The sequence below is a fragment of the Oncorhynchus gorbuscha genome, linkage group LG10 (genome assembly GCF_021184085.1).
Source record: "Oncorhynchus gorbuscha isolate QuinsamMale2020 ecotype Even-year linkage group LG10, OgorEven_v1.0, whole genome shotgun sequence".
In the NCBI taxonomy this organism is placed as follows: Eukaryota; Metazoa; Chordata; class Actinopteri; order Salmoniformes; family Salmonidae; genus Oncorhynchus; species Oncorhynchus gorbuscha.
The window spans coordinates 46,538,151-46,598,354 of NC_060182.1; the positions used below are offsets into that span (position 1 = coordinate 46,538,151).

Here is a 60,204-nt window from a genome sequence, read left to right on the forward strand (position 1 = left end):
GATTATGAGCAGCAGTAGTTCCTGGTTTGGGGTTTGTCGTTGATTATTTGGACAAATCAGGATTTGGTGAGGTGATTTTCAAGCCTGTGTGAGGATGATAAACAGTTTCCACTAGATTCCACAGCCACAATGTAAATTGATATCAAGTAGTAGTGACACAGGGAGGGCCTTCTCAAGACTGAATTTGGTGCTTGATGTCGAAAGGTGAAGCTGTTAGGACATTTAGGGCCGATTTCCGGGACCAAGATTAAGTTTAGTCCTGGCACTTTCAAGTTAACTTTTAAACTCTGCTTGGTATCATATCCTGTAAACAACACAGATGTCTGCTTTGGATTTCTGTTTATGACGCATGACTCCAAGCACATCATATTGTTAGGCAAACCAAAAGGGTGTGCCCACAGTTTAAATATAGAGTTTCAAAGTCTACATTAGAGCAAACAATAACTGATAGCTTGAAGGAGAGACAATACATTGTGAGGGAGTCTGAAATATGAGCCTCACTACTGGGTTATGAGATTCAAACCACACTACTGAACAAGATGGACACTACGCTCACAGGTAATGAAAATATCTTAACAGAAGTGATGACTGTAAATCATCTTCAAAAGTAGTTGAAGGTCAGATGTTGACATGTCACTGCTTCCAATTAATTGTATTTCTTTAAAAAAAGAAATTCTCAACTACTTATCCACATCTCTTCCAGACAAATAGAGCTAGGATGGCGGGAGAAGCAGAGAAACTGGAGCTTTTCCTCTTGTCGATCCCAGTGTGAGCTTCCCCGTCACCCCTTATTATTTGGGATTAACAAATGAATGAGGTTATTCATTTGGAATTGACTCAAAAGAAATACATCGGTCTTGACCTAGTGCCATAGACACCCAAATTGTTATTCTCCTCGCCAAACTGATACATATCGTCATTATTGCTGGCCATTTTTCTAAAATGTTGATTAAACCTTCCTTCAGTTCACATACAGACAGACGTAAGGTGTAATCTTGATGCTTAATCTCAAGCGAAGGTAAACAGATGGCGAAGGAGGCTGGATTTAGGTTTGGGGGGGGGTGCAGGTCCTACTCGTCGGTGCGTGAGGCCTCAAGCGTGAGTGGCTCTCATCTAAACATCTACGATCTCCCTCTCCCCTTCTGTCTGAACCTGAATAGTTGTATACCGACCATGCAAGTAAAGCATGAATTGAAAAAATCTTCAAAGCATTCCAGAGGAGATGGAGGAGGCTGATGCTCTTGTGACAGGTGCCTCAGGAGGACCCACCGCTCTGGTCCAGCTGAGGTTGGTGGCAGACTGGTTAAAGGGTAAACAAACCAAACTATTCATCGCTCAACCTCATGAATGTCACGATGCATCACTTTACAGTGCAGTCAGAAAGTATTCAGAACCCTTGACTTTCCACATTGTTACAGCCTTATTCTAAAATTGATAAAATATTTGTTTTGTTTCTCATCTACACACACACACACAATACCCCATAATGACAAAGAGAAAAACAGTTTATAAAATATGCAAAAAAAATGGGGTACGACAGTAGTCAATAGTATTCAGACCCTTTGCTTTGAGACTCGAAATTGAGCTCGGGTGTGTCCTGTTTCCATTTATCATCCTTGAGATGTTCCTATTACTTGATTGGAGTCCACCTGTGGTAAATTCAATTGATTGAACATTATTTGGAAAGGCACACACCTGTCTATATTAGGTCCCATAGTTGACAGTGCATGTCAGAGCAAAAACCGAGCCATTAGGTCTAAAGGATTTTCCATAAAGCTCCAAGACATGATTGTGTCGAAGCACAAATCTGGGGAAGGGTACCAAAAAATGTCTGCAGCATTGAAGGTCCCCAAGAACACAGTTGCCTCTAGTGAATCAACAATGACATTTTTGTTGGCCAATACCTTATATTTTCCATGCCAAATAAAACGATCCCGATACCCAGTATTTAAAATTTTGACGGACTTAAGCATTTTAGTACAGTTAAGTACTTAGTACAGTTTAGTACACACACACACAGCGGATTAAGGCACTGCATCTCAGTGCATGAAGCGTCACTACAGTCCCTGGGTCGAATCCATGCTGCCATGCATGCATCCATGCACATCCGGCCATAAACGGGAGTCCATAGGGCGGCACACAATTGGCCCTGAGTCGTCCGACTTTTTGACAGTGAAGGCCGTCATTGTAAATAAGAATTTGTTCTTAATCTGACTTGCCTGGTTAAATAAAGTTCACACCAACCAAAAATATATTTGTTGGCATTTACGCATGTCTCCATTACCAGCAAAACATAATCAAAACCTATTTCTTTCACTTACTTTGTGCTGTTTTGTTGTTCAGTCATTTTATTCTCAACCAGGATTTCTATGGAACGCTGTTTGGGTCTTTTCGTGTCAAAAAATACATGTCAAATAATGTTATTTGACGTGTGTATTTTTTGACACGCAAAGATCCAAATAAGCTTGACCAATCAGGACCTGAATATGACTGCACAATAATTTAATGCATTCAAACATCTTTTACATAGTGTAATCAATGTGTAAGAACTATCACTCATATGTCACAATGATTCATCGATACGTCTGCTATGATGCTGGTAAAGTTGTCTCGCGCAGCTACAGTGCTGGTCATCTCATGGATGCAAACAGTGTTCTTCCCCAAAAACATTGCAAAATGACAATCTGTTTCAGTAGCTATAGTTAGCTAGCTATATAACTAGGTATCATAAAATAACCCTAATTTATAAGACATTTCTTATTTGATTAATGGTGGTCGGACCCATCTATGTTTTAGCTAGCCACAATAGTGGATAGTATGTAATTGACAGTGATGCAAATAGTAAACTTGTCATCATTTAATAGATCATGCTAAACGAGGTTGGAATGTTGTTACATAAAATGAACAAAAGACAATGATTTGTTAATTTGACAAAAAATCTGTTGAAATCACACTGGATGTATTAGACTTTAGAATTGCATTGGGGACAGCCTTATTTCACTGCACAGCCTTACCTATGGATTGTGGATCAATGACATGGGGTATCAGTCTACTCAGTGACACCTAGAGAACATTAGCATCGTAGCTCTTAATGAGGGACTCTGAAACTGAATTGAACACTATTCCTGAGGAAAAACAATACTGCGTGGACGTTTGAGGCTGATAACGTTGGGAAATTGTTTTCAGGCTGGTTGTATTGGTGCTTTAGCTGAGTACCTAGCTTGCTAGCTTGCTACCCCAGAAGTTGCAGTCAAACAAATAATGCTTTATTACCAACACAGTATTGTAAACACATTGTTCGTGGCCAGTGTTTGCAGACTTTTTTTTGTACAGCTTTGACAGAGATACTGATAGTAGTGGTGACGCTTGGCTAACACATGCATATTCAGAACACACATTCTGTAATAGAACTGTTATTTGACGTGTCAAATTGTGTTATTGTCATTTGATGGTTCTTTTGAGACACGCAAAGACCGAAATGGCATTCCAAAGTATGTTGTGAAGCTAATAGCAGTGACGCTATTACTGTGTAACTCCGGTAGGGCAACATCAGAAAAATAGCGCACTTTGTAGTGTGTACCAGTGCTCGACCAGTCGCGAAAGCCAACATCACCCACGACAGAGAACGGTTGATTGTCAAGGGCAATGAATTCCATTATCTTGGTGTTAATGGATTTTGCCTTGGACCTGTCTCGCTAAAATTCTTACATTCAAATGACTGTTCGACTCGTTGACTGCTCGATCAACACAGCAGACATTGTGGGCTAGGTTAGGAATGCTGTGTTGCACGTGTAGAGCAACATTACGTCATGTAATCGGTGATAAACTAGACATCGGGCCAATACCGATTTTTGGCATTTTTAGCTAATATCGGCCGATTAGGATATGTTCACCGATATATCAGGCATGCCTAGTTGCCGCAATCATTCTTAAATGGAAGAAGTTTGGAACCATCACCACTCTTCATAGAGGCCTTGGTCAGGAAGGTAACCAAGAACCCAATGGTCACTCTGACAGAGCTCATCTGTGGAGATGGGAGAACCTTCCAGAAGGACAACTATCTCTGCAGCACTCAACCAATCAGCCCCTTATGGTAGAATGGCCAAACAGAAGCCACTCCTCAGTAAAAGGAACATGACAGCCCACCTGGACTTTGCCAAAAGGCACCTAAAGGACTCTCAGACTATGAGAAACAAGATCTTCTGGTCTGATGAAACTTTGATTGAACTCTTTGGCCTGAATGCCAATCGTCATGTCTGGAGGAAACCTGGAACCATCCCTACTGTGAAGCATGTCGGTGGCAGCATCATCCTGTGGGGATCTTTTTCAGCGGCAGGGACTGGGAGACTAGCCAGGATCGAGGAAAAGATGAACAGAGCAAAGTACAGAAAGATCTTGATGAAAACCAGCTCCAGAGTGCTCAGGATCTCATACTGGGATGAAGATTCATCTTCCAACAGGACAGCGACCCTAAGCACACAGCCAAGAAAAGGCAGGAGTGGCTTCCGGACTAGTCTCTGAATGTCCTTGAGTGGTCCAGCCAGAACCCGACTTGAACCCGAACTAACATCTCTGGAGAGACCTGAAAAACGCTCCCCATCCAACCTAACAGAATTTGTGGGGATCTGCAGTGAAAAATGGGAGAAACTCCCCGAATACAGGTGTACCAAGCTTGTAGCATCATACCCAAGAAGACTCGATGCTGTAATCGCTGCCAAAGGTGCTTCAAAGTACTGAGTAAAAGGGTCTGAATACCTTTGTAAATGCAATATTTAAAGAAAATATTTGAAATTTGCAACAACAATTTAAAAATAAATCCATCTTAGAATAAGGCTGTAATGTAACAAGCTGTGGAAAAGGTCAAGGGGTCTGAACTTTACAAATGCACTGTATGATGATTAATGTCAAATCACTGATCTGTGCCAAATGTGTGTATAGAATAAGTCTATAGGACAAAAGCATATAGGATAGCATTTAATGGTGAAAACCATCATTATGGCACTGTTAGTGGCAATTGATAATGCTAGTTGGTAACATGAGCTTAGTGAACTCGTACATTTACTGAACAAAAACAACTCAACAATTTCAAAGATTATATGAACTGTAACGCAGCACAAAGAAATCTGTCAATTGAAATTAATTAATTAGGCCCTAATCTATGGATTTCAAATGACTGGAAATACAGATATGCATCTGTTGGTCACAGATACCTTAAAAATAGGGGCGTAGATTAGAAAACAAGTCAGTATGTGGTGTGACCACTATTTGCCTCATGCAGTGCGAGATCTCCTTTGCATAGAGTTGGCTATTAATTGTTATTGTAAGGGGTGCGTAACTGGTGGCGGGGAAGTCAGACGCAGGAGAGCAGAACTAGGTAATAGCCGGAGCAGTTTAATTGCAAAACCAACAGCATAAAGAAATAACCAACATGGGTACAAAACCCGATGCGCACCAGTAAACATGTGCACAAGCACTTAAAACAAACAGTACCACACAAAGACATGGGGGGAACAGAGGGTTAAATACACAACACGTCATGAGGGAATGAAAACCAGGTGTGTAGGAAAACAAGACAAAAAAAATGGAAAATTAAGTGGATCGACGATGGCTAGAAGACCGGTGACGCCGAACGCCGCCCAAACAAGGAGAGGAACCGACTTCAGTGGAATGGTGAAATGGTGGCCCACTCCTCTCCAATGGTTGTGCAAAGTCGTTGGCTATAGGTGGGAACTGGAACACGCTGTCATACCCCTCAATCCAGACCATCCCAAACATGCTCAATGGGTGACATGTCTGAGTATGCAGGCCACGGAACAACTGGGACATTGTCAGCTTCCAGGAATTGTGTACAGGTCCTTGCAACATGGGACAGTGCATCATCTTGCTAAAACATGAGGCAATGGCGGGGGATGAATGGCAGAGCAATGGGCCTCAAGATTTCGTCACATAACCTGTGAATTCAGAATTGCCATTGATAGAATGTAATTGTGTTCATTGTTCGTGGTTTATGGCTGCCCATACTAAACTCAGCAAAAAAAGAAACATCCTCACTTTCAACTACGTTCATTTTCAGCAAACTTAACATGTGCAAATATATGTATGAACATGAAAAGATTAAACTAAAACAAACTCATCAAGTTCCACAGACATGTGACTAACAAAAATTGAATAATGTGTCCCTGAACAAAGGGGGGGGGGGTCAAAATCAAAAGTAAGTCAGTATCTGTTGTGGCCACCAGCTGCATTAAATACTGCAGTGCATCTCCTCCTCATGGACTACACCTGATTTGCCAGTTCTTGCTGTGAGATGTTACCTCACTCTTCCACCATGGCACCTGCAAATTCCTAGACATTTCTGATGGGAATGGCCTTAGCCCTCACCCTCCGACCAACAGGTCCCAGACATGCTCAATGGAATTGATATTCGGGCTCTTCACTGGCCATGGCAGAACACTGACAATCCTGTTTGCAGGAAATCACGCCACAGATCAGTATCAGTAAACAGTATGGCTGGTGGCATTGTCATGCTAAAGAGTCATGTCAGGATGAGACTGCAGGATGGGTATTACATGAGGGAGAAGGATGTCTTCCCTGTAACGCACAGCGTTAAAATTGCCTGCAATGGCAACAAGCTCAGTCCGATGATGCTGTGACACACCGCCCCAGACCATGACGGACCCTCCACCTCCAAGTTGATCCCGCTCCAGAGTACAGGCCTCGGTGTAAGGCTCAGTCCTTCGACTATAAACGTGATTCCGACCATCACCGCTGGTGATACAAAACCGTGACTCGTCAGTGAAGAGCACTTTTTTACCAGTCCTGTCTGGTCCAGCGACGGTGGATTTGTGCCCATAGGCGACGTTGTTGCCGGTGATGTCTGGTGAGGACCTGCCTTACAACAGGCCTACAAGCCCTCAGTCCAGCCTCTCTCAGCCTATTGCGGACAGTCTGAGCACTGATGGAGGGATTGTGCATTCCTGGTGTAACTCGAGCAGTTGTTGCCATCCTGTACATGTCCCGCAGGTGTGATGTTCGTTTGTACAGATTCTGTGCAGGTGTTACACGTGGTCTGCCACTGCGAGGACGGTCAGCTGTCCGTCCTGTTTCCCTGAAGCGCTGTCTTAAGCGTCTCACAGTACGGACATTGCAATTTATTGCCCTGGTCACATCTACAGTCCTAATGCCTCCTTGCAGCATGCCTAAGGCATGGTCCCGCAGATGAGCAGGGATCCTGGGCAGCTTTATTTTGGTGTTTTTTAGAGTCAGTAGAAAGGCCTCTTTAGTGTCCTAAGTTTTAATAACTGTGACCTTAATTTCCTACCGTCTGTAAGCAGTTAGTCTTTTAAAATGTATTTTAAATGTCACCTTTATTTAACCAGGCCAGTTGAGAACAAGTTCTCATTTACAACTGCGAGCTGGCCAAGATAAAGGAAAGCAGTGCGACAAAAACAGAGTTACACATGGGATAAACAAACATACAGTCAATAACACAATAGAAAAATGTATACACGGTGTGCAAATGTAGAAGAGTAGGGAGGTAAGGCAATAAATAGGCCATAGTGGCAAAATAATTACAATTTAGCATTTACACTGGAGTGATAGATGTGCAGATGAGGATGTGCAAGTAGATACTGGGGTGCAGAAGAGCAAAAATAAATAATTGGTGGAATGAGGAAGTTGAGTGGGCTGTTTACAGATGGGCTGTGTGCAGTGATCAGTAAGCTGCTCTGACAGCTGATGCTTAAAGTTAGTGAGGGAGATATGGGTCTCCAGCTTCAGTGATTTTTGCAATTAGTTCCAGTCATTGGCAGCAGAGAACTGGAAGGAAAGGCGGCCAAATGAGATGTTAGCTTTGGGGATTACCAGTGAAATATACCTGCTAGAGTGCGTGCTACGGATGGGTGTTGCTATGGTGACCAGTGAGCTGAGATAAGGCGGGGCTTTACCTAGCAAAGACTTATAGATGACCTGGAGCCAGTGAGTTTGGCGACAAATGTGAAGCGAGGGCCAGCCAATGAGGGCCCACAGGTCACAGTGGTGGGTAGTATATGGGGCTTTGATGACAAAACGGATGGCACTGTGAGGCTACATCCAATTTGCTGAATAAGGTGTTGGAGGATATTTTGTAAATGACATCGCCGAAGTCAAGGATCGGTAGGATAGTCCGTTTTACAAGGCTTTGTTGTGAAATAAGAAGCCGATTCTAGATGTAATTTTGGATTGGAGATGCTTAATGTGAGTCTGGAAGGAGAGTTTACAGTCTAACCAGACACCTAGGTATTTATAGTTGTCCACATATTCTAAGTCAGAACCATCCAGAGTGGTGATGCTAGTCCGGCAGGTGCGGGCAGTGATCGGTTGAAAAGCATGCATTTAGTTTTACTAGCATTTAAGAGCAGTTGGAGGACACCGGAGTGTTGTATGGCATTGAAGCTCGTCCGTAGGTTTGTTAACACAGTGTCCAAAGATGGACACCCCAGAGGTCCGGACAACAGGCCCTCTGAGTTGACACACTGAACTCTGAGAAGTAGTTGGTGAACCAGGCGAGGCAGCCATTTGAGAAACCAAGACTGGCTGTTGAGTCTGCCGATAAGAATGTGGTGATTGACAGAGTCAAAAGCCTTGGCCAGGTCGATGAATACGGCTGCACAGTACTGTCTTTTATCGATGGCTGTTATGATACCGTTTAGTACCTTGGGCGGGGCTGAGGTCCATCCATGACCAGCTCTGAAACCAGATTGTATAGCGGAGAAGGTACGATGGGATTCCAAATGGTCAGTGATCTGTTTATTAACTTGGCTTTCAAAGGCTTTAGAAAGGCAGGGCAGTATGGATATAGGTCCTGTAACAGTTTGGATATAGAGTGTCTCCCCCTTTGAAGAGGGGGATGACCACGGCAGCTTTCCAATCTTCGGGGATCTCAGACGATATGAAAGAGGTTGTACAGGCTAGTAATAGGGGTTGCAACAATTGGAGGATCATTTTAGAAAGAGAAGGTCCAGATTGTCTAGACCAGCTGATTTGTAGGGGTCCAGATTTTGCAGCTCTTTCAGAACATCAGCTATCTGGATTTGGGTGATGGAGAAGCAGGGGGCTTGGGCAAGTTGCTGCGGGGGGTGCAGAGCTGTTGGCCGGGGTAGGGGTAGCTAGGTGGAAAGCAAGGTCAGCCGTAGAAAAATGCTTCTTGAAATTCTCGATTATCATGGATTTATCAGTGGTGACAGTGTTTCCTAGCTCTCCATGGACTTTAGTGTCCCAGAACTCTTTGGAGTTAGTGCTACAGGATGTAAATTTCTGTTTGAAGAAGCTAGCCTTTGCTTTTCTAACTGCCTGTGTATATTGGTTCCTAACCTCCCTTAAAAGTTGCATATTGTGGGGGCTATTCGATGCTAATGCAAAACACCACAGGATGTTTTGTGCTGATCAAGGGCAGTCAAGTCTGGAGTGAAGCAAGGGCTATATCTGTTCTTAGTTCTACATTTTTTGAATGAGGCATGCTTATTTAAGAGGTTGAGGAAAACACTTTTAAAGAATAACCAGGCATCCTCTACTGACGAGATGAGGTCAATATCCTTCCAGGATACCCGGGCCTGGTCGATTAGAAAGGCCTGCTCGCTGAAGTGTTTTACGGAGCGTTTGACAGTGATGAGGGGTGGTTGTTTCACAGCGGACCTATTACAGACGCAGGCAATGAGGCACTGATCGCTGAGATCCTGGTTGAAGACAGCAAAGGTGTATTTAGAGGGCAGGTTGGTCAGGATAAAATCTATGAGGGTGCCCGTGTTTATGGATTTGGGGTTGTACCTGGCAGGTTCCTTGATAATTTGCGTGAGATTGAGGGCATCTAGCTTAGATTGTAGGACAGCTGGGGTGTTAAGCACATCCCAGTTTAGGTCACCTAACAGTACGAACTCTGAAGATAATGGGGGGCATCAATTTGCATATGGAGTCCAGGGCACAACTGGGGGCTGAGGGGGGTCTATAGCAAGCGGTAACACTGAGACTTATTTCCGGAAAGGTGGATTTTTAGAAGTAGAAGCTCGAACTGTTTGGGCACAGACCTGGATACAGAACTCTGCAGGCTCTCTCTACAGTAGATATAACTGCCAAAGAGGGCGGGGTTGTCATCTTGGCGGAAAATATTGTAGTTGGGGATGGAAATTTCAGAATTTTGTGGCCTTCCTAAGCCAAGATTCAGACATGGCTAGAACATCAGGGTTGGTGGAGTGAGCTAAAGCAGTGAATAAAACATTCTTAGGGAGGAGGATTCTGATGTTAACATGCATGAAACCAATGCTTTTACGGTTACAGAAGTCAACAAATGATAGCGCCTGGGAAATAGGTGTGGTACTGGGGTCTACAGGACCTGGATTAACCTCTACATCACCAGAGGAACAGAGGAGTAGGATAAGGGTATGGCTAAAGGCTATAAGAACTGGTCGACTAGCGCGTTGGGAACAGAATAAAAGGAGCAGATTTCTGGGCGTGGTAGAACAGAGTCAGGGTATAATGTACAGACAAGGGTATGGTGGGTTGTGAGTACAGTGGAGGTAAACCTAGGCGTTGAGTGACGATGTTTTGTCTCTGGTGGGACCAGTTAAGCAAGGTGAGGTCTCTGCATATGTGGGAGGTGGGACAAAAGAGCTAAGGCACGGTGGACAAGGTGAGTGGGACTGAGGGTTCTACAGAGAAATAAAACAATATGGACTACCTGAAATAGCAGTAGACACGGCATATTAGTGAGTGAGGCATAAAGCAGTCACAGGTGTTGATCAGGAGAGCTAAGACAACGGGTAAATGGCGATGAATTGGCAGAGCGGGCCAGTTAGGTACATAGAGGACCTGAGTTCGAGGCTGGGGCTGACAGATAAACAAAATGAGGTACCGTGTTATTGAAACAGTCCAGGGGCCATCAGCTGTGTAGCCGGGTGATCATAGGGTCCAAAGAATAGCAATAGGTGAGTCAGGGAGCCGTTCAGTAGTCAGTATTACGCTAGGTGAGTGGGAGACAAGGCGCTTAGAAAGCTAGCAGGCCAGGGCAAGAAGATGGGTCTACAGCAGGCATCGCAACAGAAAAGCCCGCTGTGACCACATTGGGCGACCACGTCGGCAGACCAGTCATGATGGATCGGCGGGGCTCCGTATGGACAATAAGGAGTCCAGGCCAATTGGCAAAAGAGGTATTGTAGCCCTAGAATTAGCTGGAATACGGGCCTAGCTCGTGGCTAGCTCAAGGTGGTCTTAACGACCATTCCACCGGTGCATGTTCATTATTTACATTTACATTTACATTTAAGTCATTTAGCGGACGCTCTTATCCAGAGCGACTTACAAATTGGTGCATTCACCTTATGACATCCAGTGGAACAGTCACTTTACAATAGTGCATCTAAAACTTAAGGGGGGTGAGAGGGATTACTTATCCTATCCTAGGTATTCCTTAAAGAGGTGGGGTTTCAGGTGTCTCCGGAAGGTGGTGATTGACTCCGCTGTCCTGGCGTCGTGAGGGAGTTTGTTCCACCATTGGGGGGCCAGGGCAGCGAACAGTTTTGACTGGGCTGAGCGGGAGCTGTACTTCCTCAGTGGTAGGGAGGCGAGCAGGCCAGAGGTGGATGAACGCAGTGCCCTTGTTTGGGTGTAGGGCCTGATCAGAGCCTGGAGGTACTGAGGTGCCGTTCCCCTCACAGCTCCGTAGGCAAGCACCATGGTCTTGTAGAGGATGCGAGCTTCAACTGGAAGCCAGTGGAGAGAACGGAGGAGCGGGGTGACGTGAGAGAACTTGGGAAGGTTGAACACCAGACGGGCTGCGGCGTTCTGGATGAGTTGAAGGGGTTTAATGGCACAGGCAGGGAGCCCAGCCAACAGCGAGTTGCAGTAATCCAGACGGGAGATGACAAGTGCCTGGATTAGGACCTGCGCCGCTTCCTGTGTGAGGCAGGGTCGTACTCTGCGGATGTTGTAGAGCATGAACCTACAGGAACGGGCCACCGCCTTGATGTTGGTTGAGAACGACAGGGTGTTGTCCAGGATCACGCCAAGGTTCTTGGCGCTCTGGGAGGAGGACACAATGGAGTTGTCAACCGTGATGGCGAGATCATGGAACGGGCAGTCCTTCCCCGGGAGGAAGAGCAGCTCCGTCTTGCCGAGGTTCAGCTTGAGGTGGTGATCCGTCATCCACACTGATATGTCTGCCAGACATGCAGAGATGCGATTCGCCACCTGGTCACCTGGCCACCTGGTCATCAGAAGGGGGAAAGGAGAAGATTAATTGTGTATTTTTTTATGGTTCATTGAACAAGCATTGGAAACAGTGTTTGAACCCTTTACAATTAAGATCTGTGAAGTTATTTGGATTTTTACAAATGATCTTTTTAAAGACAGGGTCCTGAAAAAGGGGCGTTTCTTATTTTGCTGAGTTTATAACCCCACTGTCACCATGGGCCACTCTGTTCACAACATTGACATCAGCAAACCGCTCTCCCATACAACGCTTACACGTGGTCTGAGGTTGTGAGGCTGGTTGGATGTACTGCCAAATTCTCTAAAACGACATTGGTCTCCAAGGACATAGAAAGGAACAAATTCTCTGCCAACAGCTCTGGTGGACATTCCTACATTCCTGCCAATTGCATGCTCATCAACTTGAAACATGGCATTGTAATTGTGTGACAAAACTGCACATTTTTGAGTGGCCTTGTGTTATGCTCACGCTGTTTAAATCAGCTTCTTGACATGCCACACCTGTCAGGTGGATGGACAATCTTGGCAAAGTGGAAATGCTCACCAACATGGATGTAAGCACATTTGTGCACCAAATCTGAAAGAAATATGATTTTTGTGCATATGGAACATTTCTGGGATCTGTCACTTTACATGTTGCATTTATTTGGTCAGTATTGTAAAGGCGAATTAATAGTTATGAGCTGTCCTACATAACTGCACTGAAAACAAAAAAGGATATCTAAAATGTTTTAAACGATTTATTAGGGATGAAATATGTTTGCCTGATATGTTTGTCGCCTATCCTATGGCAATTTTGATTGTCATCTTAACTCACCAGATGAAATTAGCTGTAATTATAGTTATCAAATGAATAGTTATGCATTGGTAGCGTAATTGTATTGGATGAAGCACATCCACGTGAGACACTGACAATAGGCTCCGCGCACTGTACAGTTTGGTGCGTTCATCTCTCCAATTCCCAGAGAAGCCAACCCGTGAACATTGAGTTACTTGTGCGACTATTATCCTTTGTGCTGCCATGATGAATGTGGTTGATACATATTAATTTGAGAAACGACAAGCAGTCCAGGGAGATAAGACGCTCAACGTTGATACCTGTGAGAGCTATGAGTGGAGAGGTATCGAGAAGGATTCGAAAAAGACATGGATTAAAAAACTTCAAGCAGAGATGGAGTGAGTAGATGACATGAATTTATAGTCTAAGAAGTTAAACATGTTCGCATTGAGAATGAATGACTGATTGTATGACAAGGTTTGTAAAAATGTAAGTGTACATTTACTGAAAAAGTGGCTTCAATCAAGTCACTACTCGCGTTCCGACGGTGCCAACAGCAGGCAGGTTTCCATTGACCAGTTTATTCGACAAAAGCAACGTCGCACCAAAAAAAATATATTTGCGCCTTGTGTAATGGAAACCGCAGATGAGACATTTTCTTAAGATCGACAACAATTGTATATCCGTTAGACGGGTCGATTTATATTGTCTAACTTGTCTTTGCGACAAAAATGGAAACGTTTTTTAAAAACTTTATTGAACCTTTATTGAACTAATAATTTACTGTACACGGGGATGGTGATGTCAACGTAACTATGAATCGCCACTCCACCCACATGTAGAACTAATTCGAAATGTCTGCCTGCTAAATGTATTTCAACGATAAAAATGATTATTTACAGGATCCTTGTCCTGATATTTAACAATGGCGGAATTACTTTGCTTGTGTGATTGGTTGGAAGCAAGTTTCACCATCTAATTATTTCAGCTCTACAGGAGTGCAAGTTTCATAATGGCACAGCCCGTGGCGATATGTTGGCACATGGGAATTAGAATGTCAAATGTTAGAATTGACTAACATTTTATCCATGAAGGCTTTTGAGGGCTACCTGATATAAAGGTGGGAGGGCATGCAGGCCTGTCTTCAGTGTATTAATGCGCAATTTACCTAAATGGGTAATGGAAACGCTTCAACCACATTTACCTTTTGACACTAGGTTTTCTGAAAGTGTTTATTTCCTACGACCTCGTTCCATCCACCGTTTTTACATGAGTAAAGTCATACCAGGAAACGGGACGATTCGCTACAATTGTACAAATGCAGACAATTTCTTCAACATGGTGGAATCTTTGTTGGTTAAATTGCTAGAAATTGCAGTGAAAACGCCTTTATGCGCAAATATTGATATAATAACTATCATATTGAAGTAAACGTGGAGTCACGCTGTTGATTCTTTTGATGATAGGAAGTGGAGATGAAATACGACCAAAGGTATGGAGACACCTGCTTGTCGAACATCATTCACTGATGTTGGGCGATTAGGCCTGTCACGGTGGGTGTTCCAATTCATCCCAAAAGTGTCGATGGGGTTGAAGTCAGGGCTCTGTGCAGGCCAGTCAAGTTCTTTCATGCCGTTCGACAAACCATTTCAGTATGGACCTCGCTTTGTGCATGGGGGCATTGTCATTCTGAAACAGGAAAGGGCCTTCTCCAAACCGTTGCCACAAAGTTGGAAGTACAGAATCTTCTAGAATGTCATTGTATGATGTAGCACTGGAACTAAGCGCCTAGCCTGAACCATGAAAACAGTCCCAGATCATTATTCATACTCCAAACTTTAGTTGGCACCATGCAGTCGGGCGGGTAGCTTTCTCCTAGCATCCACCTAACCCATATTTATCCATTGGACTGACAGATTGTGAAGCATGATTCATCATATCGGGGGTTCCCTATTTGCGCAGCAGTCTAAGGCACTGCATCTTCGTGCAAGAGGCATCACTACAGTCCCTGGTTCGAATCCAGGCTGTTTCACATCCGACCATGATTGGAAGTCCCATAGGGCGGCCGGTGTCATCCGGGTTCGGCTGGGGTAGGCCGTCATTGTAAATAAGAATTTGTTCTTAACCTTTTATTTAACGAGGCAAGTCAGTTAAATAAAATCATTCCAGAGAATGCGTTTCCACTGCTCCAGAGTTTAAGGCAGCGAGCTTTTACACCACCCCAGCTGACGCCTGGCATTGCGCATGGTGATCTTAAGCTTGTGTGTGGCTGCTCGGCCATGGAAACCCATTTCATGAAGCTCCCAACGAACAGTTCTTATGCTGACGTTGCTTGAGTGTTGCAACCGAGGACGGACTATTTTTACTTGCTTCAGCACTCGGCGGTTCCGCTCAAATCAAATTTTATTTGTCACACACATGGTTAGCAGATGTTAATGCAAGTGTAGCGAAATGCTTGTGCTTCTAGTTCCGACAATGCAGTAATAACCAATGAGTAATCTAACCGAACAATTCCACAACTACTACCTTATACACACGTGTATCTGAAATAGCCGAATCCACTCATTTGAATCTGTCCATTTCCTTCCATTCACCAGTCCATTTTGAACGTGTTAAAACTGTCGTCATTTGACAAGGAATTTAGCTTGTGTATCCCATAAGGTAGATGCAGAAGTAAATGCCTATAAAAGTGTATGTGCACTCTGCATGCGTGTGTGGAGGGAGTGGTCTGAACGCAATTAAGTAAGACATGAAGGGGAAAGGAAATGTAGGGAGCAGAACTGTGATGCTCGGTTTCTTTTTTGTTTTGTCCCAAATGGAACAGTGGAGTCAAGACATCAATTACAAACAAATGGTTTTACAGTATTTGAACAAAATGTGATCTCTGGTTAAAGAGAATTTTGACGTCCTTCTCGATTACTCATGCCCATCCCTAGTGGGGGAGCATTCTTGACAAACACGGGATACTTGAGAGTGAATCCCAGCAGCGTTGCCTTTCACACACTTAAACCAGTGCACCAGGCACCTACTACTTTTCAAAGGCACTTTATATTTTGCCTTGCCCCCCCAGAATGGCACATACAATGTCTCAATTATCTCGAGGCTTAAAGTCTTTAACCTGTCTTTTCCACTGAAAGTGATTTTACAGGTTACATCAATAATGGATCATAGCATTCGGGGCGGCAGCGTAGCCTAGTGGTTAGAGCGTTGGACTAGTAACTGGAAGGTTGCGAGTTCAAACCCCCCCGAGCTGACAAGGTACAAATCTGTCGTTCTGCCCCTGAACAGGCAGTTAACCCACTGTTCCCAGGCCGTCATTGAAAATAAGAATATGTTCTTAACTGACTTGCCTGGTTAAATAAAGGTAAAATTAAAAAATTCACCTGCTCAGTCTCATGGAAAGAGCAGGTGTTCCTGTTTTGTACACTCTGTGTATGTATTTACATGTATGCTATATGAATTTAGGCTTGTAAATAATAATTATTAGGATTTTGCGTACTTGTGCATCAAACAAAGGAGCAACCGTCAAACAAATGAGCCCTTTAATTTGAGCTTTTTGTGTTCAACTTATGTTCAAAGTGTTGGGCTTCAGAACATGTTCACTCTTGATGCATTTGATCTACAAAGGCTGTAACAAGTTCCTGTTATAGTCTGTTACCATCAAATCATAGCAGTTATGGGCCTAGGACCTAACATACAGTGCCTTCAGAAAGTATTCAAACCCCTTGACTTTTCACATTTTGATGTTTTGCAGCCTTAACCTCTTGAAGCTAGGGGTCACTATTTTTAGGTTAGGAAAATTAACGTTCCCAAAGTAAACGGCCTATTTCTCAGGACGAGATGCTAGAATATGCATATAATTGACAGATTAGGATAGAAAACACAAAAGTTTTCAAAACTGTCAAAATATTGTCTGTGAGTATAACAGAATTGATATTGCAGAGGAAACCCTGAGAAAAATCAAACCATGAAGTGGTTTTGAAAACTACATGTTCCATAGCCTCCCATTGCTCCATTTTAAAGGCACATCAAACAGATTCCTTTTCCTATTGCTTCCTCAAGGTGTCAACAATCTTCAGACATAGTTTCAGGCTTTTATTTTGAAAAATGATCAAGAAAGATAACATCGTGTCAGGTGGTCACATGAGTTTTGCTCGAGCAACAGAGTTCGGACAGCCATTTCCTTTCTTCTCCTACTGAACAAGACTGTTGCGGTTGATATATTACCGATTTATATATTTTAAAAACAACCTTAGGATTGATTATAAAAATCGTTTGACATGTTTCTGTGGACATTACGGATATTATTTGGAATTTTTGTCTGCGTTGTCGTGACCACCTCTTTCCTGTGGATTTCTGAACATAAAGCGCCAAACAAATGGAGGTATTTTGGATATAAAAATAATCTTAATAGAACAAAAGGAACATTTAATGTGTAGCTGGAAGTCTCGTGAGTGAAAACATCCGAAGATCATCAAAGGTAAACGATTAATTTGATTGGTCACGAAAATCAGAAAAGCAATCTACCTGATGCTAAGTGTACTTAATGTTTTGTCATGCGATCGATAAATTTACACAAACGCTTGGATTGCTTTCGCTGTAAAGCATAATTTCAAAATCTGAGACGACAGGTGGATTTAAAGGCTAAACTGTGTTTTGCAAAATTGCACTTGTGATTTCATGAATATAAATATTTTTCAGCGGTTGTTGATGACAATTATCCCGCTTAAGGGATGGGTAGCGTCAAGAAGTTGTGTGCAACCGCTGCGTCAGATTTTTAAAAAACTTTACGGAGAAAGCAAACCATGCAATAATCTGAGTACAGCCTTTAGACAACAAAACAGCCAAAAAGATACCGGCCATATTGGGTAGTCAACATTACTCAGAAATATTATTTTAAATATTCACTTACCTTTGATGATCTTCATCAGAATGCACTCCCAGGAATCCCAGTTCCACCATAAATGTTTGACTTGTTCGATAATGTCCCATCAGTTATGTCCAAATGTCTTCTTTTGTTAGGGAGTTTGGTAAACAAATCCAAAAGCGTATTCAGCTCGCGCCGACCGTCGAACGAAAAGTTCCGTTACAGCCCATAGAAACATGCCAAACTAAGTATAGAATCAAACTTTAGGATGTTTTTAACATAAATGCATTAATGTTCCAATCGGACAATTCCTTTGTCTGTACAAATTAAGTAGAACGTAAGCTACCATTCACGTGAGCGCACCAGACCGAGCCTGTGGCACTCTGCCAGACCACTCACTCAAAGAGCTCTTATGAGCCCTTCCTTTAGAGTAGAATCCTCAAAACAGGTTCTAAATACTGTTGACATCTAGTGGTAGCATTGGGAAGTGAAACATGACTAATATCCCACTGTATCCTCAATGGGGGCTGAGTTAAAATACTATAAACCTCAGATTTCTGGATTTGGATTGGATTTTTTCTCAGGTTGTTGCCTGCCGTATGAGTTCTGTTATACTCACAGACATCATTCAAAACGTTTTAGAAACTTCTGAGTGTTTTCTATCCAAATGTACTAATTATATGCATATTCTAGCTTTTACGGCTGAGTAGCAGGCAGCTTAATCTGGGCACGTTTTTCATCCAAGCTACCCAATACTGCCCCCTTCCCCAAAGAAGTTGACACGTTTAAATGTCTGACTCACGTCGGCCATGGAGAATGAGTGCCCACAGTCCTTGGCAGCGGGCCGCATCAGTGGCACTGTGTTATCCTGAAAGCGGGAAAAGCAGGTGTTTAGATTATCTGTAGACCCTGCCACATACATCTGGTGTCTGAGCTGTTGAATTGCGACTCCACTTTGTCTCTATACGTTTGATTGCCTTACGGAGGGAATAACTATACTGTTAGTATTCAACCATATTCCCAGTCAGTTTGCCATGGTTAAAAGCAGTGGCTTTCAGTTTTGCATGAATGCTGCCATCTATCCATAGTTTCTGATTGGGGTAGGTTTTAATAGTCACAGTGGGAACAACATCCGCTGTATATTTCCTGATGAACTCAGTCACCGTTTCAGTGTATACGCTGATGTTATTCTCAGGGACTACCGGAACATATCTCAGTCCATGTGATCAAAACAATCTTGAAGCATGGATTCTGATTAGTAAGACCAGGGTTGAATAGACCTTACCACAGGTACTTCCTGTTTGAGTTTCAGCCTATTGGAAGGGATGAGCAAAATGGAGTCAAGATCTGATTTCCCGAAGGTAGGGCAGGGGAGGGCCCCCCAGAGACAACTGCAGGCCTTAACCTGTTAGTCCTACCCACACCGTATTCGGTAGCGTAATCATAGCCTCAAGCTCATTACCATAACGCAACGTTAGCGATTTCTAAAAATCGCAAATGAAATGAAATAAATATGCCTATCCTCAAGCTTATCCTTTTCTTAACAATCCTGTCGTCTCAGATTTTCAAAATATGCTTTAGAACCAGAGAAAATCAATAATTTGTGTAAGAGTGGTGATAGCTAGCTTAGCATTTAGCGTTAGCATTTAGCACGCAACATATTCACAAAAACCAGCAAAGGGATCAAATAAAATAATTTACCTTTGAAGAACTTCAGATGTTTCAATGAGGAGACTCTCAGTTACATAGCAGATGTCCAGTTTTTCCTGAAAGATGCTTGTGTAGGACACAACGTTCCGTTTTGTTACTATGCATTTGGCTACTGAAACTAACCGAAAATTCAGTCACCTACACGTCAAACTTTTTTCCGAATTAACTCCATAATATCGACTGAAACATGGAAAACGTTGTTTGAATCCATCCTCAAGGTGTTTTGTCATATATCTCTTCATTGAAATGCCATTCCTGGAAGCCTGCATTGTTCTCAGATTCGGATGGAAAAATACTGGTACCTGACTTTTGCGCACCAATTTCCACACAGACACCGTGCGGGACCCCTGGTAAATGTAGTCTCTTATGGTCAATCTTCCAATGATATGCCTACAAATACGTCACAATGCTGCAGACACCTTGGGGAAACGATAGGAAGTGTCCGTTCATTCCTGTCGCATTCACAGCCATATAAGGCGATCATGGAAAACGTGCCATCAGAAATCCTGTTGATTTCCTGGTCGCTCAAACATCTTGGTTTTGCCTGTAGGTTTTGTTCTAAGGCACTCACAGTGAAAATCTTTGCAGTTCTGGAAACGTCAGAGTGTCTTCTTTCCAAAACTATCAATTCCAAGCATAGTCGAGCATCTTTTCGTGACAAAATATTGCGCTAAAAACGGGCACGTCTTTTTATCCAAAAATGAAATACTGCCCCTATAGGACTAACCGGTTAACAGGTGGTCTTTCAGTCAGCAACCATCTTGTGATCGACAGACTGCTCACTCTGAACAAGCAGCAGATTTTTTAAACCTTTATTTTACTAGGCAAGCCTCTTGAAGCTAGGGGGCACTATTTCTTTTTATGAAAAAAATAACATTCCCAAAGTAAACTGCCTATTTCTCAGGACCAGATGCTAGAGTATGCATATAATTGACAGCTTAGGATAGAAAACATTCTAAAGTTTCCAAAACTGTAAAAATAACAGAACTGATATTGCAGGCAAAATCCTGGGAAAAATCCAATCAAGAAGTGACCCTTTTTGAAACCCCTGTCTTTCTATGCATCCCTATTGCCCATTGAAAGGGATATCAACCAGATTCCTTTTTCTACGTCTTCCCTAACGTGTCTACAGCCTTTAGACGTAGTGTCATGCCTTTATGTTGAAGGATGAGCGTAAACGAACACATTGCGTAAGTGGCCAGATGATGGCTCTGAGTGATTCTTGCGTAAAGAGAGGTAGCCATTTTTCCTCCCGGTCCTACTGAAAAGCCAACTGTCCTGATTGATATATTATCGAATAGATATTTGAAAAACACCTTGAGGATTGATTATAAAAAAACGTTTGCCATGGTTCTGTCGATATTATGGATATGACCACTATTTCCGGTGGATTTCTGAACATAATGTGACAAACAAACTGAGGTATTTTGGGTACAAAAATAATCTTTATGGAACAAAAGGAACATTTGCTGTCTAACTGGGAGTCTCGTCAGTGAAAACATCCAAAGATCATCAAAGGTAAACGGTTAATTTGATTGGAATCGGACGCAATGGGAGGGGTATAGACAGTCAATTTATCGTACATACATTTGGAAGCTATGCTCACCATAACCCGAATACTTAGCACCCTAACAACCACTCATTCGGATTAGAAACGCAATATATTTACGCGTAGATGTCTTTCTCTGTTCTATCTGAATCCACTCGATCCCGTCTATGGGAGGTGGTTTGACGCAAGTCTCTGGTTGTCCACCAGAGGTCACAATGTCCTTAGTTGTAGGCTTCTGTCTGGGAGTGTTCGTTAGAATTGATACTTCAGGTGTACCACAGTGGTGAGGGATCTGTTCTTCCCTCTCGTCTTTGGTCACATGTCTTAGACTAACTCTTCATAAGAGTCACCCAAACTAGGCCACAAAGGGTATTGTCTGCTGCCTATGGTTTACAATGGGTGAACTGTCACAAAACCCCAACATCCATCCCTCTCCCCCTCTGCGGGGAGGGAGTGCGCCGATCCACTAACCTGATCCTTTGGGTCCTCATAGGATAGTCATGACTAGGGATGCACGATATATCGGTGAACATATCGGAATCGGCCGATATTAGCTAAAAATGCCAACATCGGTATCGGTCCAATGTCTAGTTTAACGTCGACGTCAAAGCTTACCGTGCATACCTATATAGCGTAGGCACATGACGTAATAATGGCACGTACAATTTTGTTCAACACAGCATTCCTAACCTAGCCCACACATTGTGTGCTGTGTGGCTTGAGCATTCATTTCGAAAGAGTAAGACATTTTCTGCAAGACAACTTAGACAAAATCCATTAAAGCCAAGTTAATGGAATCGATTGCCCTTGACAATAAACCGTTCTGACGTGGGTGATGTTGGCTTTTGCCACCTGGGCGAGCACCGGTACACACTACCAAGTGCACTATTTTTTTCAGATGATGCCCTACTCAAGTTGCACAGTAAAAGCGTCACTGCGATTAGCTTCACGACATGCATACTATGGAATGCCGTTTGGGTCTTCGAGTGTGAAAAAAATAACCAGTGGCACTGTCAAATCTGTACAAAAAAGTCTGCAAACACCAGCCACGAACGATGTGCTTACAATACCGCGTTGGTAATAAAGCATTATTTACTGGACCGCAAAGGCCGCAAAAATATAAAATATCGGTCTAGTTTTTTTTGGCAAGGAAAATATTGGATATCGGTATCGGCCAAAAATGTCATCGGTTCTTCACAGTGCATTTCTGAAACCGCAGAACCTAAACCATGAAGCACTGATTTTAGCGGTCTAACATGGTCATATTTCAAGTGCAATAATACTTTAGTACATTACATACAGATAAAGGTTTAGGGAGAGTGAGCGAGAGCCTTGCCAGAATGAGAAGCTACCAATCCCTAATTGGATTGAGTTGAGGCTTGTTGGCTGTCAAGAGAAGATGTTGTAACATGTTATGTAACCTGAAGGGCAGGCAGCACACCCTGCGATGGAGAATGAATTCTTTACACCTACGACGCAGTATGTAAGCCTGGCTGTTCTCATGTTCTTCTACATTTACATTTACATTTAAGTAATTTAGCAGACGCTCTTATCCAGAGCGACTTACAAATTGGTACATTCACCTTATGACATCCAGTGGAACAGCCACTTTACAATAGTGCATCTAAATCTTTTAAGGGAGGGGGGGTGAGAAGGATTACTTTATCCTATCCTAGGTATTCCTTAAAGAGGTGGGGTTTCAGGTGTCTCCGGAAGGTGGTGATTGACTCCGCTGTCCTGGCGTCGTGAGGGAGTTTGTTCCACCATTGGGGAGCCAGAGCAGCGAACAGTTTTGACTGGGCTGAGCGGGAACTGTACTTCCTCAGTGGTAGGGAGGCGAGCAGGCCAGAGGTGGATGAACGCAGTGCCCTTATTTGGGTGTAGGGCCTGATCAGAGCCTGGAGGTACTGAGGTGCCGTTCCCCTCACAGCTCCGTAGGCAAGCACCATGGTCTTGTAACGGATGCGAGCTTCAACTGGAAGCCAGTGGAGAGAGCGGAGGAGCGGGGTGACGTGAGAGAACTTGGGAAGGTTGAACACTAGGCGGGCTGCGGCGTTCTGGATGAGTTGTAGGGGTTTAATGGCACAGGCATTCTAGCGGTCCTGCTACGCTACAGCCATTGGGCATTGACATCAGCCATTAAATAAATGCTTCCTTTGAAATTAAAGCTGCTATACTGCCCACGTCCAATGGCAGCATCCAAGCTCAAGATTTGCTGATGCTCAATTCTTGATGGTTGACGCGTGCATTAATTCCGTATTGTGAATTCAAATAATGATAAATTAAGTTGATTTGTTGCATATACACCACTCTTTATTTTCCAAAAATGTATGAAGTCAAATAGCTACTAGCGAGCAGAAACTCTTGCTAGCTACATTTGACTATTCACAATGTAAACAAAAGCAACTTGTGAATTAGAGGATCATTTAGTACAACCACTAGCTGGAAAACAAGCTATTGTACTTCCGCTTAATCAATGAATATGGTATAGTAGAGGAAAATAAAGATGCTCTTCCTCTCTGCACCTCTCCCCTCAAAGCAAAGTGACGCGTATAGTGGAGCTGAAGTGTAATGCAGAGTTTCCCAACCTTCCACTTATTATATAGGAAATTCCAGAATTAGCACACCTGATTCAAATAATGAAGAGCTTGGTGATTACTTGACTTATTGAGACAGGTGTGAGATTTAGTTTGTAATCTAAAGGCAGTATTTAATAATAATAATGTTTTTGTCTGAACGAAACACATGCTTGGTAGTCCGAGTGTGGTGCTTGTGAATTAGTGGTAAATAAAGATGTAGAAAAAGGAAGCACATCTAGTTGCTGGATAGAAAAAAGATGATAATAAGTAATCTCACAGCTGTTGTTTCTCAGTGGTTTTATATAGACCTACAGATATCCAACAATGTGTCTTTGTCAGGCCCAAATGATGTGCCCAGTAAATGTGTCGACAGTGCAGCTAGCAAGGGAGTCTATTTGGACAACTGAGAAGAGGTGTAAATTGGCGGGAAACGGTCAGTGTTCTGGTGAGAATAAGTTGACTAGGTATGAGGTAATGATTAGGTGACATTTAATCTCTTTACCTGTGTTCAAACATTTTTGTTTTTGTGAACTCTATTTTACACACAGACAACACAATATAAACCAGGGATTGGCAACTTTGATGGGGGCCACAAAAAAAAAAAAAATCATCATGAGGGGCCGCAGTGGCTCGCGGGTCTTCATACTGTTAAGGGAATTTTTATCAATGATGACTAATTATGTATGCATTTCAATCGGGACTGACTAATCCGAATACTATTATGTTACTGTATATGTACTAATCAGAATACTATTATGTATATGTATGAGTTTTCTTTCTTAATCTTAGTACTGAATATAATGTGTGTGAATGAATCAAGGATTAGAACAATGACGGTCTGTTCCTTGGTAGGAATGAATTAACTAAATCTTCAGACTGGCTAGAATGCTTATCTACACCGGAAAACCTTGGCTCAGCTGTAAATTATATTAAATTGGTAGGTAGACGGATGTGGGAAGGCTTGAGATACAGCCTTTGCACTGGAACGGAGATGGCACTGGTTGGTGCTGAAACTAATGACGTCATTTTCAGTTTATAACCTGTTCAGTACTCTCATGAATAAAGGCTGCTATTTGACTTTAAGACCGGGTTCTGTCGATCTCTATAAAATAAGGGTCATATAAATTCTTATGAATTGACAGTGTTTCATTTTAATTGGGAATTAAAACAGAGGAATTAAATTCCTGCAACACATACCCACATCCATACATACCATTTTAGTGGCCCCCCTCTTGACAGGGGAGAGAAGAAAAATAAGTTACAATTTACTGCAGTTCTACATTTTAAACAGGGCGTGGAGAAAATATTGCAGGTTTTCTGCAATTCTACACATTTTGCCACGGGGCCGGGAGAGAAATTAGCAGTTTTATAGCTAATTTCCAGAAATTCTACACATTTTGCCATAGGGAGTAGATAATTGTTTGCAGTTCAATACCAGAGTGAGAGTAAATAACAAAATCAATGGGGCCCCCCTAGTTGCTAATTCAACCATGATTACTACAAGTTTAGATGGCTGAAACTGAATAAAGAGTCCAGGTATTCATTTGGTGGTTCTGTTGGAAAAGTAGCTGACTAGAGCAAATGCATAACTGGAGCTCTTTAGGTAGTTACAGTGGGGCAAAAAAGTATTTAGTCAGCCACCAATTGTGCAAGTTCTCCCACTTAAATTACAGAGGCCTGTAATTTTCATCATAGCTACACTTCAACTATGACAGACAAAATGAGGGAAAAAAATCCAGAAAATCACATTGTAGGATTTTTTAATGAATTTATTTGCATATTATGGTGTAAAATAAGTATTTGGTCACCTACAAACAAGCATGATTTCTGGCTCTCACAGACCTGTAATTTTCATCATAGCTACACTTCAACTATGACAGACAAAATGAGGAAAATAAATCCAGAAAATCACATTGTAGGATTTTTTTATGAATTTATTTGCATATTATGGTGGAAAATAAGTATTTGGTCACCTACAAACAAGCAAGATTTCTGGCTCTCACAGACCTGTAACTTCTTACCTGTAACCTCTTTAAGAGGTTCCTCTGTCCACTCGTTACCTGTATTAATGGCACCTGTTTGAACTTGTTATCAGTATAAAAGACACCTGTCCACAACTTCAATCACACTCCAAACTCCACTATGGCCAAGACCAAAGAGCTGTCAAAGGACACCAGAAACAAAATTGTAGACCTGCACCAGGCTGGGAAGACTGAATCTGCAATAGGTAAGCAGCTTGGTTTGAAGAAATCAACTGCGGGAGCAATTATCAGGAAATGGAAGACATACAAGACCACTGATAATCTCCCTCGATCTGGGGCTCCACGCAAGATCTCACCCCGTGGGGTCAAAATGATCACAAGAACGGTGAGCAAAAATCCCAGAACCACACGGGGAGACCTAGTGAATGACCTGCAGAGAGCTGGGACCAAAGTAACAAAGCCTACCATCAGTAACACACTACGCCGCCAGGGACTCAAATCCTGCTGTGCCAGACGTGTCCCCCTGCTTAAGCCAGTACATGTCCAGGCCCGTCTGAAGTTTGCTAGGGAGCATTTGGATGATCCAGAAGAAGATTGGGAGAATGTCATATGGTCAGATGAAACCAAAATATAACTTTTTGGTAAAAACTCAACTCGTTGTGTTTGGAGGACAAAGAATGCTGAGTTGCATCCAAAGAACACCATACCTACTGTGAAGCATGGGGGTGGAAACATCATTCTTTGGGGCTGTTTTTCTGCAAAGGGACCAGGACGACTGATCCGTGTAAAGAAAAGAATGAATGGGGCCATGTATCGTGAGATTTTGAGTGAAAACCTCCCATCAGCAAGGGCATTAAAGATGAAACGTGGCTGGGTCTTTCAGCATGACAATGATCCCAAACACACCGCCCGGGCAACGAAGGAGTGGCTTTGTAAGAAGCATTTCAAGGTCCTGGAGTGGCCTAGCCAGTCTCCAGATCTCAACCCCATTGAAAATCTTTGGAGGGAGTGGAAAGTCCGTGTTGCCCAGCAACAGCCCCAAAACATCACCGCTCTAGAGGAGATCTGCATGGAGGAATGGGCCAAAATACCAGCAACAGTGTGTGGAAACCTTGTGAAGACTTCTGTCATTGCCAACAAAGGGTATATAAAAAAGTATTGAGAAACTTTTGTTATTGACCAAATACTTATTTTCCACCATAATTTGCAAATAAATTCATTAAAAATCCTACAATGTGACTTTCTGGATTTTTTTTGCTTCTCATTTTGTCTGTCATAGTTGAAGTGTACTTATGATGAAAATTACAGGCCTCTCTCATCTTTTTAAGTGGGAGAACTTGAACAATTGGTGGCTGACTAAATACTGTTTTGCCCCACTGTATATAGCTGAAATGAGGTATGGCATAACTCAGATCTTGACTATTTTCACAACTTTTGGGCGATTTGAAAAGTAAATGGACACCCTTTCAAATGAGTGGATTCTTTTATTTCAGCCACACCCATTGCTGACAGATATATGAAGTTGAACACACAGCCATGCAATCGCCATAGACAAACTTTGGTAGTATAATGACCTTTTTTTGTGATAGGGAGGGGCTTGGTGTGTATGTAACCGTAGAGAAAGAGGTTTCACTCTCGCCAAAGTAAACCCAATACGTTTCTATGCGCTTATTTTGAACCTAAGCTTGCCGCCTGCCTTCCCTCCATTGGGACAATGACTCCTATTGTTACACCATGCCCAAACCGGATGGGTACGCCATCGTGTGCAAATTGATTTTTGTCCCCCCACACCAAACGCAATCATGACACTCAGGTTGAAATATCAAAAACAAACTCTGAACCAATTATATTAATTTGGGGACAGGATGAAAATCATTAAAGATTTATGGCAATTTAGCTTGCTAGCTTGCAGTTGCTAGCTAATTAGTTCTATTGAGCTAGCTTGCTGTTGCTTGCTAATTTATCCTGGGATATAAACGTTGAGTTATTTTACCTGAAATGCACCAAGTCCTCTACGCTGTCAATTAATCCACATAAAAATGGTCAACCAAATTGTTCCTAGTTATTTCCTCCTTCCAGTCTTACTTATTTTACATTTGGATTTGATATGGCGATTGGCATCGAGCTTTCATAAGGTGTATTACCACGACCGACCTCAGTTCATCTTTCAATCACCCACGTGGGTATAACCAATGAGGAGATGGCACGCGGGTATCTGCTTCTGAGGAGATGGGAGAGGCAGGACTTGCACCGCGTTCACCGTCACAAATAGAACTGACTTCTATTTTAGCGCTTGGCAACGCAGACGCTTGTTGGAGCACGTGAACCGTGTGGGTGCAATAATTGAATAACATTGCATGTGTAAATTTAATATGTGGACGCAAGCATTGCATGAGCATCTTGTCATTTTATACTGATCTCTGGTGTAACTGGGAAGGTGCACAGCACAGGAAGAGCAAACGAGATGAAAAAGACATGAGAACAATCGGACAAACGCTCATCAAAATGAAAAATCCCCAAAAACTTGATTCTGCGTTACAGGCATTTGGAATAATGTGCAAAAACATACATTTGAAATGAATCAAAATCGATATATTTCCCAGCCCTAGCTGAACTGTGCATGTTTTTGTCCTTTTGTTTCCACAGTGCTGGTCTGTAAACCGTAATGGTGAGCATGGAAATAAAATTGGACACATGTTCAATCAGTTTGGTTGACTGCAACACCGTAGTGTCTGTTAATGGTTGAACTATTACACACACACACACTAGGTAATGTCATTGGTGGACAATTTATCAACTGGCAAACCATGTGGTCATTTTGTCCATAAGCCAACCTATGTATTGCTCTGGACAGTTTTGTTGGTTCAGTATGTTTCAATAAGGTGGAACCTCTGGCATTGTGGGAACTTTATGACAAACCCGTTTCACAGAATGACTTTCCCCTGAACAGGTGAGCAACCTCAAGGTGCTGCCAATGGGCAAGAGAAAGACGCCCCATCATGCGACCTCTGTGAGTAGTAACAGTAGGCCTTATTGGGCACAGTACACATTTTTCACTTTGACTTTAGCTCTAGGAGTGTGTTCCATGGCTTTGTTTGGTCCAGGCGGCTTGTAACCGTAAAAGCATACTGTTAACCAAATAAAGGTGTCAAAAGTTTAAAGGGAAAATACACACATTAGAGATGTAATGATAACGCTCCACAGGTGCCTCCAGTGTTTTCTTGTTTGAGCGTAGATTAGTTCGCTGATGACTAACCTATGAGCAAGGTCGGAGCACAGAATTGCAATATTCTACTTAGGCTGTTTCCATTGTTGTACATTTTATGATTTCACATTGTTTGAAGTCACAGGGTCCTTGTTTTAGTCTGGTCAATCCGAAGGCAGATGAATGTGAGGTTTAGGTGCCAAAGCTCCTGTAACAGGGTACCGCATTGGTCATGTTCAATAGGGCACTCCAAATATAAATATATATATATTTTTTTACACGTTTTGCAACAGCAAAATAAGTGTTTCTTATTAGACAAGTCCACCTAGTCCCTCCCGGTTTGAGTTAATTTAGTTCCGTTTGGTAACATGACCCTTGTGTAGGAGTTACTAATCATCTGTTGGTCCGGTGGTCCCTTCTAGGCACTGTCCAGCCTAGTGAGGATGAGGAGGTTGAGAGAGGTGCCCTCAAGAGGCTCAACACAATGTGGTCTTCATTCCGGGCCAAGCTCAACAGAGATCGTGAGTATAAGGCCTTAAAACGCTCCATGGAAACGTCTCATAACATTAAAAAAAAACGTTTTGTTTTCTATGAAGTACTTCCTATTTCTCACACACACAATAGTTTTTTCTGCGTAGCCAGGACCATGATTTGGTCAGTATCCTAATGATTCCCGTGATGCAAGTGTCTGCCCAGGCCCTAGGCCTATTGCGGTGGGGCCTGCAGCTGTGATGAGTGAGCCACTCTCTATCCCTCTCCCCTGATGTGCGCTCCAAATAAAGGCTTCTGATAGTATAACGTTTCAAAATCCAATTGCGGCTAAAACACAGCTTTGGAAGCAACTGTCGTTAAAACGACTTTCTGTGGGTATCATTTGTTTTCCTCAACTCTTAATATTAAGTTCAATAGCAATTATCTTACAACATAAATATTTGATATGGCTTTGAGATACGGAGCGCGCGACATGGGCATCAGCCACTGTGAGTGGATGGGGTAGTAGGCTACAACAACAAAAAATTCAGGACATTCAATTTACTGTTAGATTAATACATAACTTTTTCAGTTGATGGAACCAGCACATGATTTGCTGCTGTACAGCAATAATGACCTGACCTGTGTCCCATAATGTATCTGTATTCCAAACCAGGCTAATAATGACTAGCCATCTTGTTAAATTAGCATGCGCTTGCAGGGCTTGACATTCAGGTAAATTTGCCAGTGGCACACCAGGCCAGTGCCAACACAAAGTCCTGCTGGGCATTAAGAAGATAGATACACGGGGTCATATCAAACTGTACCTCTAGTATTTTCTGTGCAGCAGTATGTACAGATTGCCAGAATCTGGCAATCTCCCTACAGCTCCAAAATACATGCATATAGTGCAATACATGCATCTTTTACAGTTAGGAGACATATCTGTTTTCATTCTATGGAGTCTCAAAGGAGTATAATAAAATTTGTACAAAAATGTGTAATTAGATTCATTCATTTTTACACTGGTAGAGGAGCAGTATACCCTGTCGCAAACCTCCGCCCATAACTCATCACTGATAGTCAGACCAAGGTCCTTTTCCCAGATTATTTTCAAAGGAGTAAAGGAGGAGCTTCCTTTCTCAGAAAGGAGTCTATAGATGTAAGATATTTTGCCTTTAATGGATTGTGCTGTGACAAGAAGGGTTTCAACTTCATTCAACTGAGTTCTAAACCTCCTCTTGGAGGTAAATGAGGAAATGACATGTCTAATTTGAAGATATTTTAAAAAAAAAAATGGGATCTTGGCACATCGAATTCACTGCAGAGCTCTTGAAATGATTTCAGTGTAGTGGTTTTCTGATGAAATAGGTCTGAAAAGGTCCTGATTCCTAGAGTATGCCAAAGATTAAAGTTGGCATCCCTCAGGGCTTTTGGCAAGTCTGGGTTGCCTACTATAGGCGAGTGAGAACATATTTGGGAGGAAATGCCCAGGTATTTCTTAGTCCCTCCACGCTAGTAGGGTGCTGTAAATCGCAAAGGTTTTGGCTATGTTGCCCACTTCACTAAAGTTATTAATGAATATAATTGAGCTTAAGGGCAATGAACCACAGGATTGGGCTTCTATCTGAATCCACGTTGACTCTTGTCTGCACTATTGTAAAGTGACTGTTCCACTGGATGTCATAAGGTGAATGCACCAATTTGTAAGTCGCTCTGGATAAGAGCGTCTGCTAAATGACTTAAATGTAAAATGTAAATGTAATGTTAGCATGTTGCGGATTTGGGCAGACCAGTAGTACAATTGAAGGGAGGCAAGACCAGGTTTTGATAAAGTGGAAAACTTTTTTATTGCCCCATATAAATTTGGTGATGCTTTGGTTAGTTGTTTTGAAGAAGGAAACTGGGAGATAGTATGGGAGCATCTGAAATAAATAGTTCAGTCTAGGGAGGACGTTCATACGGATTACATTAATTCTTCCTACTAAGCTAATTGGGAGGGAGATCCAGGTTTGGAGATCGTTCTTGATTCGATCCAGGAGTGGAAGATCATTTTCCTTAAAAAGGCTATTCAGATCTGGTGTTATGAAGATCCCGAGGTATTGAAACCCCTGTGTTTTCCATTGGAAAGGACAAAGTGTCTTCATAGAGCTGGTGAGTGTAATATTGAGAGGGCAGACAGTGGATTTGTTAAAATTGATCTTATAACCTGAAAACGTACCATACTGAGCAACTGTGTCTAAAATGAGAGGGAGGGATTTCTCAGGGTTGGATATGTAGAGCAAGACATCATCCGCGTAAAGCGAAATCTTGTGCTGCAGGCCGCCTGCAGAAACACCCATAATAATAAGGATTGCTCCTTATCAGCTCTGCCAGAGGCTCCGCCCCCAACAAGTAGAGCAGCGGGGACAGCGAGCACCCTTGTCTTGTGCCCCGTTCCAGAGGGAATCTGTCAGAGTTCAGTCCATTAGTAGTCACCATGGCATTTGGATGAGAGTATAGTGATTTGATCCATTTAATAAAATTTGGGCCCATATTGAACTTTTCTAAGACTGAAAACAGAAAGCTCCACTCCATCCTGTCAAATGCCTTCTCAGCATCCAGTGAAGCCAGCAGGACAGGGGTCTTTTGTGCGTTTACTTGATCAATAATATCAAAAAGACGGCGAATGTTATCAGAAGAGTATCTGTCTCTAATAAATCCAGTTTGGTCCGCTTTTATTATTTTGGGAAGAAGAGTGTTTAGTCTTTTGGTGAGCAATTTGGTAATTATTTTATAGTCGAAATCCAACAAGCTTATGGGCCGGAAGGACGAGCAGGATAGGGGGTCCTTGTCCTTGTTTAGCAACACTGTAATGTGCATTGAGTCTGGGAGAACTCCGTTTTTGCAAAAATCCTCCAGCATTGGCATGAAGATAGGGCTGAGCTGGGGCCAAAAGGCTTTGTAGAACTCTCTGGGGAATCCATCTGGGCCTGGGGACTTATTAGGTGGCATGGAGGTAATTGCCTCCAGGATCTCCTTAGGAGTGAAGGGGGAGTTGAGATCTTCCTGGTCGGTCTCTAGTTTGCAGTAAAAATCATGAAAAGTTAAATGGATCTTTTTTTGGGTCATATGTGACCTCGTCCTCTGCTGTTCAGATAGCCATGATTGTACGCTCTGACTGCTCCTTTTTTAATTGGTAAGCAAGCAATCTACTGGGCCTATTGCTATACTCATGGTATTTCTGTTTAGTAAAGAGAACTTTTTTTATCTCCCGAGTGTAGTCCAAATTCAGTTTGGCTTTGGATGCTTTAAGATGACTCCAGGAGGTGCTGTCTAGGGATTGTTTATGTATTTTTTTCACAGCATTCCAGCTCCCTCTCAAGATCTAGCCTGTGTGCTTCCATTGCTTTTTTCTTAGAAGAAGCATATGCAATTTAGATGACCTCTTAGTGTGGCTTTAGCAGCGTCCCACATTGTGGCCGGAGAAACAGGAGAATCTTTATTGTCTTGTGTGTAGTTGTCTATCTATGTAGTTACCAATGTATGGAACTCGTCATTTGATAGCATGGAGGTGTTGAATTTCCAGCTCTTTGACCTCAATGTTTTTGCAGAGGTCAAAGCGGAGGTGGACAAAGGCGTGATCTGAAAGTGCTATGGGTCCGATTGTACAAGTGGCTGAATTTATGAAACTCTTTGGGATAAAAATGTAATCTATACGGAAGTAGGTGTTATGGACATTAGAGTAGTATGTATAGTCCATAGATATCTGGAGAGAGACTAATAGCTCATCTATCAGTCCCATCTCTTTAGTAAGAGAGTTCAACATCTTTGCAGATCTAGGATTTGTGGTGGGGACTTGAGATGATTTGTCTAGGGTTGGGTTAAGGGTACAATTAAAATCTCCGGCCACCACACCAAAGGAGACACAATGCTCATTGAACAGGGTTATAATTTTTGACATGGAGGCAGGAGTATCTGTGTTAGGGGCGTATATGTTTAATATAGTAATTGGTTGACCATATAGTGACCCAGTTATCAAAATAAATCTCCCCTCCGGATCAGATATGTTTTTGTCTATTATGAATGGGACATTTTTATGGATAAGTATGGCTGTGCCTCTACTGTTTGATTTGAAAGATGAGAAATACACCTGTCCCACCCAAGCTCTGCGGAGTTTGGCATGTTCAGCATCACAGAGGTGTGTCTCTTGTAATAGCGCAATGTCTGCTTTTTCCTTTTTTTGAGCACATAGTATCTTTCGTTTTATTGCATGCCCTAGACCATGGCAGTTCCATGTCAATAGATTTAAGGTACTAGTCATCGTCATCGAGCAGTAATCAAACTTTAGTGCAAGTCATCGCTGGGTAAAAGTGGATAGTAATTACAGCTGCGTTCACATAAAAGGAAAATAAATGGTGTAGATAAAATAACAATCTCTGAACACCCCAGCCGAGTTCCCAAACAACTCGACACATCCCGTTGGATCTATTGCCCCCCCGCTCAGTCTCAATTCTGTGTTCCGAATAAAACAAAAACCGGGAACAGTTAGCAACGCACAACGTCTCCCTCTCCCCACCAAAGAAATGCCTCATCCTCTCCACCCCGCATTGAGTAAATAACACAGTAGCCCTCGTCCAGACCACAGTAAAAGAGGGGAGAAAAATAAAATCAATAGCCCAGCCTACATATACCTCCCCCAAGGGACCTAGGGAACCCCAGGTAATAATAGCAACAACAAAAAAACAGGGAAATAAAAGTAGGCTGAAACATTAGTAGGCCTAGGTTAGGCTATACAGCCCATCCCTCTCAGTTAAAGGAAAATAAATATAAATTGGATGGCTATAATGACATTTAGGGGGTGGGTCTCTGGATATCGGTTATATGTCGTCTTACCTCCTTTAGTAATGGCATTAATCGCATTTAGTATTTGGTCTGTTTCTCATTGGCCAGGATTGTCTTTCAAAAAACGTTTTGCCTCTTCGGGAGTTTTGAAGAGTCGCAAGGCTCCTTGGTGAAGAATCCTGAGCTCGTTTGGGTATTTGAATCCCCTGAAGATGCCTCGGTCAATGGAGTATTTCTTCACTTCGTCAAATTCTCGGCGCTTTCGGCGTATTCCAGCTGACAGGTACTGGTGTAAAGCGAGTTTGGCGTTTCCCACTGTGATTGTGTTGTTTTTCGCCGCCTGTAGGACTCGTTCCTTGACGGTGAATCTCAGGAAACGTATGGTGATTGGGCGCGGTGGTTGTCTGGCTGCTGGTGGGGGCCTCAGTGCTCGGTGAGCTCTCTCAAGTTCTATGGGCCTGTCGGTGGGCAGGTGGAGCCACTCGGGAAGTTTGTCTTGCAGGTAGCGGATCAGTGGCATGTTTCCCTCTTCTTTTTCGCCCAGATTGAATAGAACACAATTATTCCTTCGCCCCCTGTTTTCCAGGTCCTCTGTTTTCTCTTCCAGATGCTCGATTTTCTTTTTAGCATAAGCTATTGTTTCCATGGCATCTGTCAATAAGTTTTCCATGGATAGGATTCGCCCCTCTGCCTCGTCCAGGAGCCCCGCGTTTATGGTTATCTTGTTGTTGATGTCAGGCAAAGCGTTTTCCAGGATTTTCACCTTGCCCCCTATCTTACTGAGCTGAGAGTTAATGGCATCTAATTTGGTGTTTAGTTCTGTACGTTGGGATCTCAACTCAGAAAGGATGTCTTCGACAGAGTGCGAGGTTGGCATTCGTTGTGCCTCGTGGGGGAGCGGGTTCTCTTGCTCCTGGCCAATGGCGCTAGTTTTTTCTGAAGCTAGCTTCTTCTTGGAGGCTTTTTCCGTCGCTAATACTCGAGTCCGGGTAAAAATGTCACCTGTAGTGTCGCCTTTTGTAGCCGCCATGACTTTTTCTTACTAAAGCTAAATGAGTTTGAACTTGGAGTGGAGGTCAGATTAGGAATTGGAAACTACTTGTGCGGAGCTCTTAGTTCATGCGGCCATCTCGTTCAAGGGTCACGTGATCCCCCCCGATGTCCGCATTCTAACCAAAACAGCTCCCAGTTCCAGCAAGCTAGCATACACTTTTCAACATCTTAGTGTTATAAAATCTGGACAAATTAGATTATTAATCAATTCTTATTTAACTATCAAAAACAAAGTGGATAAAAAGACACAACTAAATGTTATGTTACTATATAGAAAGCTTCTGCTTACACAACACAATGTTGTCGCTTCAGAGGTGAAGGAGCCATGTCAGGAGTCTCTGGATTCAGCCCCAGTGGACACCACAGCCAGGGAGCAGCGCTACATGAGCGGCCAATACTTCTTTGAGTACCTGGTGGTGGTCAGCCTCAAGAAGTCCAAAGAGGGGGCCTACGAGCCGCAGATCACCTACCAGTTCCCCAAGGTGAGTCCGCTAGTTGGACACACTGCATGTCTCCCGAAAAGGATATGAAGGAAAAATGTGAAGAAATTAAAAGTGCATTGGAAGTCCTTGAAGATTAAAAGGGAGGTAGGATCAAATAGTTCAGGTAGGCCTTCAGCAAGGAAAGTAGGAGGGTTGCTAAACATCAGACAGGCATCCGGTAGTGGACTAAGTTGTGATAAAACGCAGAGCACTCACAATAACACAGGGAGAGATCTAGTTGATCTTAGAACGCTCATTAGAGTGCATTCAGAAAGTATTCAGACCCCTTGACTATTTCTACATTTTGTTACGTCACAGCCTTATTCTAAAATGGATTAAATCGTTCCCTCCCTTATCAATCTACACACAATACCCCATAATGACAAAGCAAAAACAGGTTTTGAGATGTATTAAATAGGTAAATGTATCACATTTACCTAAGTATTCAGACCCTTTACTCAGTCCTTTGTTGAAACACCTTTGGCAGCAGGGGATTGGGGATTGTCACTTGCACAGCTATTTTCAGATATCTCCACAGGTGTTAGATCGGGTTCAAGTCCGGGCTCTGGCTGGGCCACTCAAGGACATTCGGAGACTTGTCCAGAAGCCACTCCTGTGTTGTCTTGGCTGTGTGCATAGGGTGTTGTCCTGTCAGAAGGTGAAACTTTGCCCAGTCTGAGGTCCTGAGCAGTCTGGAACAGGTTTTCATCAAGGGTCTCTCTGTACTTTGCTCAGTCCATCTTTCCCTCTCCTGATGTGTCTCCCTGTCCCTGCCGCTGAAAACTATCCCCACAGGATAATGCTGCCACCACCATTCTTCACCATAGGGATGGTGCCAGGTTTCCTCCAGACGTGACGCTTGGCATTCAGGCCAAAGAGTTTACTCTTGGTTTCATCAGACCAGAGAATATTTTTTTCCTTTAGGTGCCTTTCCATCTGGCCACTTGAACATAAAGGCCTGATTTGGTGGAGTGCTGCAGAGATTGTTGTCCTTCTGGCAGGTTCTCCCAGCTCCACAGAGGAATTGTGGAGCTGTCAGTGACTATCGGGTTCTTGGGCACCTCTCTGACAAAGGCCCTTCTCCCCCAATTTCTTAATTTGGCCAGTTCTTGGTGGTTCCAAACGTCTTCCATTTAAGAATGATGGTCACTGTGTTCTTGGAGACCTTCAATGCTGCAGCCATGTTTTTGGTACCCTTCCCCAGTTCTGTGGGAACTTATATAGACAGGTGTGTGCCTTTCCAAAAAAAAGTCCAATGAATTGAATTTACCACAGGTGGACTCCAATCAAGTTGTAGAAACATCTCAAGGGTGATCAATGGCAACAGGATGCACCTGAGCTCACCTGAGCTCAATTTCTAGTCATAATAAATTGTCTGAATACTTATGTAAATGAGGTAGTTAAAATGTAAAAAAATAGAATAAATTCTTTGTTTTCGCTTTTTCATTATGGAGTGTTGTGTAGATTGAGGAAAAGGCTGTAACATAACAAAGTGGAAAAAGGGAAGGGGTCTGAATACTTACACTCTCTCTCACTCTCACTCAGAGGGATGGGATGGTGAGATTCCAAAGAGAGGAGGAAGAAAAGACCCTGAAGGCCATCACACTCTTCTGTTTCCCTGAGGGGATCAGCTGGGCCCCCCTAACAGAGTACCACAGGTAACGCTGCACCTGATATGAATGTCCTTTATTTTTTCATAGTGGGAAAGCTGGGTGTGTTGTTGATAATGAAATATAAATGCTCTTTCACACATTTCTCTAGTGAGACATTCTCCTTTGTCTTGACTGAGATCGATGGCAGTAGAAGGAATGGATACTGCAGAAGGCTACTGGTAAGTTTCACTTTGGTTTTTCACTTCAGATGCTCTAACTTAAGATTTATTATAGTGTGACAAATGTCTCCTTATTCCTCTGTCTGTTTCTCCATTGTTCTCGCCTAGCCCCACGGCAACGGAGCTCGCCCCCCTGAGGCCTTCTGCATCATTAGCAGGCTGGCTTGTTTCGGACTCTTCTCCAAGGTAACACGCTCGAAGGTTATTGGCTTTCGGCTGTCAACAATCAGTGTTTTGCACAGAGACTGCAGCATGGATGAGTTGAACTGGGCAGAACCCTGGGTGTAACGATGCTTACTCAGATTTCACCATTAAAGGGATATAGGCCACTTTTTTTTTGTGTTTTTGAACTGATACAATCAATTTACATACACATAATTCACTCTTTTTCAGTGGTGCCCCAAATCTTTTGACATGAATATTGACACACACCACCACTACACTATCACTTAGGCTAGTGGGAATACTAAGCCCCAACATTTACTTCATCGTATACTTATTTCTGCTGCACCATTCATTGTGGTTTCTGTTGGTTTTGTGAAGGGCTTGAAAGTTCACCCACTGAAATGTGTGTGTGGGGGGGGGGGGGGTGTAATTGTTATTATTCCAGTGGTGCACAATGACGATGTCTGAGTTGGAATATTCCTGTCGGTCTTCTGGTGCAGATCTTTGACGAGGTGCAGAAGCGACACCAGATCTCCATGGCGATGATTTACCCGTTCATGCAGAGCCTTAGGGAGGCAGCGTTCCCCGCCCCAGGCAACACTGTCAAGATCAAGAGCTTCGTTCCTGACAAGGGTACCGAGGTTAGCACCCTGACTTAGCCACATTACTAAGTTAGTATAGCACAAGACGATTTCGACAACTACCATCTCGGATTGTGTTGAAAGAATTTCTTTAGTTAGAAACCGACGATTAGCATTCCTGAAACATTACTTTGTTGAAATATCATTTGATCTCTAGCATTCAATTCGGACCATAATTATTTCTAACAATGAGTATGAGGAATCCAATGATATGCTCAAAAGCCACTGACGGAGCACCTACACGCCAATCCCACCCCAACAACCAGCCAGTATGCAGTATCATTTCTCTGTCTGACCATGGAGCTGAGGCTTGAACTATTGCTTCTTTATACTATTTAATGTTATTCCCTGTGAAAGTGAGGATTTATTTTCACCTGATTGAAGTCGCTTTCATTAGTTACCATAAATTAGTGTGAAAGTACCAGATTTTACCCGCTACATGTCGCTCTTCCTGCTACTGTCAAGGCCATTTATCAATTATTCTGGTCTCTTTATTCATTTCAATCGCAACATTTTCTTTGCAACCTTGGGTAGAAAACCAATAGCTTTTTGCTGATTATGAAAATAAATTGTGTGGTCATTATCACAATTCAAGCCAGTCCTCCATGAAAGCAATTCAGTTTGTCCTTCTCTTAGGTTTAATCTGTGTCCAGGAAATGGACACTGTGTGGTTTATTCTCTTCAAAAAAGGTCTGGATTAGTTAGACCATTCCTGGTTTAAAGCAAACATTTAGGCCACAGCAGTTCTAATGGCTTCAATGGTAAACGTCCCGAACACACTGTCTGGTGTTGGGTTTAATGGTAAATATCACTAATCATTCTACATATAAAGATGTTTTCTAGTAATTGTATTGAAAAACATATGACTGCCACGCAATGGTTTAGAATTGTATTTTATTGTCACAACATTTTAATCATAGCCAATTTCTCCATCAAAGTTTTGGGCATGTAGGAAAAGTCTTCATATGAGCTATTCCAAGTTCTCTCACGTCACCCCGCTCCTCCGCTCTCTCCACTGGCTTCCAGTTGAATCTCGCATCCGCTACAAGACCATGGTGCTTGCCTACGGAGCTGTGAGGGGAACGGCACCTCAGTACCTCCAGGCTCTGATCAGGCCCTACACCCAAATAAGGGCACTGCGTTCATCCACCTCTGGCCTGCTCGCCTCCCTACCATTGAGGAAGTACAGTTCCCGCTCAGCCCAGTCAAAACTGTTCGCTGCTCTGGCTCCCCAATGGTGGAACAAACTCCCCCCCCTTAAAATATGTAGATGCACTATTGTAAAGTGGCTGTTCCACTGGATGTCATAAGGTGAATGCACCAATTTGTAAGTCGCTCTGGATAAGAGCGTCTGCTAAATGACTTAAATGTAAATGTAAATGTAGAAGTGCACCATAGGGATAATCTCAAATATAGGGATAGCCCTCAGAGAGCTGCCATTTGTTGGACAATTCCAGTAGAGTCAGGTTGAAGCATTACGTTTCTAAGAGAAGGACTTGCTTTCAGGAGAATGTGTAAATGGGTGTGGCAGGAGCAGGAACAGCAGCATCTAGTGGGCAAAACCTGGGGGCGTATTCATTACGCCGATTCTGTTTCTTAAGCTGAACAGGGAGGGGCCTACCTGAATCTGTCCAATATAAACTCTTGTTTTGCTCTGTTTACTTCCGTTTGGTTCTTAAACGGTGAACGTGTCCATAATGGATACACTCCTGGTGCTTTCACACTATTTTATGATAAATAATGCAAACGACATCAATGGCTAATTTCTCTGAACAGGGGAAAAAAAACATCAGAATCACAGGGAATACATTGAATGGGTGAGGAAGCAAAACTCCAAGCCGCAGCTCCGTACTACTTCTCAGATATAGAGAACTGATACTGGTTGTTGGGGTGGGGTTTAGGAGGTCCATGTGTGACTGACTATTTTATTGGATTCATCATGTCTACCCAATGGTAGGATAATGTTCGGGCCAAATTGTATGTTGGGCACTATATTTGTTGAATATTGTGAGAGTCCTATAAAAGGGCCAAATTGGGTGCAATCAATTTATGGCTTGCTGACATGACATGGAACAACTCCATGGTCTTCCTTGAGAATTGGGTGGTATTCATTAGGGCACATCATAACAAAACATTAGGATGATGGGAATAATTGGTTGTAATGAAAACTTTTGGAACTGTGTATTCTGGTTGAGAAATGTCCACATTGATTGGTGATGAGCAATATGGTGGAAACATACTCCGGCCCCGTCACCAATCTGATCATCCAGGCCAGGAGAAAAGAGATTCTGGATGAGGGGTACTCCTCTTCCAAGCTACAGGAAGTCAAAATAAAGCACACAGCTAGAGATCTAGGAGACACAACGCTAACAAGATGCACAAAGCCAGTTGGACGGACACACACACACAGCTAGTGAAAAAGGAGACCATGCCAGCAGGTGGAGATGCATTAACTGAAAAGAGAAGGAAATCCATTTAGCCTGGGATAATGCTGATAAGAAAAGAGATGCACTAGGGCAGAGGTGACACACACAGCCAACGTGACAATAGGAACGTCAATGTCTGCAAGAATAGTGGACATTTGTGTGTACACATTCCACAGTGTGTATGTATAGTCATTTGCATTCATTTTGGATAACCCCAAGTTACTGCTCTGGCACCATTGGGGAAAGTGTGGTGTATATGACTGGTTAAAGAAAACATCTGTGTCTACACACACACACACAGCACTGATGTGTGTGTGTGTGGTGCTGTGTCTGAACCTGCCCTCTTACTCAATGTTCTCCCAGGGCTAAAATCCCAGTAACACCAATCCCATCCTGCAACATTCCATCTTTCAGGTCCTTTTTTCCACAATTAACCCCCACACACACTCTAGTTGTTGCTGTATTGTGTCTGTACGTTTAGGTGTGATTACTTTAGTAAACTGCTATATATTTCAGCAAGTACACTCATGAAGAATTGAGGCTGAACTATGCCTCAGAAAAATCAACTGTGCCGCAGTTTGGCTGGGACATGCTTTCAATGGGACTATTGTAGTTAATTAGGAGGTTACCCCGACTAGGATTCAAACCCTGTCCCCATTGACTGCCATTCCAAAATCTTTGCCATTATACCAAGAGTTAAGCCATGCTTATCAACAGGCTGAACTATCTTGAGGTAAAGTTGTTCCCCGCTTGCTCGCATTACAAAAAAACAAAAAAAAAATCCATTAAACAATAAATCAACTTTATTACCTTACTGTATGTAACATGTCGGTGACGGTGGGGACATTTACTGTATATAACAATAAGAATTGATTGTCTCCTCCAGATCATCAGTCTGACGCGTCCGTTGGACTCGTGGCTGGAGCACGTGGACTTCCGCACGCTCTTCCGTTGCTTGACCAATGAGGAGGTGGTGCTGGTGTTCGCTGCCGCCGTTATGGAGCGACGCATTGTCTTCATAGCCGTCGAGCTCAGGTACTGCGCGCACACACACCATTATTTTTGTGGTCTCCGACACGCATGCGTCAACTTCATCAATTGAGAGCTTAACTACTTCACACAGTGACACACACACACACACACACACTGAATAAGTCTGACCCCTCCACAGCACCCTGTCCCAGGTGATCCACGCTGTGGCCGCCCTCCTCTATCCCTTCACCTGGCAACACACTTTCATCTCCATAGTCCCTGAGATCCTCATCGACGTTGTTATGGCCCCCACCCCCTACCTGCTGGGAGTGCAGAAGCGGCTAATGGATCAGGTCAGGGACCAGACCGACGTGAGTCACCCCCCCTCCCTCCCCATTAGCCTTGGACACCCTGATCATGTACATTCCGAAAGCCATGGGAACCGGCCGGCAGGAAGACTCTAAACAGGGGTAAAGTACGGTAGAGACTTTGAATAATAGAAGGATGGCCCCCTGAGGCTACAGCAGTGTTAGCACCAGAGAAACGTTAAGGATTAGAGCTGCTAATGTGGGCCTTTCAGAAGCAACCCATTACCCATTGGATAGGTATAAGCAATATGGCAAAGTCTGCTAGCCTCTCTGTTAAAGCGCAGGAACTTCCAAGGAGGTAGGGGCTAAGGGGTTGTTCCTGGATCAGAGCCACGGTCTATCTCAATTAATCTTTCCTTGCCACCTCAACATGTTGGAAGAGGTCAAAGGTTCCCTCCCCTCAGACCTTCTCCAATGCATTCTGATGAGTTGAAGATGCGAAGAATCAAGGCTAGATGATTTGAGAGAGCCCCTGAATGACTGGATGGAAAGTTTGGGAGTCTAGTTGTAATGGTAATGGATTGGTGTTGAAATAGTAATTCTAGGCTCTGTTCTCCCTAACACAGCTCCTTGTGGTGGACTTGTCAGAGGATCGGAAGGACACTTTCCTAGTTCAAGTAAGTGTCTGAAATATCTGTCCTGTGTTGTCTGAAGAGTGGAACGAATGGCCTACGTTTACAGACACAATTAAGTATCACATTTACTTGAACGCATGCTTTTGAATTGAAATTATTTTTTTCACTGTTTTGCACTTGCCTAGTGTTTTTTTCATAGTGTTTTGCACTATGCAAAAATCGCTCCAAAATTTCCAGGTTGCTAAAATTCTAATATTTTTCCTAATTTCAGTTTGACAAGACAAGCAAGTATAGTGTAGAGCAGGAATGGGCAACTGGCGGGGCCCCTCTTTTGAAGGCCCTCATATACAGTACCAGTCAAAAGTTTGACACCGACTCATTACAGAGTTTCTTTATTTTTACTCTTTTCTACATTGTAGAATAATAATGAAGACATCAAAACTATGAAATAACAAATGGAATCATGTAGTAACCAAAAATGTGTTAAACAAATCCAAATATATTTTATATTTGAGATTCTTCAAAGTAGCCACCCTTTGCCTTGATGACAGCTTTGCACACTCTTGGCATTCTCTCAACCAGATTCATGAGGTAGTCACCTAGAATTTGTGTAATTTCTTCTTATAGGGCAGCAAAGAAACCACTAAAGGACACCAATAAGAAGAAGATATTTGCTTGGGCCAAGAAACTCGAGCAATGGACCTTAGACCGGTGGAAATCTGTCCTTTGGTCGGAGTCTCATTTTGAGATTTTTGGTTCCAACCGCCGTGTCTTTTTGAGATGTAGAGTAGATAAGCGGATCTCTGCATGTGTGGTTCCCACCGTAAAGCATGGAGGGGGAGGTGTGATGGGGTGCTTTGATGGTGACACTGTCGGTGATTTATTTACAATTCAAGGCACACTTAACCAGCATTGCTACCACAGCATTTTACAGCGATACACCATCCCATCTGGTTTTCAATTAGTCCCACTATCATTTTATTTTCAACAGGACAATGACACAAAACACACCTCCAGGCTGTGTAAGGGCTATTTGACCAAGTAGGAGAGTGATGGAATGCTGCATCAGATGACCTGGCCTCCACAATCACCCAACTTCAACCCAAATGAGATGGTTTGAGATGAGTTGGACCGCAGAGAAGGAAAAGCAGCCTACAAGTGCTCAGTATATGTGGGAACTCCAAGACTGTTGAAAAATCATTCCAGGTGAAGCTGGTTAAGAGAATGCCAAGAGTGTGCAAAGGGTTGCTACTTTGAAGAATCTCAAATTTAAAATGTATTTTGATATAACACATTTTTGGTTAATACATGATTTCATGTGTTATTTCATAGTTTTGATGTCTTCACTATTATTTTACAATGTAGAAATAGTGAAAGAAGAACCGACTCAGTCAAGGGTTTGAGTCAATGTTTTACTGGTACTGTATATATATATATATTTTTTTTAACTTGGTGGGGTCTTCACTGACTGTTGCAAGTTAGAATAGAATGCACAGGGTGCAATTTTGAAACTTGGTTGTGCATCAGCATTTTTTTTGTTTTTGTTAGACAGTCTTACTCAGATTTCATATTCAAAACGGCAAACATTTCTCTCTACCCTTGGCAAAATGTATTCAATGGTAGGAAATTGGCTGTAAAACAGCTAATTTTCTTTATGCCCCATGGCAAAATGTGTAGAATTGCATGATATTAACTCTAAAACAAAAATAAATGATCCGCTTTCGAATATATTTTCAATGACCAAAAATATTGTATATTCAGCTGTTTGAAGCTGGTGTACAAAACCGACAAGTAAAAGACACAAACAAAACTTAAGAACGGGAAGCATAGAAATAACACACACAGAACCGATTTACAGCTTCCTAGACTTACTTTCAATGAGCGACAGATCTATAACTCACATTTCTATGTGACTTTGGTCAGGTCGCCCAAAAAGTTACATACTGCAGCTTTAAAACTATGCGGGGGATGTATTTTTTGCTTTGACATACCATTGAATACAGTTCCTCTGTTTCATAGATCGGGGATGAGAAGTCTATTCTGCCCCCTAAGCTTCAAGATGAAATACTGCAGGCACTAAGAAACAGGAAAGAAACATCCAGTGAGTATTTTCATATATAAAAAAGCTGATTATCCAAAATGCAAATGATGTGTTGCATGGGGTATTCTTTCACGAAGTCTCCAGAGATTATCGCACTTTTGCACCTGCAGTACCACATCAGGTGTTCAGATAGACATACATTGACACAATTCAAATGTGATATGAATACATGCCTTTTATTAACTGTAACCTCTGAAAATACAGGTTCCTGACAAAATAAATGAAGAACTTGAGTAAATGAGGGACACAAAGTATATTGAAAAGTAGGTGCTTCCACACAGGTGTGGTTCCTGAGTTATTTAAGCAATTTAAACATTCAACGCTTAGGGGTCATGTATAAAAATGTCCAGTTGCCCATTATCTTGGCTAGCATGGCTAGAAGAGCTCTGACTTTTTGAGAGGTCTCAAAGGAGCATAGGGGGTTTAAAGTTGGTTTCAGTCACTAGATCTCAACCCAATTGAACACTCACGGGAGATTCTAGAGTGGCGCTTGAGATGGCGTTTTCCACCACCATCAACAAAACATTAAATTCTGGAATTTCTCATGGACAAATGGAGTTCCAGACACGTGCAGAATCTATGCCAAGGTGCATCGAAGCTTTTCTGGTGGCTCGTGGTGCCCCAACGCCCTATTAAGACACTTTGTCTTTACGTTGGTATATCCTTTATTTTGGCAGTTGCCTGTAGATTGCTTTATGCTTTCTTTGATCTTTTCGAAGTTATGAGAGGTTAAGGACAATTAGCATGTGTCATCATAGTAACACAAACTGGTGGAAGGTCAATGTGATGCCTTACTGTGGTACTGGAGAGCCAGAGTGTTATGGCTCATGAGCACTCTCAAATGACACCTCTCTGAGGAGCCACCTGGACCGTGTGTCTACCATTTCCCCCTCAGCCGTGGAGGAGCTGAACAGCGTGGTCTCGGAAGCCTTCCTGCCCTTCTTCGTGAAGACTGTTGGCCATTTTGATTTGTACGTGACGCGGAACAGCAAGGGCCAGCCAGGGGTGTTCCAGAGCAGAGCCTTCTACAAGACCATCAAGTCCAAGACCACGCGGCACTTTGTCAAGAAGTTCCTCCAGACCCAGATGTTTGACCTGTTTATCCAGGAGGTGGAACAGCAGCCAGGGAGACCTCAGCAAGGTGCTTGTGCGAGGGAGAGTTTATTTAAGTTATACATACTTACATAACCGAACAGTATTTGAAAGATGCTACTTATGTGTTAGAAACCATTTCTGAAGTTGTTAACCGTGGTAATGAAGCCAGCTTGTTCCTGGGGTATATGTTTGCTTATCATAAAGGAGTAAATTAATCATCTACTCTTCTTTTTTTTCCAGGAATTTTCCACAAAAAGATTGTTGAATACCAGGAACAGAAGAAAAAAGAGAAGGCAAAGAAGAGACACTAAGTATGAATACACTGTAAACGAGGCCATGATATCACATTTACATTCGTCATTTAGCAGACGCTATTATCCAGAGCGTCTTAGTTTGTGCATTCATCTTAAGATATATGTGGTTGTCCCACCTAGCCATCTCTGTCATAGTAAGTGCATTATAGTAGCCATCAGCCAAGTCAGTGGTAGTATGGGGGTGGGGGATCTTTGACTGGGCTTAAAGGGAGGTGGTAGATAGGAGTACTCTGGTTGGGGTGTAGGGTAGAGCATAGCTTAGTGGTAGGGAGGGGCAGTTCCTCTTGCTTCTCCATAGGCAAGTACCATGGTCTTGTAGTGGAGGCAAACTTCAACTGGAAGCCAGTGGCGTGTGCAGGGTGACATGGGTGAACTTGGGAAGGTTGTACATCATGCAGCGTTTGGGACAGGTTGCAGGTGTTTGATGCGGGGAACACAGCCCACAGTGCGTTGCAGTAGTCCAGACAGGAGATGACAAGTGCCTGGATTAGAACCTGCCCCCCTTCCTGCGTGAGGTAGGGTCGTACTCTACGGATGTTGAGTACGACCGAGACACTGCTTGGATGTTTGCAGAGAATGACAGGGTGTTGTCCAGGGTCACGCCAAGATTCTTTGCACTCCGGGCGGGGGACACCGTGGAGTTGTCAACCATGAAAGGAGAGGTCTTGGAGCGGGAAGGCCCTGTTAGGAAGAGCAGCTCCGTCTTGTGGAGGTTGAGCTCGAGGTGATTGTGTGTGTGTATATAAGGCATTTACTGTATATGTGTGATATCTAGATTTTTAGATGTAGATGTAAATATTGGAAGTGAATAGTGTAGTTTATTGTATATAAAAAATAAATGTTTTACTATTGTAATTTGTTTTTCCTATTTTTCTCACAAATTTCAATCTTCTCTCATCGATGAAACTCCAACTGGCTTGAGAGAGGCAAAGGTGGAGTCATGCGTCTTCTGAAACATGACCTGCCTAACCACGTTCCTTAACACCCGCCAGCTTTACTCGGAAGCCAGCCGCGACAGGAGGAAACACCGCCCATCTGGCAACCGGGATCAGTCTGCTGGCACCGGGCCCGCCACAAGAAGTCACTAGAGCGCGATGATCCAAGTAAAGCCCCCCCCTGCCAAACCCTCCCCTAAACCTGACGACGCTGGGCCAATTGTGAGCCGTCCTATGGGACTCCCAGCCACGGCCGGTTGTGGCACAGCCCCTCTGGAGGCCCAGTTTGATTTATTTATCAGTATGTGAGCAAGAGTATGTGTGAGAGGGGTTGGGGTAACAGTGGGTATTTTTAATGTGCTGCTACTGTATAAAATGATACACTGAACAAAAATATAAACGTAACATGTGAAGTGTTGGTCCCATGTTTCATGAGCTGAAATAAATAAACCCTAGGAATGGTCCATACACACAAAGCGTATTTTTGTCAAGTTTTGTGCACAAATATGTTTTACATCCATGTTAGTGAGCATTTCTCCTTTGCCAAGATAATCCATTCACCTGACAGGTGTGGAGTTTAAATAACTCAGTAAAATCTTAAATTGTTTTATATTTTTGTTTAATATAGATGGTTGACAAGACTAGATTCAGAATTAGTGTTGGCTTCAGTCTGTTACCATCTGAACCTGCTACGATCAATTAGATGAAGCAAAAAAAATCTAGTTTTTTTATGACCCTTTTCTACTGCTTTCCAGTTTTTCAGTTCTGTTCAAGAAATATGTTGCCAAGTAAAATATCAACAGGTTAACACCGTGTGTGTGTGTGTGTGTGTGTGTGTGTGTGTGTGTGTGTGTGTGTGTGTGTGTGTGTGTGTGTGTGTGTGTGTGTGTGTGTGTGTGTGTGTGTGTGTGTGTGTGTGTGTGTGTGCGTGCGTACGTGTGCGTACGTGTGCGTACGTGTGCGTGTGTGCGTACGTGTGCGTACGTGTGCGTACGTGTGTGTACGTGTACAACAAAATCCCTATGATTTATTTGTGGAAAAGTAGAATAGCAGAAATTTGGTAGCATCAAAACTACATTTATAGATATAAAAAAGGCAAATTGGACTTTAATTTAAAAAAATGTTTTTACCACCAAATGGAAGAATACTGAGTGAAGCAGGGACAGACTACCTGGACCGGTCCAATAAGGAAAAACAAATGTTCCATTGCAGAGGGACATCTGGGAATGCTGTCTTTGTTTACAGAAACATGGCTGAAGGACAATACACTCAACTGTGCATATCAACCATTCGATCCATTTTCCATTATGAATCGAACGGCAGCTTATGGTGAGAGTAAGCTAGAAGTGTATGCTTCCAGATCAACATTTCCTGGTGTACCGAAGTTGAAAACATCTCTTGCTCCTGTTCACATGACCTGGAGTTTCCGATTCTAAAATGTCTCCCTCTCAGATGAGCTTAACACATTCTATGCTTGCTTCGAGGCAGAAAAATGCCAAGCCATTCAGGAAGGCTCTCGCTGCTACGGACGACCAGTACTTTCGCTATCCAAGGCTGATGTGAGGGAAACTCTCCGGCCCAGATGGCACCCCTGGCCATGTCCTCTGAGTGTGTGCCGACCAGCTGGAGGATGTCCCAGCCTGTCCCAGGCTGTCGTCCCCACTTGCTTCAAGGAGACCACCATAATCCCAGTGCCCAAGAAAACCAAGGTGAGATGCCCAAATGACTATCCTGTCATCGCACTCACCCCGGTCATCATGAAGTGCTTTGAGAGACTGGTCATGGCCCACAAGGCCAGCATGCCAGGCACGCTGGAACCACTCGAATTTGCCTACCACTCCAAAAGATCCATGGAAGATGCCATTTCCATCGCTATTCACACGGCCCCAACTAGGGCTATTGCAGTGACTGCATTACCGCCACACCGGCAGTCATGAGTCATGACCCGTTGAGCCACGGTAATCTCCTTTTATGCACGCTGGACATGTTAGTAGTACCCAACTCACTAACGATCATCAGGTCTCTAATGGCCTATTACTTGGGGCTCTATTGTCACTCTAACCACTCTGACATAAATGTAAATGCAATTTGAAAATCACATCAAAAACTTGTCATCAAAACATTGTGCTTTTAAAACTCACCTCACCGGATTGATCAATTTGAAAAAGTTCAATAACAGGTTGAAACTGAGTGGTTAACATTGGACGTTGTTTCAAAGCTTAACACAAAGAAATCGACAGTGCCTTCTAAAGTGATGATTAATTCAAAACACCCATATGCATATTAGAGCTTGTGGATACACAAAGGACTATATATAAGCCCCCCCCCCCAAAAAAAAAGACAGAATTAAAATAATGATCGTGCTTTTATACAATACATAGCCTACCGGCATATTACAGAAGGCAGAAAAATTAAATTGAGTTAGCCTACAGAACATTATAGTGAATTTGTATTTTAAAAAGCCTAGTAATAGGACATTCTTTATATTTTCATAATTAATAGACTGACACATTAACTTTAGCTACAGAATATCTCACCACCATATCTATCTCCTCCCCTCTTGCCTTCATTGCTTTCTACAGCGTGGCGAGATGGGCTGTCAACAGTTTAATGAAAGTTGTTTCGTTGATGTTCCCGAACAGATTTCACTTTGTTTCCCAAATGAAGCACTGGGTAACTGCAGGAACAGGGCTGGAGAGCCCATGGCATACATAGTTCGGGGGGAATGTCACTTGTGCATGGTGAAATAACCTGAGTAGCCTACCCCACATGGGATATACCGGTGGGAAAGTGGCCTCCATTCCTATAGAGGGCTTATGGATGACATGTCTCTTGCCCCTGTTCCTACCCATGATGGGCCATTCTAAATCTAAACAAAATGTACATAATAGTAAAGACGAGATTAAATTGAGAATATTCTGATGTGTGAAATAATGATCGCTGGAGAAAACGGAGCACAAGCTTACTTTGCAACTTTCTCAAATCATTAATAACTTATAGTTGCATCATGCAGCCCATAAGTCTTTTAATTTCTGAGGCATATTCTAAGGTTTGTATCATTCACAACTAAAGTTGCCAAATAACAAAAGAATATAGCATATAGGACTTGTTTCAAATGCTAACTTTTTCGCTCAACATAGCCACTTCATATGCGCACCAATGGCGTTTTGAGCCCCACCTGTTTAGCTAAAAAATAAATATACAGTTGAAGTCGGAAGTTTACATACACCTTACAGGCTGACCACCGCTCGCAAAAATAAATGTTGATATCCATGTTATTCAATTATTGGACCCTGTGCGCGCCAACGAGCATCTGCATTGCCAAGGGCTAAATAGAAGTCATTCCTATTTCTGACGCAGACCGCGCTGCAAGTCCTGCCTCTCCCATCTCCTCATTGGTTTATAGAAGCAGGTACCCACGTGGCATCTCCTCATTGGTTATACCCAAGTGGGAAAGACTAAAATGTTTTGCCGGTCATCGTGGTAATACTATGAATGTTTAGATGCCAATCATCATATAAGTTCAAAGATGAAAACGCCTGGGAGGAGGAGAGATGACTAGAAACGATTCGGTTGACCGTTTTATGTGTGGATTAATTGTCGGAGTAGAAGTCCTTATGCATTTCCGGTAAAATAACTCTGTTTATATCCCAGGACAAATTAGCTAGCAACAGCAAGCTAGCTAAATAGAACAATTTAGCTAGCAAGTGCAAGCTAACTAGCTATATTGCCTTAATATTTAATGCTGTCCCCAAATTAATGTAATTGGTTCAGAGTTTGTATTGATATTTTAACCTGTGTGTCGTGATCGCGTTTGGTGTAGGGGGACAAAATATATTTATGCACGATGGCGCGCGTAGACGGTTTGGGTTCCGTGTCAGCCAACTACATTTAAACTCAGTTTTTCACAATTCCTGACATTTAATCCTAGTCAAAATTCCCTGCCTTAGGTCAGTTAGGATCACCACTTTATTTTAAGAATGTGAAATATCATAATAGTAGTGATTTATTTAAGCTTTTATTTCTTTAATCACATTCCCAGTGGGTAAGGAGTTTACATACACTCAATTAGTATTTGGTAGCATTGCCATTAATTGTTTAACTTAGGTCAAACTTAGGTCAAACTTTTCAGGTAGCCTTCCACAAGCTTCCCACAATAAGTTGGGTGAATTTTGGCCCATTCCTCCTTTGTGATGGCCACTCCAATACCTTGACTTTGTTGTCCTTAAGCCATTTTGCCACAACTTTGGAAGTATGCTTGGGGTCATTGTCCATTTGGAAGACCCATTTGCAACAAAGCTTTAACTTCCTGACAGACGTCTTAAGATGTTGCTTCAATATATCCACCTAATTTACCTACCTCATGATGCCATCTATTTTGTGAAGTGCACCAGTCCCTCCTGCAGCAAAGCACCCCCACAACATGATGCTGCCACCCCCGTGCTTCACGGTTGGGATGGTGTTCTTCGGGCTTGCAAGCCTCCCCCTTTTTCCTCCAAACAAAACAATGGTCATTATGGCCAAACCGTTCTATTTTTGTTTCATCAGACCAGAGGACATTTCTCCAAAAAGTACGATCTTTGTTCCCATGTGCAGTTGCAGACCGCGGTCTGGCTTTTTTTGTGGCGGTTTTGGAGCAGTGGCTTCTTCCTTGCTGAGCGGCCTTTCAGGTTATGTCGATATAGGACTCGTTTTACTGTGGATATAGATACTTTTGTACCTGTATCCTCCAGCATCTTCACAAGGTCCTTTGCTGTTGTTCTGGGATTGATTTTCACTTTTCACACCAAAGTACGTTCATCTCTAGGAGACAGAACACGTTTCCTTACTGAGCGGTATGCCGGCTGCGTGGTCCCAGGTGGCGAATCGCATCTCTGCATGTCTGGCAGACATATCAGTGTGGATGACGGATCACCACCTCAAGCTGAACTTCGGCAAGACGGAGCTGCTCTTCCTCCCGGGGAAGGACTGCCCGTTCCATGATCTCGCCATCACGGTTGACAACTCCATTGTGTCCTCCTCCCAGAGCGCTAAGAACCTTGGCGTGATCCTGGACAACAAACTGTCGTTCTCAACTAATATCAAGGTGGTGGCCCGTTCCTGTAGGTTCATGCTCTACAACATCCGCAGAGTACGACCCTGCCTCACACAGGAAGCGGCGCAGGTCCTAATCCAGGCACTTGTCATCTCCCGTCTGGATTACTGCAACTCGCTGTTGGCTGGGCTCCCTGCCTGTGCCATTAAACCCCTACAACTCATCCAGAACGCCGCAGCCCGTCTAGTGTTCAACCTTCCCAAGTTCTCTCACGTCACCCCGCTCCTCCGCTCTCTCCACTGGCTTCCAGTTGAAGCTCGCATCCGCTACAAGACCATGGTGCTTGCCTACGGAGCTGTGAGGGGAACGGCACCTCAGTACCTCCAGGCTCTGATCAGGCCCTACACCCAAATAAGGGCACTGCGTTCATCCACCTCTGGCCTGCTCGCCTCCCTACCACTGAGGAAGTACAGTTCCCGCTCAGCTCAGTCAAAACTGTTCGCTGCTCTGGCTCCCCAATGGTGGAACAAACTCCCTCACGACGCCAGGACAGCGGAGTCAATCACCACCTTCCGGAGACACCTGAAACCCCACCTCTTTAAGGAATACCTAGGATAGGATAAAGTAATCCTTCTCACACCCCCCCCTTAAAATATTTAGATGCACTATTGTAAAGTGGTTGTTCCACTGGATGTCATAAGGTGAATGCACCAATTTGTAAGTCGCTCTGGATAAGAGCGTCTGCTAAATGACTTAAATGTAAAAATGTAAATGTTTATACTTGCGTACTATTGTTTGTACAGATGAACGTGGTATTTTCAGGCATTTGGAAATTGCTCCCAAGGATAAACCAGACTTGAACCAGGTCTTGGCTGATTTATTTGGATTTTCCCATGATGTCAAGCAAAGAGGCACTGAGTTTGAAGGGCCTTGAATTACATCCACAGGTGCACCTCCAATTGACTCAAATTATGTCAATTAGCCAGAAGCTTCTAAAGCCATGACTTAATTTTCTGGAATTTTCCGAGCTGTTTAAAGGCACAGTCAACTTAGTGTATGTGAACTTCTGACCCACTGGAAAAGTGATACAGTGAAATAATCCGCCTGTAAACAATTGTTGGAAAAATTTCTTGTCATGAATAAATTAATGTCCTAACCGACTTATAAAAACTCTAGTTTGTTAACAAGAAATTTGTGGAGTGGTTGAAAAAATAGTTTTAATGACTCCAACCAAGTGTATGTAAACTTCCGACTTCAGCTCTATGTGTGTGTGTTTGTGTAATATACACTGCTCAAAAAAATAAAGGGAACACTTAAACAACACAATGTAACTCCAAGTCAATCACACTTCTGTGAAATCAAACTGTCCACTTAGGAAGCAACACTGATTGACAATACATTTCAAATGCTGTTGTGCAAATTGAATGGACAACAGGTGGAAATTATAGGCAATTAGCAAGACACCCCCAATAAAGGAGTGGTTCTGCAGGTGGTGACCACAGACCACTTCTCAGTTCCTATGCTTCCTGGCTGATGTTTTGGTCGCTTTTGAATGCTGGCGGTGTTTTCAATCTAGTGGTAGCATGAGACGGAGTCTACAACCCACACAAGTGGCTCAGGTAGTGCAGCTCATCCAGGATGGCACATCAATGCGAGCTGTGGCAAGAAGGTTTGCTGTGTCTGTCAGCGTAGTGTCCAGAGCATGGAGGCACTACCAGGAGACAGGCCAGTACATCAGGACACGGAGGAGGCCGTAGGAGGGCAACAACCCAGCAGCAGGACCGCTACCTCCGCCTTTGTGCAAGGAGGAGCAGGAGGAGCACTGCCGGAGCACTGCAAAATGACCTCCAGCAGGCCACAAATGTGCATGTGTCTGCTCAAACGGTCAGAAACAGACTCCATGAGGGTGGTATGAGGGCCCGATGTCCACAGGTGGAGGTTGTGCTTACAGCCCAACACCGTGCAGGACGTTTGGCATTTGCCAGAGAACACCAAGATTGGCAAATTCGCCACTGGCGCCCTGTGCTCTTCACAGATAAAAGCAGGTTCACACTGAGCACATGTGACAGAGTCTGGAGACGCTGTGGAGAATGTTCTGCTGCTTGCAACATCCTCCAGCATGACCGGTTTGGCGGTGGGACAGTCATAGTGTGGGGTGGCATTTCTTTGGGGGGCCGCACAGCCCTCAATGTGCTCGCCAGAGGTAGCCTGACTGCCATTAGGTACCGAGATGAGATCCTCAGACCCCTTGTGAGACCATATGCTGGTGTGGTTGGACCTAGGTTCCTCCTAATGCAAGACAATGCTAGACCTCATGTGGCTGGAGTGTGTCATCAGTTCCTGCAAGAGGAAGGCATTGATGCTATGGACTGGCCCGCCCGTTCCCCAGACCTGAATCCAATTGAGCACATCTGGGACATGATGTCTCGCTCCGTCCACAGACTGTCCAGGAGTCCAGGAGTTGGCGGATGCTTTAGTCCAGGTCTGGGAGGAGATCCCTCAGGACACCATCCGCCAACTCATCAGGAGCATGCCCAGGCATTGTAGGGAGGTCATACAGGCACGTGGAGGCCACACACACAACTTAGCCTCATTTTGATTTGTTTTAAGGACATTACGTCGAAGTTGGATCAGCCTGTAGTGTGGTTTTCCACTTTAATTTTGAGTGTGACTCCAAATCCAGACCTCCATGTGTTGATAAATTTTGATTTCCATTGATCATTTTTGTATTTAATAAGAATATTTCATTCATTCAGATGTAGTATGTGTTATTGTAGTGTTCCCTTAATTTTTTTGAGCAGTGTATATATATTTTTATTTATTTTATTTATCCTTTATTTTATCATCGTTATCATTTTATGATCGTTATCATTTGCAGCAACGACCTGGGTAATAGTTACAGGGGAGAGGAGGGGGATGAATGAGCTGATTGTAAATATATATAAACATTTGTTGTTGTAGCCAGTTTTACATATTATTTTGGCATTAAAACGTGTCACATATAAGTTTGCAAACAAAAAAATCAGTTCATGAGTTAATAAAGCCACATACAAACGGTCTCTTTTTGCTTTCTTGAGTAAAGCAGCTCTCGTGCTTTCTGTGGTTGTGGGGCAGCCAGCAGAATATACAGAGTTTAGGGGTTGGTAATGTTTTCTAGTTGCGCTGTGATTGGCTCAGTGTTCTGTCACTTATGGGGACACCAGTCACTGCAAAATCTACAAGGAGAGCTAGAAAGTTCAAATGCCTTGGGTGCTGCCATAGATTTACATTAGAAGTAACCATATAAGAAGGCTCAATGTCATTGGCCACAGATAAAATAACTTCAAATCACGTTATATCTACCTTAGCTTTGGACTGATCATGTCAACATCATACTTTCAAAATCTTAGCTAGAAAGCTATTATAGATAAAACGTATCAGTGCTCATCGGCCATTGGACATAAACATAACACAAAAAAGTTGAGTGGTTTGGAAAGAGAATGTGTTTTCATTGACTACAGCTCAGCGTTCAACACCATAGTGCCCACAAAAATCATCACGAACCTAAGGACCCTGGGACTAAACACCTCCCTCTGCACCTGGATCCTGAATTGCCAGATGGGCCGCCCACAGGTGGTAAGGGTAGGCAACAAAACATCTGCCATGCTGATCCTCAACATTGGGGCCGCTCAGGGGTGCGTGCTGAGTCCCCTCCTGTACTCCATGTTCACCCACGACTGTGTGGCCAAGCATGACTCCAACACCATCATTAAGTTTGCTGTTGACACAACCGTGGTAGGCCTGATCACAGACAACAATGAGACAGCCTATAGGGAGGAGGTCAGAGACCTGGCAGTGTGGTTCCAGGACAACAACGTCTCTCTCAATGTGAGCAAGACAAAGGAACTGATCGTGGACTATAGGAAAAAGGCCGACCAGTCCCCGAAAAACATCGACGGGACTGAAGTGAAGTGGGCACAAGACTGAAAAGATTTGGCATGGGTCCCGAGAGCCTCAAAAGGTTCTACAGCTGCACCATCAAGAGCATCCTGACTGGTTGTATCAACGCCTGGTATGGCAACTTCTCGGCATCTGACCGTAAGGCGCGACAGAGAGTAGTAGGTACGGCCTAGTACATCACTGGGCCAAGCTTCCTGACATCATGACATCTAGGACCTATTGTACTAGGTGGTGTTAGAGGAAGTCCCCAAAAATTGTCAGACTCCAGTCACCCAAGTCATAGACTGTTCTGTCTGCTACGGCACGGCAAGCTGTACCGGAACACCAATACTTCGCCTCAGGCCGCCAAACCATGCCAATATATCCAATATAACATATTTGAATAATGAGTGACATATTTTCATAAAAAATGTTATTTTGAGAAATATGTATATACTATTTCATCCTTCCACAAGATACAGTCCTGAAACAAATCTAGGATTGCTACCCAAGCCAGGTGGTCGTTCGTTCTATTGGTTCGGTTGCCAGAGACGCGACCCAGCCGTTCAATCTTTTTGTTCTGTTTCTATGGACGCGACCCAGTCGTTCTAAATGTTCCGTTGTCATACTGGCTGGCAACGTTCTTATCCCTTGTTGCTCGCTAGCAAACTACATCAGACTTGCAGTCACGTCAAACAGTGCAGACAGAATAACAAAAGTAGCTACATTTGTTTAAGCTGTTTTCTAGTGACATTTATTTGGACACATCCATAACATTGAGCGAATGAGACATGATTTCCCCTGGCATAGAAAATGTGCTGCCTCGTTAGGACACTCTTGTTCAGGGGAGCTAGCCAACAACACAGCTAACACAATCACTTCAAACTGAAGCTGGAAAGACTGCCAACTAGCTGCAATTCATTTCATTTGACCTTTTTTCAATCAACATTTCTTTGTATATATCCATAAAAATGATGCCAGCTGATTCATGATTTCAACTGGATGACAAACACTGCCTGCCTGTCTGTCTCGTCCTGACTCCCGACCCCGGCACGTTCATCACCATGTGACAGCTGGACATCAAATTTGAATGTTGTTGCAAATGTCAGAGAGACAGACAGTAAGGTTTATACAAATCTGCGCTGTTGAAAACTAAATGTTAGTTTAAAAGAAATGTAAGATAATGTCTAGATGCTTTTTATAGTGGAGATCAAGTTCATAACTTCTCTGCCTGGGCTGATAAGACAGTGGATTGTGCAGTAAATAGGCATTTTAACGTCATAGATTTAAGGTGGTTTGAGCCCTGAATGCTGATTGGCTGACAGCGATGGTATATCAGACCATATACCACGGGTATGACAAAACATTTAACTGCTCTAATTACATTGGTAACCAGTTTATAATAGCAATAAGGCACTGCGGGGGTTTGTGGTATATGGCCAATATACCACGGCTAAGGGCTGTAACCAGGCACTCTGCGTCAATACCCCATAATGATGAAGTGAAAACAGGTTTTCATCAAATTTATTAAAAATTAAAACAAAAGTACCTTATTTACGTAAGTATTCAGACCCTTTGCCATGAGACTTGAAATTGAGCTCAGGTATATCCCGTTTCCATTGATCATCCTTTAGATGTTTCTACAACTTGAATTTACCACAGGAGGACTCCAATCAATTGATTGGACATGATTTGGAAAGGCACACACCGGTCTATATAAGGTCCCACATTTGACAGTGCATGTCAGAGACAAAACCAAAGCCATAAATTGAAAGAATTGTCGAAAGAATTGTCCGTAGAGCTCCGAGACAGGATTGTGTCGAGGCACAGATGTGGGGAAGGCTACCAAATATGTATTCAGCATTGAAGGTCCCCAAGACCACAGTGGCTTCCATCATTCTTAAATGGAAGAAATTTGGAACCACCATGACTCTTCCTAGAGCTGGCCACCCGGCCAAACTGAGCAATCGGGGGAGAAGGGCCTTGGCCAGGGAGGTGACCAAGAACCCAATGGTTACTCCTTCCAGAAGGACAACAATTTCTGCAGCACTCCACCAATCAGGCCTTTATGGTAGAGTGTTTAGACAGAAGCCACTCTTCGGCAAAAGGCACATGACAGCCCGCTTGGAGTTTGCCAAAAGGCACCTAAAGGACGCTCAAAGAAACAAGAGTCTGATGAAACCAAGATTAAACTCTTTGGCATGAATGCTAAGCATCACATCTGTGGGAAACCTGGCAACATTCCTACGGTGAAGCATGGTGGTGGCAGCATGATGCTGTGGGGATGTTTTTAAAGCGTCAGGGACTGGGAGACTAGTCAGGATCGAGGGAAAGATAAACGTAGCAAAGTACAGAGAGATCCTTGATTAAAACCTGCTCCAGAGCACTCAGGACCTCAGACTGGGGGCAAAAGTTCACCTTCCAACAGGACAACGACCCTAAGCACACAGCCAAGACAACGCAGGAGTGGATTTGGGACAAGTCTCTGAATGTCCTTGAGTGGCCCATCCACTTTTGTGAGTCTGCCAGATCAGAGGCAGTAGGTTTTTTTACACCACTGTATAAATGTGATATTTCAGTTTTTTAAAATTTTATACATTTGCAAATATTTCTAAAAACATATTTTTGCTTTGTCATTATGGGGTATGTTGTGTAGATTGATTCAGGGAGGGGGGGGGGCGATTTAATCCATTTTAGAATAAGGCTATGATGTAACAAAATGTATAAATAGTCAAGGGGTCTGAATACTCCGAATGCACTCTAATGTGCGTTCTAAGATCAACTAGAGCTCTGCCTGTGTTGTTGTGAGTGCTCTGCCGTTTTATCACAACTTAGTCCACTACCGGATGCTTTTATTTTTTGGATGCCTGTCTTCGATGTTTAGCAGATTTAAAGTAGATTTTAAAACCAAATACTTTTAGTAGTATTTTACTGGGTGACTCACTTTTACTTGTCATTTTTTGTTAAGGTGCTGTATCTTTACTTTTATGACAATTTGGTACTATTTCCACAACTGTTTCAATGTATATGTTCCAAAGGCGCACATCAGTAGCTTGGAGATGCTAAACGTGTTCATGTTAATTAACGTCAAATACCGTGAGACCTGCAGTCTTTCGCATGACAATAACCAGCTAACAAAATGTAATGACCCGCCACAGCCTTAACCCTAACACATCTGGACAAGAGGAACTCCTATGTGAGAAGGCTGTTCATTGACTACAGTTCAGCATTCAACACTATTGTTCCCTCCAAGCTCGACACCAAGCTTAGAGCCCTGGGTCTGAACATCACCCTCTGCAACTGGATCTTCGACTTCCTGACGGGCCAGGAGTAATTTAATTTGAGCCTGAGAAACTGTCCCTACAGGCAAGGAAAGTAAAATGTGTTTACATTCCTTGCCTACAAGTGGTCCACGTGTTTCCAAAATGCAATGCTTTTCCATGGTCGTTTATCAGATCCATTCAGTTCCCACTGTTGTGTCCCCTTCTAATGTGTCAATGTCTGCAGCTTCCCTGTGTGCGTATGCATGTGTGTTTGTGAGCCCGCACCCACAGGATGTCCCGGCCCGGCCCGTGGTACGACACCCCAATTTCAACCAGGATGTAGAGCGCCCTGCAGGTATACTGTCATGGTGGTTTTCTGGGAAAGCGCAGAACAACACATCCATACCTGACCCAAGCTGTCACACATTCCAAATGGAAGAAATGGTATTTGCCTCGAGGTGAGAAAAAAGAATAGGGAGCTGCAGCACCCTCGGCATCCCTACTTTGTGTGTGTGTGTGTGTGTTTCAAGTCACTCTTTCATGTCATATGACTAATAAAAGTACCCACTGTAACTTAACTGCAGAGAAACAATGAAGCCACATAGATCATCAAACTAATTGCTCCACAATCCCTGCTAGGTCTAACTGAACCAAACACATCCTACTGGGCACGCACATCAATTCAACTTCTATTCCATGTTAGTTCAACATATTTTCATTGAAATAGCGTGGACACAACATTGATTCAACCATTGTGCCCAGCGGGATACTTTTTGCTTCGTAAATAACATCCATGACACTAGATTTGTTCTCAGCAGAGTCATT

At 43.2% G+C, this 60,204-nt stretch overlaps 1 protein-coding gene across 5 annotated transcripts; it reads left to right on the forward strand.

Moving 5' to 3' along the window:
* Nucleotides 1-13,126: 13,126 nt before the first annotated feature.
* On the forward strand, nucleotides 13,127-47,626 carry LOC124046187 (DENN domain-containing protein 2D-like). Of its 5 annotated transcripts, XM_046366291.1 has the most exons (15): nucleotides 13,132-13,416; nucleotides 28,352-28,373; nucleotides 28,656-28,715; nucleotides 29,333-29,431; nucleotides 35,571-35,740; nucleotides 37,286-37,398; nucleotides 37,502-37,571; nucleotides 37,680-37,757; nucleotides 38,237-38,377; nucleotides 41,690-41,838; nucleotides 41,975-42,146; nucleotides 42,710-42,760; nucleotides 44,738-44,819; nucleotides 45,715-45,960; nucleotides 46,155-47,626. In XM_046366291.1, exons 4-15 carry the CDS (start codon nucleotides 29,395-29,397, stop codon nucleotides 46,223-46,225), a joined length of 1,380 nt encoding a protein of 459 aa, XP_046222247.1. In that variant the 5' UTR covers nucleotides 13,132-13,416; nucleotides 28,352-28,373; nucleotides 28,656-28,715; nucleotides 29,333-29,394; the 3' UTR covers nucleotides 46,226-47,626. The 5 variants fall into 5 exon arrangements, with proteins under 5 accessions (XP_046222248.1, XP_046222246.1, XP_046222249.1 ...); XM_046366292.1 differs by lacking the exon at nucleotides 35,571-35,740 and having other exon boundaries at nucleotides 13,127-13,416; XM_046366290.1 differs by lacking the exons at nucleotides 28,352-28,373; nucleotides 28,656-28,715; nucleotides 29,333-29,431 and having other exon boundaries at nucleotides 13,128-13,416; nucleotides 46,155-46,225; nucleotides 47,221-47,626.
* The last annotated feature ends 12,578 nt before the right edge of the window (nucleotides 47,627-60,204 follow it).

Bases quoted from the DNA above. Each gene is read 5' to 3' on its own strand.
- LOC124046187 (XM_046366290.1), top strand. From the start codon at position 13,269: ATGTGGTTGATACATATTAATTTGAGAAACGACAAGCAGTCCAGGGAG. The intron at 35,741-37,285 runs GTGAGTCCGCTA...ACTCTCACTCAG, and splicing joins TCACCTACCAGTTCCCCAAG to AGGGATGGGATGGTGAGATT. The intron at 42,761-44,737 runs GTAAGTGTCTGA...TCTGTTTCATAG, and splicing joins AGGACACTTTCCTAGTTCAA to ATCGGGGATGAGAAGTCTAT.